We start from the raw sequence: 72,089 nt of genomic DNA, 5'->3' as shown, positions 1-72,089 counted from the left end.
TTTCCCCCTGTTATGTTGTGTCTGTTGTGTATGAACCAACATTCACTTCTTGATGGACACTGACTTTTCAGGAGAGAGAAGAACTCCATCAGTCAAGGTTTGAAATTGTTATTTTCCTCTTCACATTATGATTATGAAGAAGAAGTATTCAGTTCACTTCTGATGTTTCCCTTTTGTTTTCAGTACAAGTTCTGGAATTCAAAAAAGTTTCATAGCAGAAAAAAATTATGTATGGCATAATTTATCCATTTTGTTATGAAAATCTTACAGGAATTTGTATTTTCAGTTTGTATTGAGGAAACGCCTTAAAAATACTATTTAAAAGTGCTGTATAGTGTATGATCTGGTGTTGATAGTTAATTTAATGCATTGATCTCTCTCTCACTCTCTCTGTCTTTCTCTCTCTGTCTTTCTCTCTCTCTGTCTTTCTCTCTCTCTGTCTTTCTCTCTCTCTGTCTTTCTCTCTCTTTCTCTCTCTCTGTCTCTCTCTCTCTCTCTCTGTCTTTCTCTCTCTCTGTCTTTCTCTCTCTCTCTCTCTCTCTCTCTCTCTCTCTCTCATTCTCTCTTTCTTCCTTCCACAAGTGATCTTTGGGACATCAAAGCTGGTACTTCCAAACTGAGCTTAGTAAAAAATTAAAAGATGAACTCTTCCAACCATTCCTCTGTCCTCTCTGGCTGTGTGGAGTACGTTTCCTCTGTCAGCACTGCTATGCAGTCAACCTCATCATCAATCTTCCCACGTCCTGTGGCTGAAGCGAGTGGACGATGGCCTCAGAGATCTTCTCTCTCAACCTGGCTGTATCTGAGATCCTCTACTGCCAGTGTTCTGTCTTCTTCTTTGTGTACATACACCTCCCTATTCCCCCCTCCTAGTCTCTCCTCTGGTTGGACCCTGTTCCAGTGCTGTATATGTTTTGAACACTGCCTGGCGATGGTCTACCCTGTGGTCTTCCTGAAGTACACACTCCTCAGATGCTAGGTGGCGTGTTCTGGGTTAGACTGGTTGGTTCTGGGTTAGTCTGGTTGGTTGTAATCAGATTCTGTCAAAGAGCCTAAATGTTATATATTATGCGCCTGTGGGTGAAATTCTGGTCTTATTTTAATTTATGTTATTCTGCTGCCTCTGTTTTCAGGGCCGCCCCACGGCTCAACAAATCAGGTGAGAAGCACTTTTTTTTAGAACAGTTCAATGCACAACGAACCATTGGACACGGGGAGGAGAAGAGACAACAGAGAATAGTACAACACCAGACACAAACAACAAGTAAAATAGTCAGCCATTCCCAAAAACCACCTTGAAACATCAGAAGTCTCCCTCCTGAATCGTGGTCTGTCTTTTGTTCCTATTACTGACTTTCAGAAATGTTTCAGAAATATCAGATTACGGGAGTGATGGTTTGACTTCCCCTCCTGTAGGTTTAGTTTTGTTCATTTTTATTCACTTTTATTTAACCAGGGAAAACACATTGAGGCCGAGGTCTCATTTGCAAATGTGCCCTGGGAATAATACAGACATTTAAACACAAAACAAATATTACATAAACAATCAAATAAAACAAACATATGTATCAATATAAACATCCCTTGACTTCCTCCTAAACTGACCCAGAGACAACAACACATTGGAGATTATTCCACATGACAGGGGCCTGGTAGGAAAAGGCAGATTTACACAACTCTGTGGATACACGTGGAGTCTCCATCATTAACCAACCCTGTCATTGATGTAATCAGAGTTTCTATATTTCAAAAATTATGTTAAGTAAATTGGTAATTTATTGAGTAAGGCTTTATAAACAAAAACAGAATAATGAAGTGACCTACAGTTGAAGTCGGAAGTTTACATACACCTCAGCCAAATACATTTAAACTCAGTTTTTCACAATTCCTGACATTTAATCCTAGTAAAAATTCCCTGTCTTAGGTCCGTTAGTATCACCAATTTATTTTAAGAATGTGAAATGTCAGATTAATAGTAGAAAGAATGATTTATTTCAGTATTTATTTAATCACATTCCCAGTGGGTCAGAAGTTTACACAGTCAATTAGCATTTGGTAGCATTGCCTTTAAATTGTTCAACTTCGGTCAAACATTTCGGGTAGCCTACCACAAGCTTCCCACAATAAGTTGGGTGAATTTTGGCCCATTCCTCCTGACAGAGCTGGTGTAACTGTTGTCAGGATTGTAGGCCTCCTTGCTCGCAAACGCTTTTTCAGTTCTGCCCACAAATTTTCTATAGGATTGAGGTCAGGGCTTTGTGATGGCCACTCCAATACCTTGACTTTGTTGTCCTTAAGCCATTTTGCCACAACTTTGGAAGTATTCTTGGGGTCATTGTCCATTTGGAAGACCCATTTGCGACCTAGCTTTAACTTCCTGACTGATGTCTTGAGATGTTGCTTCAATATATCCACATAATTTTCCTCCGTCATGATGCCATCTATTTTGTGAAGTGCACCAGTCTCTCCTGCAGCAAAGCACCCCCACAACATGATGCTGCCACCCCTGTGCTTCACGGTTGGGATGGTGTTCTTTGGCTTGCAAGCCTCCCCCTTTTTCCTCCAAACAAAACGATGGTCATTATGGCCAGACAGTTCTATTTTTGTTTCATTAGACCAGAGGATATTTCTCCAAAAAGTACGATCTTTGTTCCCATGTTCATAGTCTGGCTTTTTTATGGCGGTTTTGGAGCAGTGGCTTCTTCCTTGCTGAGCGGCCTTTCAAGTTATGTCGATATAGGACTCGTTTTACTATGGATATAGATACTTTTGTACCTGCTTCCTCCAGCATCTTCACAAGGTCCTTTGCTGTTGTTCTGGGATTGATTTGTACTTTTCACACCAAAGTACGTTCATCTCTAGGAGACAGAAAGTGACTCCTTCCTGAGCGGTATGACGGCTGCGTGGTCCCATGGTGCTTATACTTGCGTACTATTGTTTGTACAGATGAACATGGTACCTTCAGGCATTTGTAAATTGCTCCTAAGGATGAATCAGACTTGTGGAGGTATACACATTTTTTTCTAAGGTCTTGGCTGATTTATTTTGATTTTCCCTTGATGTCAAGCAAAGAGGCACTGAGTTTGAAGGTAGGCCATGAAATACAGCCACAGGTACACCTCCAATTGACTAAAATGATGTCAATTAGCCTATCAGAATTTTCTAAAGCCATGACATAATTTTCTGGAATTTTCCAAGCTATTTAAAGGCACAGTCAACTTAGTGTATGTAAACGTCTGACCCACTGGAATTGTGACACAGTGAAGCATAAGTGAAATAATCTGTCTGTAAACAATTGTTGGAAAAATTACTTGTGTCATGCACAAAGTAAATGTCCTAACCGACTTGCCAAACTATAGTTTGTTGATAAGAAATTTGTGGAGTGGTTGAAAAATGAGTTTTAGTGACTCCAACCTAAGTGTATGTAAACTTCCGACTTCAACTGTACGTGTTTATAGCGAGGTCCAACCATCTTTATGATAAAGGATGCAGTGGAGAGTGTCTGTCAGATGTTATACCTTGAAGTGCACTATCATCAATTGTGTCCAAGGGCTTCATAACACTGTTAGCTGCATTCATGTTTATAATATCACCATCAGCTATAACAGGAATGAATGTAGACTGAATGATCTGTTCTCTACTATTTAATGAAAGGCAAGCCCTATTCCTACAGCAGAAGCCCAACTTAATTCTTCATTTCTTGACCAACATGCTTTATAAAAGATACCTTTCATCAATCCAGATGCCCAGGTATTTATATGCGGGGACACGATCAATAAGGACACCATCTGACGTACTTATGCACAAATCATCAGTTACATCATTACATGATTAGGAAAATAACATGTACTTGGATTTACCAGCGTTTAGTACCAACTAAGGCTTTCTGCAAGGTAGTAAAAACAGACTGAAGAGTCCGAGCCTGAGCTTCCGTAGGGTCAGTAGCATATTCAACAGTGTCAACAGTGTCATCTCCCGTCTGGATTACTGCAACTCGCTGTTGGCTGGGCTCCCTGCCTGTGCCATTAAACCCCTACAACTCATTCAGAACGCTGCAGCCCGTCTGGTGTTCAACTTTCCCAAGTTCTCTCACGTCACCCCGCTCCTCCGCTCTCTCCACTGGCTTCCAGTTGAAGCTCGCATCCGCTACAAGACCATGGTGCTTGCCTACGGAGCTGTGAGGGGAACGGCACCTCCGTACCTTCAGGCTCTGATCAGGCCCTACACCCAAACAAGGGCACTGCGCTCATCCACCTCTGGCCTGCTCGCCTCCCTACCTCTGAGGAAGTACAGTTCCCGCTCAGCCCAGTCAAAACTGTTCGCTGCTCTGGCACCCCAATGGTGGAACAAACTCCCTCACGACGCCAGGTCAGCGGAGTCAATCACCACCTTCCGGAGACACCTGAAACCCCACCTCTTCAAGGAATACCTAGGATAGGATAAAGTAATCCTTCTAACCCCCCCCCCCCCCTTAAAAGAGTTAGATGCACTATTGTAAAGTGGTTGTTCCACTGGATATCATAAGGTGAATGCACCAATTTGTAAGTCGCTCTGGATAAGAGCGTCTGCTAAATGACTTAAATGTAAATGTTAATATTGGGTCTGCAGTTTATGTACACACAGAGAGTGTAAACCAGCCAAATAGCTTCTCAAATTGTGCATATTTTGCAAGACGGTTGTGATATAGGCCGGGACTAAAACCAATCGCGCTTGAAGACAATGCAGCTTTTAAAGGTAATGGTACCGTGTTCGCGGAGATGGTATTCAAGGTAAATGCTGCACATATCGGCTCAATTGGAAATTACATTTAAATGTCAAGCGTGGTAAAACATTTCATGTATTGAATCCCGGCCATAATGTACTTGTTGTAAATAGACCTGGTGTCATTCTGTTTAAACTTTAGCGTGATATTTTATTGGCAGAGAGACAGACCATTCAGCTGGTTAATGTCGAAATAGACTGGCGCCAAACATTTGTGTTTCTCTTGAAATGATGAATGATTATTTTGGTTGAAAGTTACTATGAAGATTTTGTTGGGTTGATGAGATTAAATACATACTTAATAATGATCTTCCTGTCTCTCTGTCTTCTTTAAAGAGGATAATTAAAGGTTATGCCTGTATATTTGTAATAAATAATAACAATAATTATAACAAATACAATTACATATATATTATATTTCTCCATTAAATCAATGGTCAGTTCCAGCAATAATGGTGTCATGACATTTACATTGAATACTTTTCCACTGACCACCATGTTGTGTAACTAGGGCTTGGAGTTTATCCTGACTTTTTGACCTGATCTTGTTTGGACAAAGTCAGGGCCTATCCATCCATAACACATTCTACACAACACTGCATATTCTCTTCAACCATACTAACATCACTTAGTGTTGTCATAACCAGTTGAAAACATTTGCATGTCAGGTGTGGTCCATCAAGCCAGGTGATGGGAAGCATTAGGTGTCTTGGTGGGGGTGGCTGAGGGTTTGGTTGTAGGGGAGGGGGCATGCGTGCATATGGGATGGAGGGAGTCAGGGGAGAGCGAGGGAGGGTCGGAGGGCAGGAGGGAACAAAAGTTAGAGAGAGAGATGTGTCCTCTCTATTTGGAGGGAGGTTAAAAAGGTTAAGTTAAGGTTGAAGAACTCATTCTGAATGGTTAAGGTGAAAGTTAAAGCTTGAGATAGGGTTCAAATAAAAAAGTGTCCCCGACTGATCACGAGTCATGGGATTACGCTCATAACCCCCAACCAAAGCGCACTTGATGGTATTGCGCTCCATGTTGCCCCTAGTGGCCAGTTTAAAAGGCATTTCCCGACATCCTCAGGGCATGGATAGGCAAACAATCTCCCTGTGGACACTGGACTGTATCAGGTGTCTCTGGGGAGGAGGTGACTGGATTGTTCCAAGAATAGATTGCCTTTTGGGTAATGTAATTTTGTAAAAATGCATAATTTCTTTCACCTCATTAAAACATTTCAAAATATGGAAAACACATTTTTTTTTAATCTCCAGAGAAAATTACTTTTAACAGTGTCAATTAAAAGTAACAGTGTTGACCGTTGAAGGCAAGCTCAACAAAAATAATTGTACTTGTTATTTGCCTACAATCTGACACTCCCCTTCTCAGTACTCTGGTCGACTTCTAAAATGGATACCTATACCCTATATTTATTTATTTTATTTTAGTTCAACTTTATTTAACTAGGGCTCTAGTCAAAAGTAGTGCACTTCATAGGGAATAGGGTACCATTGTAGATACACTGTGGTCTACATCAGCAGGTTGAGATGACACGACAAGCAGGTGTGGCAGGGCAGGGCAGAGATTTGGATATTTAGTGTGAGGTCATCAGGTCCAGCACCTGTGACAGACACAACCCACCACACCTCAGAGGACAGAGACACTGAATCAATAGGCTACAGGTGAGTTAAATAGATTCATTTGGATTTTTAAATTATAATTTTTCATTTAGAATTTAATTTATCTCAACTGATATAGATTGATGTTTGTGCTTGTGAGCAAATATTTTGTAATATTAGCAATTTATACAAATATATCGACATATTTTGATATATCGTCATGTTTACAAAGTGATCATCTCTATTGATAATATGATCTACAAAGGATTGTAAGAGAGTATCTTTATTCATTTAGCTTCATTAGGTTTTTTGTGTGCTTCATTGTGATTTTGGCACAGCTGCACACCTAGTTGACGGTACTCATTGTTTTTTATACATTTTTCAACCAATGTAAAAATAATCTGTCATTACCAGAATAATACTGCATCATCACCCTATTGCCTTGAGTACAGAATGATTATATGTGCATATATAAGATGAGTAAAGACTGCAATTACAGAGAGATAAATAGTTTACATGATCCTGTTGCTTGTAAAAATGTCCTCTGTTTCTGTATCTCTCTCCCTTTCTCTCCCTCTCTTTCCCTCCTTACCCTCATCCTCTCTTTCTTTTGCTCTATTTTTTGGTGTGCTTTCTTATGGTTCTGACTAGGCTGCACACCTAGTTGACAGGATTCAGCGTTTCACATATGTTTTTCAAACAGGGTAAAAAAAGTGTCTTTACCAGAGTAATACCAAACACCCTATTAGACTGGTAACATAATGATTATATGTGCATATATAATATGAATAAAGACTGATATTATAGCGAGAGAAATACTTTGCATGAACCTGTTGTTTATATAACAATCCGCTCTCTCTATTTCCCTCTTTCTCTCTCTCTCTCTCCCTCTCCATCTCTCCCTCCCTCTCTCTTTCTTTCTTTCTTTCTTTCTTTCTATCTCTCGCTTTAGCTCTTCCCTTTACAGATCTCAAGAACTTTCAGTTACATACATCGTTAAGATGAACTTAACTAAAGTCAATGATACGTCCACATCTCCTCCTCTCGCCCTCATTGATCCTGGTGTAAAGCCTTTCCTTGCGGAATACTTATTCCCCTTTCTTACTGCTTCCTTTTCAATCAACATCGTCCTGGGTCTCCCCACCAATATCTACATTCTGTGGCTGATACTGACTGGAGCAGGAGGGACAATGGCCTCAGAGTTCTTCTCTCTCAACCTGACCGTGTCTGAGATCCTCTTCTGCCTCTTTAATGCCTTCAGCATGGCTGAACTCTACACCCAGTCTGATTTTATCGCAAAAGTTGCTATTTTTTCCTATGGGTTTGTTTTCACTGGCCGTCCCCTGTTCCTGTCCTGTATCTGTGTGGAGCGCTACCTGGCGGTGGTCCACCCTGTGGTCTTCCTGAAGTACAAACCCCTGAGATACAGGGTGGGGTGTTGTAGTGTTGTCTGGCTGATGGTTCTTGGGTTCTGCTGTTTATCTTTGTTTGCTAACTATTTACCAGTGTTCTTCTACTCTATATTTGCCCAATCACTGATCTATTTTTCTCTGATGTCATTCTGCTGCCTCTCAGTTCTCTGGGCTCTGAAACGTCCAGGGCCGGGGGATGGGGACAGGGAGGGGACAAACACCATTAAGATGAAGGCCTTTAAGATCATTTTGATTATCCTGGTGTATGCTGTGGTGTCTCAACTCCCACTGGCATTGATGGCACAGACTAAAAGTTACATTCCCTACATAGACTTTTTTACAGGCATGTCTATTTGTTTGTGCATTGTTATAATCTCTGGGTTTGTGCAGCCCCTCCTCTACCTCCACAGGGTTGGGAAGCTGCCCTGTATCAGAGGTCTCTAAGACATTATGTTAAATCTCTTCAACCATTAGTGCTTTAGAAAATGTACAATATGTCATTATATTTATGTCCTATGTTTTTTTTTATATTAATTTGTGATTGTTTTCCAATTCATGATGTTTGAATCTATTTCCAACGTAATCAGTAGACTAGAAAGTGATGGATTGATTCCCCGCCCTGTCGATTTTGTTTGGTAATATTGGGTCTGCAGTTTAAATCCCCACATAGTGTGTAAACCAGCCCAAGCACTTCTCAAATCAAGAAAATGTGGATATATAGGCCGGGATTCAATCCAATCGCACTTATAGACAATGCAGCTTTTAAAGTCAACGGTACTGCGTTCGCGGACATGAGATTGAAGGTAAATTCTGCACGTCGGCTCAATTTGAAATATACCTTTAAATATCAAGTGTGATATAGCGTGGTTTTGTTATGAATCCCGGACATAATGTTCTTGTTTGTAAATAGACCTGGTGTCATTCTGTTTCAACTTTAGTGTGATATTTTATTGGAAGAGAGACAGACCATTCAGCTGACTCAGGCAGAAACATGTACATGTTTTCATTTGAAATGGTAGATGATGATTGTGCTTGAAAGTTACAATGTAGATATTGTTGGGGATGATCTGATTCAATAAATACTTATTAAGGAGCTCCCTGTCTGTCTGTCTTCTTTAAAGATGATGCATAAAGGATATGTCTGTATATTTATATAAAAAATAACTAATTATAATATCAAACAAGGTAACAGTAAACATGTTGTCCCCCACGAATGATGCAGCGCCCCCAACTAGTGACAACAATTCAAGATCAAACGAGACAGGAGATATCCTTGTTAAAAATGTTTGATTTCAGTTGATTACTATATCGTCCCCCTTGGGCCTATCCGTTTAAGTAAATGATGGATCTCTATGGCAAGACTCATCTTTTAGCCAGTTTTCATAGAAATCGCGCCAGTGCTGACTGAGATATCGCGTGTGACTGACAGGCGGATGGAATGTGACCGATCCATAGTCCCCTCCCTGATTTAATTGTGGGGGACAATACAATAATCATATTTCAATATATTTATCCTTGAAATCAGTGGGCAGTTCCAGCTATAATGCACTAACCACCATATTGTGTAACTAGGTCCTGGAGATTTTCCAGGCCTTTTGACTTGACCTGGTCTGGAAAGGCTCTGGACCCTATTCATCCATAACACATTCTACACGGCACGGCATATTCTCTTCAACCATACTAAACATCACTTAGTGTTGTCATAACCAGTGGAAAACATTTGCATGTCAGGTGTGGTCCATTAAGTGAGGTGATGGGCGGCATCAGTTTACGGACAGGAGAAACACAGGTTACTTGGTGGGGGTGCATGAAAGTGTAGCTGTTGGGGAGGGAGAGAGGGAAGAGAAGAAAATTACCAAGAAAATTACCAAGAAAATTACATTATTGGATGCAGAAGTTTCACCTTTACCTCCATGTTTTTATCATGCCCAGAGTCAGTCATTCCAATCCAGTACTCATCATCATAGCAGCAAACTAGAACACAATAACTCTGCCAGGAACCAGCAGCTTCCATCACTCTGTTACACTCTTCAAAAGCCTCATAGGTGCAAAGAGAGTTTGCAGTGACACAGATGATGGCTTTAAGTTTGACTTGGTCCACTGGAAACCCATAGATCTGATTTTCATCTGATTTTCTATTGTTTAGTTTGCTGCTCTGATTATGAGTGCTGGATTGAAAATGCCGATGCTGTGGATGATAAAAACATGGACGTGAAGTTGAAATGAATCCGTCCAAGTTATCCAGCAAGATCCTATTCTTGGCCAAACAGAGAGGACACATGTTGTGTACCAAAATCAAGCATCATCTGCACCATCGAGGAACCAACCACTGCAACTGGTCACCAATATGATTTGGAGTGTAGCAACATCACCACAATAGAAGATGCAATGAAGAAAGAAAGTGAAAGAATGAAATGAAGAATGAGTTGCCCTCAAAGCAGTTTTTTGTTTTCTTTGGGCAAATACATTGTTCTAATTTTAACTATTCACTCTGCATTTATAAATGATTATCATTTGAAGGTTCAGCCTTGAATTAACATTGAGTTGGGGTTCTTCACACCTTTTTCAACTAATAGTAGGAACAGCACCAGAACATGGTAATATTATGTTGTATGATGGTACATAAACTTAGAAACTTCAATGACTGATTTCTCTGAACAGGTGGAAATAACCATCACCAAATTCACAGAGGATGCATAAAATAGTATAAAGACACAATACTACTAGCCACAGCTTTGTACTACTTGTCAGACGTAGAGAATTAATCAGGTATACTGGCCGTTGGGGTGGGCTTGGTGTGGGGTTTTGGGAGTTCCGTGGGTGGCTTTTTACCGTTAATTTGGATTCCTCACATTTTAATCATTGTTAAGAAGAAGTTTGGTCCAAATCTGATGTAGGGTACTATGTTTATTGAATATTACAGGAATCCTATAAATTGAAATGGCCAATTTGGGTGCAACAGGAATGCTTATCTTATCTGTTTATAACTACAGCAACTACAGTGCTGTGAAAAAGTATTTGCCACCTTCCTGATTTCTTATTTTTTTGCACATTTGTCATACTTACATATTTCAGATCATCAAGCAAATTTTTATATCACACAAAGATAACCCAAGTAAACACAAAATGCAGTTTTTAAGTAATAATTGTATTTATTAAGGGAAAAAAGCTATCCGAACCTTCATGGCCCTATTTGACAAAGTAATTGCCCCCCCCCCCCCTTGTTAAATCTGTGGTTAATCACATTTTTTGGAAAGCTGAGTTCAATTTCACTAGCCACACCCAGGCCTGATTACTGCCAGAGCTGTTGAATCAAGAAATCACTTAAATAGAACCTGTCTGACGAAGTGAAGTAGGCCAAAAGATCTCAAAAAGCAAGACATCATGCCGCGATCCAAAGAAATTCAGGAACAGATGAGAAACAAAGTAATTCACATCTATCAGTCTGGAAAGGGTTACAAAGCCATTTCTAAAGCTTTGGGACTCCAGCGAACCACGGTGAGAACCATTATCCCAAATGGAGAACATTTTGAACAGTGGTGAACCTTCCCAGGAGTGGCCGGCCTACCAAAATTACCCCAAGAGCGCAGCGACGACTCATCCAAGAGATCACAAAAGAACCCACAACAACATCTAAAGAACTGCAGGCCTCACTTGCCTCAGTTAAGGTCAGCGTTCATTACTCAACCATAAGAAAGAGACTGGGCAAAAATGCCATCCATGGCAGAGTTCCAAGGCGAAAACCACTGCTGACCAAAAATAACATAAAGGCTCGTCTCACTTTTGGCAAAAAACATCTTGATGATCCCCAAAACTTTTGGGAAAATATTCTGTGGACTGACGAAACAAAAGTTGAACTTTTTGGAAGGTGTGCGTCCTGTTACATCTGGCGTAAAAGTAACACAGAATTTCAGAAAAAGAACCTCATACCAACAGTCAAATATGGTGGTGGTAGTGTGATGTTCTGGGGCTGCTTTGCTGCTTTAGGACCTGGACGACTTGCTGTGATTGATGGAACCATGAATTCTGCTCTCTACCAAAAATCCTGAAGGAGAATGTCCGGCCATCAGCTCGTGACCTCAAGCTGAAGCGCACTTGGGTTCTGCAGCAGGACAATGATCCAAAACACACCAGCAAGTCCACCTCTGTCCGGTCTTGAATCCAATTTAGATGCTGTGACGTGACCTTAAAAAGGCGGTTCATGCTCGAAAACCCTCCAATGTGGCTGAATGAAAACAATTCTGCTTAGAGTGGGCCAAAATTCCTCCACAGCGATGTGAAAGACTCATTGCCAGTTATCGCAAATGTTTGATTGCAGTTGTTGATGTTGAGGGTGGCACAACCAGTTGTTAGGTTTAGGGGGAAATTACTTTGTCACATAGGGCCATGAAGGTTCGGATAGCTTTTTTTCTTTAATAAATAAAATCATCACTTAAAAACTGCATTTTGTGTTTACTTGGGTTATCTTTGTGTAATATTTACATTTGTTTGATGATCTGAAACATTTAAGTGTGACAAATGTGCAAAAAAATAAGTAATCAGGAAGAGGGCAAATACTTTTTCACAGCACTGTATTTCAGAACGACGAGAGCGTGGGTGTCGAAATCCTCTTCTTGTGCTTTTTGACGTGGAAAACCCTCAATAGGGCAGAAGGTAGCCCAGCGGTTAAGAGTGTTAGGCCAATAACTGAAAGGATGCTGGTTTGAATCCCCAAGCTGAATAAGTACAACATCTGTTGATGTGCCCTTGAGCAAGGCACTTACTTAACCCTAGTTGCTATGAGTGTCAACTAAAATGTTGTAATTGTTAAAGTATTGGGCTAGTCCAGATTAGTCTAATTACGCCGACAGACAGGCAGCACAGTTTGTAAATGGGAGATGACAAAGAAAACCTTTGCTGCCAACCAGTGCAATGAACCATTGGATGTTTGCGCTAACAGTACCTGTTTTTGCAGTGTCATGGCATTTCCATAGCCTTGTCAACAGACAGGGTGAGGTGACATTTGAAGAGCCAGGGACAGAGAGGGGAGGCAGTAGGCAAATGCAGGTAGTTGCAAATGCTCAGCGGCAGGTAGCCATCGGTTGGAAGACGGACAGCAACCAGAGAGTCATTGGTTCAAATCCCAATCTATTTCCTGCCGTTATGCCCGGGGAAAAAGGCAATTAATGCCTAAATTGCTTCAGTGTGGGTCACAGCCAGGTCTGTGTGTTTGTCAGGGGGCTGGGTTAAAAGCAAAATACATTCCTGTGACCTTAAAATCAAATACACATGATGTGAATCTTTGTCAACGTAACGTTTTCCTAGATTTCTGAAAATTATACATACGTGTATGAAGTAACCACATAATCTCCAACCTTTTTTAACCCGTCTCTCCTTTCTGGGGAGGGTCCCATTACTTGGAATGCAGCCACAGTTCGTCCATTATTTAAAGGGGGAGATCAAGCTGATCCTAACTGTTATAGGCCTATTTCTATTTTGCTCTATTTATCAAAAGTGTTGGAAAAACTTGTCAATAATCAACTGACTGGCTTCTTGATGTCTATAGTATTCTCTTGGGTATGCAATCTGGTTTCCGCTCAGGTTATGGATATGTCACTGCAACCATAAAGGTTCTCAATGATGTCACCGTTGCCCTTGATTCTAAGCAATATTGTGCTGCTATTTTTATTGACTTGGCCAAAGCTTTTGATATGGTAGACCATTCAATTCTTGTGGGCCAGCTAAGGAGTATTGGTGTCTCTGAGGGGTCTTTGGCCTGGTTTGCTAACTACCTCTCTCAAAGAGTGCAGTGTATAAAGACAGAAAGGCAGTGGCTGAGACAGCAGATTGTCACCAAGGGAGTACCCCAAGGCTCAATCCTAGTACCCCAAGGCTCAATCCACGCTCTTCTCAATTTACATCAACAACACAACACAGGCAGTAGGAAGCTCTCTCATCCATGTATATGCAGATGATACAGTCTTATACTCAGCTGGCCCCTCCCCGGATTTTGTGTTAATTGCTCTACAACACAGCTTTCTTAGTGTCCAACAAGCTTTCTCTACCCTTAACCTTGTTCTGAACACCTCCAAAACAAAGGTCATGTGGATTCGTAAACATTTATGAACATACAAGTATCTTATATCGGTTAAAAGCTTAAATTATTCTTAATCTAACTGCATTGTCCGATATACAATAGGCTTTACAGCGAAAGCATACCATGCGATTGTTTGAGGATGGCGCCCCACATGAACATATTTTTCAACCAGCACAGGCTTCATAAAATCCCAAATATCGATTAAATAATCAATTACTTTTTGAAAATCTTCCATTTTGTTAGTTAAAATCCTTCTTTATATTCAAAAAAGTCTGTTTAGTTGGCGTCATCGATTTGAGTAATCCACTCATTCAACATGCAGACAAAGGAATCCAAAAAGCTACCGCTAAACTTTGTTAAAACAAGTCAAACTACGTTTCTACTTAATCCTCAGGTACCCTAAAAGGTAATTAAATTATAATATTTAATACTGAAAGAAGTATGTTCAATAGAAAGTAAAATTAGCCATCCTCTTCGTCGTTGGAGATCTATAGGACACATCACTGCACTCTATACTCCTCCGTATACCCGTCACAAGACCCACTGGTTGATGCTTATCTATAAAACCCTCTTTTGCCTCACTCCTCTCTATCTGAGATAACTACTGTATCCCTCACCTTCCACATACAAGTTCTGCCAGTCACATTCTGTTAAAGGTCCCCAAAGCACACACATCCCTGGGTTGCTCCTCTTTTCAGTTCGCTGCAGCTAGCGACTGAAACGAGCTGCAACAAACACTCAAACTGGACAGTTTAATCTCAATATCTTCATTCAAAGACTCAATCATGGACACTCTTACTGACAGTTGTGGCTGCCTTGTGTGATGTATTGACCTTTGTGCTGTTGACTGTGCCCAATAATGTTTGTACCATGTGTTGTGCTACCATGTTGTGTTGCTACCATTTTGTTGTTATGTTGTGTTGCTACCATGTTGTGTGTCATGTGTTGCTGCCTTGCTATGTTGTCTTAGATCTCTCTTTGTGTAGTGTTGCGTTGTCTAATTGTGATGTGTGTTTTGACCTATATTAATATTTTATGTATTATTATTATTTAATCCCAGTCCACGCAGGGGCCTTTTGGTAGGCCGTCATTGTAAATAAAAATGTGTTCTTAACTGATTTGCCTAGTTAAGTAAATGTTAAAGGAAAAAGGGAAAATAAGAAAAATAATCGCATGCCCATGACATCAACCTCTCAATTGATGCGCTGAGGTAGGTATATGACGAGATATAGCCGGCTGGGGGAACTCAGCGACGAAACGGAAGTCCCCCGTGAGCGTCTTGATGGAATGTAGTGAGTTGGCTAGCTTGATAGCAAATTAGCTGTAAAGTCGACGAATTGCCCTGTCAAACATTGAAGATATATCGGGTGGTCTTTAAATATTTATCCAACGATGCCAGGTAGCTACGTTTTTGTTGCTCTACTGGCTGCTGTGCATTCCAGATACAATTTGACCTGAATCGTGTGTGCATGTCACGCAGTTAGCCTTCGAGCTAAATTTGGTTTAGCTTGTTTCTACCACTACCAGCTAACAGTTTTATAGCTAGCCATAAAGACAATCCAAGGTAGTAAGAATGCTTTGCGAGTTACAGATGACGTAACATTCACTCTGTACATCAAAAATAGCTTGCCAGCCAAGTTTGTCCATGTGTGATCCAATATGCGTGTTTTTATGTATTTCAAGTTAGTTAGCAAGCTCGCTAGCCAAGTAGCTTTCTTGCTCGCTAGTAGTATGCCAAAGCCTTTTTCGTAGGGTGATTGCACGATGTGTTAGTTATCTTTTGAATGCTAACTTAGATAACTCGTTTAATCAGTGAAATGATGGCTACAGTAAATTTAGTCGAAACCACAACCCTTTTTTATCACAAATTACTTTCAGGCTGCTTAAGTTGGCTATCTAGTTAGCTAGTCCGTGCTGGTTTTCTGAGTTCGCTAGCTATCACACTAGCTAACAGCTACGTAGTTAGCTAACGTTGTCTACCAACTAGCAAACTAACGTTGTTTACAAACTAGTAAGCTAGCTACTGTAACTAGCTCACTAGCAAACTGCCAATATTCAAAATAGGATTTGTGCTGCGATGAACGGTAATGTTAGCTGTAACTAACGTTACTCCAGTTAGCTAATTGTCTGGCTGGCTTGTTGCAGCTGTGACACGCAGGTAGGCCTCGCTCCATGTGGGGTTTGTCATCACTTTTTTTCTTGTGACATGTGCACCCTTCAATGCTGACGATACAGGTAACGCGTTAGCTAGGTATTGTTGAGTTCTGCCGTTATAACGGTTGGAACTGGCTAGTTAGTAATTGTACCCACGTCAGCTGTAAGCGCAGCCACTGACTCGCTACTCTTGGTCTACTTTAACTAGTATGACACTAGCAAATATTATGATAACTAGCCTAACACTTTCATCTGTGATACTACTTGCTAAGTAGTAAGTAAAATAATGAAGTATGCACTTTGTTATTTGCGTTTTGACAATATACTTTTTCATGTGTGGGTAGATAACGGTTTAACTTTCTACTCTTATGTTATAGGTACGTTTAGACCTTCATGTTTATTAAACACGTCATTTATTCAGTTTACCCAAACTGAGCTTTACTGTCAATTTGAAAGCCATTTGCCTCATTTTAAAGTGGGTTGCCATTTATGCATGTGTGAAACCCGTTAACCCTACAGAGCCTGCAGAGATGAACAGTCCTGAGATGGCGAAAACACCAGGCGGCAGCAGTGCCCCCGGGAAAGAGAACGTGGCCAACGGGTACAAGGAGGGAGAGGTGGGCAACAACAACAACAACCCCTTCGCTGACTACATGTGGATGGAGAACGAGGAGGATTACAACAGACAGGTCAGTGATTTAGGACCACTCTTTATGTACATACACATGTACGTATGCACACAGGTGCACACACAGACATACAGACACGGTGATAGACAGAGGGACACCCACACAGATGTACAGACCACACACACACACTAAAAGGTGAGGAATGTTGCCCTGGATAGATATTGCCTGGCATTGTACACAGATCTAGTATCAGGTTACTCTACTCTCAGGATCAAGGGGCATGTTCATGCTTCCTTGCAGGTTTTCTCAAGCTCTGTTAAGTTAGATGGGGAGCGGCAGCCAAAGAGTTACATTTTTCCCATCAGACCACAGAATCGTTTGCGCAAACTCCAGCCATGCTGTCATGTGCCACCCTCCCTTAAAGCCCAAATTGGTGAAGTGCTGTGGAGACTGTTGTCCTTCTGGCAGGTTCTCCCTTCTTGCCCGGTTGCTCAGTTTGGTCGGACGGCCAGCTCTAGGCAGAGTCTGGGTCGTTCCATATTCCCTTCCCCAGATATATGCCTCATCACAATTCTATCTCGGAGATCTACGGACAGTTCCTTGGACTTCATGCTATAGTTTCTACTCTGACATGCACTGTCATGACATAGACTGACCAGGTGAAAGCTATGATCCCTTATTGATTTAACTTGTTAATTCCACTTCAATAAAGTGTAGATGAAGGGGAGGAAACAGCTTAAGGGGTTTTGAAGTTTGAGACTATTGAGACATGGATTGTGTATGTGTGCCGTTGTGTTATATACCAGAACCACGGTACCAAAACGTCATGATACTTATGACACCAACATTTTTAGAATACCGTATTACTGTTTCATATGATAATACCACATTTTTCTGCCCGACCAATCTATAGAACCAACTGGCTGGCGCCTGTCAGTTTTCTTAATAAATTCAGTAAAAAAAAAAAGTATATATATCACACATCAGAAAGAAAAAAACTATGTCTTTCAAAGATAATTTGTAAAAATCCAAATAACTTCACAGATCTTCATTGTAAAGGGTTTAAACAGTTTCCCATGCATGTTCAATGAACCATAAACAATTAATGAACATGCACCTGTGGAATGGTCGTTAAGACACTAACAGCTTACAGATGGTAGGCAATTAAGGTCACAGTTATGAAAACTTAGGACACGAGGCCTTTCTACTGACTCTGAAAAACACCCAAAAGAAAGATGCCCAGGGTCCCTGCTCATCTGCGTGAACGTGCCTTAGGCATGCTGCAAGGAGGCATGAGGACTGCAGATGTGGCCAGGGCAATAAATTGCAATGTCCGTACTGACGCCAAAGACGGCGTTACAGGGAGACAGGACGGACAGCTGATTGTCCTCGCAGTGGCAGACCCCGTGTAACAACACCTGCACAGGATTGGTACATCCGAACGTCACACCTGCGGGACAGGTACAGGATAGCAACAACTGCCCTAGTTACACCAGGCATCATTGGAGTGAGCTTGTTGTCATTGCAGGCAATCTCAATGCTGTGCGTTACAGGGAAGACATCCTCCTCCCTCATGTGGTACCCTTCCTGCATGCTCATTCTGACATGACCCTCCAGCATGACAATGCCATACTGTTTTTTCTGTTTATGATTTCCTGCACGACTGGAATGTCAGTGTTCTGCCTTGGCCAGCGAAGAGCCCGGATCTCAGTCCCATTGAGGACCTGTTGGATCGGAGGGTGAGGGCTAGGGCCATTCTCCCCAGAAATGTCCAGGAACTTGCAGGTGCCTTGGTGGAAGAGTGGGGTAACATCTCACAGCAAGAACTGGCAAATCTGGTGCAGTCCATGAGGAGGAGATGCACTGCAGTACCTAATGCAGCTGGTGGCCACACCAGATAGTGACTTTTGATTTTGACCCCCCTTTGTTCAGAGACACATTATTTCATTTCTGTTAGTCACATGTCTATGGAACTTGTTCTGTTTTTGTCTGTTGAATCTTATGTTCATACAAATATTTACACATGTTAAGTTTGCTGAAAATAAACGCAGTTGACAGTGAGAGGACGTTTTTCTTTTTGCTGAATTTTTATATGTATCTCAAATAGTTTCTTGTATTCGCCGGTCCTTATATGCGACGTGTCCAATAATGTTCAAATCACTTGTCAGCTCTGATCAGCCAGCCGCATGTTCCACATCCACTTCCAGCCGTCACTCACCTGCTTCTCTTCGTCCGCTCTTCCTGCACATCTATTTTTTCCCATCCATTTTTTAAATATTATTTAGCAGGCGATCAGGGATGCAGACCCTTCAGTGTTCTGTTACATTTGATACATTGGAGCAGCCCGCAGTGAGCAAAGTTGATACATTGTGTCTTTTCATCCCTGGTATAACCAACAGCATAGGCCAATCTGCGTAGGCTTTGCAAGTTGTCACTCAGCAGTGCCAGAGAGGGAAAATGGATTTGTGACAGTCATGCTTTAAAGCAAAGAAAACAGCTGGTCTCTTGCTCAAATGGTAAACAATTAAATAGAACCCATATAACGTTGGAGTGTTGTGGTCCACATGGGCCTGCGTCCCTATGGAACGCTTTGGACACCTTGTAGAATCCCTGCCCTGACAAATTAATGCTGTTCTGAGGGAAAAAGGGGGGGACACCTCGATATTAGAAAGGTGTTCTTAATGTTTTGTCCACTCACCTCGAACCTGGGCTGCCCCCCAGTGCTCTTTGAGAAGAAGGCAAGGATAGAGGACATGAGGAAAGACATATTAAGAAATAATCATCTACTGCTGATTGTAATCCAGCCCTATTCTTCCCCTATTGTGTGGTCATTCCAGGTGGAGGAGGAGCTTCTGGAACAGGAGTTCTTAGAACGCTGTTTCCAGGAAATGCTGGAAGAGGAGGATCAGGATTGGTTCATCCCCGCCAGAGACCTCGCCCCGGGGGTGGGGCAGATTCAGCAACAGCTCAACGGGCTATCTGTCTCCAACGGCAACGCAGATGAACTCGCAGTAAGTCCTGTCAGAATGTTTGTCCATCAGTGTGTCACAATCTGTTTACTCTCTACACGAGCAGCATGTCTGAGCGTCGTCGACCAAAACGTCACTATATTTATAGGGCCAGTTTCCCAGACAAAGTTGAATCCTGGACTAAAAAGCATGTTCACCGGAGATTCTTTATTCAGTCCAGGACAAGGATTCATATTTTGTTCCTTAGAGTTCACCTGAGAGTTAAAAGCCTGAAGTATTTGCTGTGGAGTGTTATCCACGTTCAGTACCTAGATACCTTAGGTAGCCCATCTTCTCCAGTTGTTTGATCAGACACCATACCTCTTCTACTCTTAGGGACAGTCTCTCTTCTCCAGTTGTTTGAGCACAGACACGATACCGCTCCTACTCTTGGGCCCGGTTTCCCAGAAAAAGATTAAGCCTAGTTCTAGACTAAAGACCATGTAGAAAGGAAATTCTCCATTAAAATGGGTTTTTAGTCTAGGACTAGGCTTAATCTGGCAGGGAACCGGCCATCAGCTGGAGAATATCCTGTGGTGTGTGTTACAATCCGAACAGTCTCATCTTTACTTGTCCCTTTTTATTGTTGAGGCCCTGTTATTTTGACCTATTTAGTATAGTATGCTCCTATACTAAATCTCTCCTCTCTTTTTGCAGCGCAAGAGCAGCTTGAACCCAGAGGCGAAGGAGTTTGTTCCGGGAATGAAATACTAGGGTCCTCCCGCCAGTAGGGGGAACCCTCATAAAGACTCTTTGTGACTGCTGGCTTCCCAGCAGACACCCTTGCACTCGCCTGCTTTTGGGCTGTGTGGGGTACATGGGGTGGGGTTGGAGGGTGGGCTGGGGTATACTCTTCAATAAGCTTTTGGTCGCATTCCCCTGCTCAGACGTTGCATACATCAACCTATGGTTACGTGCCAAGTCATCTACTGTGCCGTCGGGCACCAGATTGCTATGACATGTGGTTAGCTGATAAGTAAAATACCTATCCAGGAGTTGTAAGATCTGAAATGTGTCAGCACTGTCTGAGTAGGGGAACGCAGCCTTTTATTTCCGTTTTGTTCCTATGTGGTTGACTAGGCATGGGGCAGTGATGAGAGAAGGGTGGGCAGGGGCCATATCAGTATAAAATAATCCTATTGGACAGAATGGGAGGGGCCATCAGTATAAGATGTTCTTATTGGACAGACGGCAGAACTGGAGGTCAGATCTGCATAGAAAGTTTGGTGTTTATTTTTGTTCCTTCTCCTCGATCTCAAGTGCAGCCGTGTGAGTCTGTCGTCGTGGTGATCGTGGCTGGAGATTTGTCTCTCCCCTGATCATTGTTGCGGTTTCTTTTTTTCTTTTTTTTTCTCTCTTCTGGATGTTTTTCTTTTCCTCGGAGGCTGGTGTTAGGGTAGGTAGTGTGTAGGGGCGAAGTAGGCTTGGCGAAAGATGGACAGACTGCAGTGTACAGAAGGACTGGATGGAATCTGGTTGCAGTGGCAGAGCTGACTGCAGGCAACTTGAAACCTGCGAGGGATTTCCGTGGCAACAATTTCATTTTTCCGTTTGGTTGATATGTAAAAACTTGAGTTGAAATCCTGTCACAGTGTGCGACTTGCATTACACAAATGAGGACAAAGTATGATGGAATAAAGATCAGGTGCCCTCTGGGACTTTGGTGTCTTGTTCATTGTTTTATATACAGGTTTGATTCTGTTATTACATGTCCAGTAACCTGTCATTACCTTAGCTAAAAGTCCACTCAAAAGACCATGCTGTGGGTTTTGATAAACATGCTGTGGGTTTTGATAAAAATGCCAACACAAAAACGTACCTCTGAATTGTCAAAATCCACATTTTTTTCTGTATTAACCTTTGTCAGGTTGAACATGGAATAGAGACCCTGCAGGTCTAATCCTGAAGATGGTTCAGGTCAGTCGTCTCGGTTCTGTCTGTACGCAGGGCTGGTCTTGGGTCTGGACAGGCCAGGGTGGTTCTGCAGCAAAACCACAGGAACAACATAATGAATTGTATTGTCTTTTGCTCAACTCTAAATTATTGAAGTTATCAGTTAATTGTTGGGCTGGGTTTATACTGCAAGTGTAACCTGATCCCAGATCTGTTTGTCCTCTTGTCAACACCATTGCTGTCATTGTGAAGCCAAACATGGTATGACAGTGAGGTTGCATGATGGTACAAAAAGATTGGCACTCGCACTACACCAAACCCCTATTCACATCGATGGGAACGTAGTGGAGAAGCTGAAAAGCTTGAATTTCACCGAACATCTGAAATGGTCCAACCACACAGTGGTGAAGGCGCAACAGTGCCTCTTCAAACTCAGGAGGCTGAAGAAATTCGGCTTGGCCCCTAAGACCATCACAAACTTTTGCAGATGTACAGTTGAGAGCATCCTGTCGGGCTGTATCACCGTCTGGTATGGCAACTGCATCGCCCAAAACCGCAGGGCTCTCCAGAGGGGGGGTGGTCTGCCCAATGCATCACCGGGGGCACACTGCCTGCCCTCCAGGACACCTACAGCACCCAATGTCACAGGAAGGCCATCAACCACCTGAGCCACAGCCTGTTCACCCCGCTAAGGCGAGGTCAGTACATGTGCATCAAAGCTGGGACCGAGAGACTGAAAAACAACTTCTATCTCAAGGCCATCAGACTGTTAAATAGCCATCACTAGCCGGCTACACCCCGGTTACTCAACCCTGCACCTTAGAGGCTGCTGCTCTATATACATAGATATGGAATCGCTGGTCACTTTAATAATGTTTACATACTGTTTTATTCATTTCATATGCATATAATGTATTTTAGTCAATGCCACTCCAACATTGCTCACCCTAGTATTTCTTAATTCCATTATTTTACTATAGATTTGTGTGTATTGTTGTGAATTGCTAGATACTACTGTGCTGTTGGAGCTAGGAACGCAAGCATTTTGCTACACCCGCGATAACATCTGCTAAATATGTGTATGTGACCAATCCGATTTGAAATGGAAACGTTAATGGGGTAGGGACGTCCCTTGGATTCCGGATAGCAAGGGCCTATGTAAATGTACAACCTATGGCATGTAAATCTCAATCTCTGTGCAGAGCCCTCTGTGCACCACGAGGTGAATGTCACACCCTCTATAGAGTGTGTTGTGGTGTGTAAATGCAGCCTTATGTTTACTCTAATAGGGAGCCTTGAAACTGGGTCTTTGTCCCAAAATTATTTTCAAAGTACACCATAAGGCCCTGGTCAAAAGTAGTGCACTACGAAGAGAATATGGTTCAGTTTGGGATATAACCTTGGTGAAGTGCCTCTGATACTCTGAGCGGATGTGTCCTCGTGTCTGGTCTGCGGTGTGGGCACCAGGCTGGTACTCGGCGGTGCAGGGCTCCTTCAGGCCGCTAGGGGGCTTCCTCTGCCCAGGGACGTAGCGATCAGGGCCCTGGTACCGGTCCTGGTACTCTGACACCCAGGGCCTCCTGGGTGGATGGAGAGGATAGGATGGTGAAGCATATTAAAGTCTGTCATAATTCGGTCCTTCCCCTTTTTTAGAGGGTAAATAACCTAGCTATGTTTGCAGATCTGAAGGTCTGGAGGACAGGTATAAGCAGTAGTGGTGGAGCTGCTAAAATTCACAATACACCCAACTGGACTTATTGTGACATCACTTTTACCTCTGGCTATTACAGACGCCAGACTATATGATGGACATAACCTCTGCAGCACCACTTGACTGTTAATGGGTTGCTGGGTGAAGGGGATTGCTATGATTCACTGTATGTGTGAATCACTATGTAATCTGCAGTTATTATCTATCGCAGTGAACAGATTGCAGGAGCTTGAGACAGATGCAAAGAAAACTGGCATGGGGTGGAACGAGCTGGAGGAGACCGTCCAGAACAGAGTGCGAAGGAGAGGAGTCGTCCATGGCCTGTGCACCATGGCCTTAGGTAAGTAAGTATGAACAGATCCCTCCTTTCAATCCGTGTCGGTATGTGGATGTGATCTACTGTACCAGTTGAGTGTGGCTTCAGGCAGGATGCACTGCGGGCCTTTCAGTGTGGAGGGGTTGTCCCAGTGTGTGTAACTCTGGCTGTAGGTGGTCACACCGTCGAATGGCAGCCCTACACACACACACGTGGAAGAGAGTTATCATGAATAATCCCATACACAGCTTCATACTGCACCTACGTCACAAGTTTAACATGTTATTGCCAATGAGGTTTGGCCAGCAGGCTCTCAACAAAGTAGGTGGCTCGGCCCGTATTAAAGCTTCTCAGAGTAGGGAGTGCTGATCTAGGATCAGGGTGGATGGTGTTGAGTACTATGTTTCCAAAACATCAGCCAGGAAGCATAGGAACTGAGAAGTGGTCTGTGGTCACCACCTGCAGAATCACCCACTCCTTTATTGGGGGTGTCTTGCTATTTGCCTATAATTTCCACCTTTTGTCTATTCCATTTGCACAACAGCATGTGAAATTTATTGTCAATCAGTGTTGCTTCCTAAGTGGACAGTTTGATTTCACAGAAGTGTGATTGACTTGGAGTTACATTGTGTTGTTTAAGTGTTCCCTTTATTTTTTTGAGCAGTGTATATATATACACACATTAGTGTTCTATTTGGGACATAAGGCTGGTGGTAGAAAGCCTACCAAGGTGCATGAGGTTAGAATTGGTGGCTATGGGTATAGAACAGTGTTTAATATATTGTTATGTCTCTATAGGACCTACCTAGGTGCACGAGGTTAGACTTGGTGGCTATGGGTATAGAACAGTGTTTATTATATTGTTATGTCTCTACAGGACCTACCTAGGTGCATGAGGTTAGACTGGGTGGCTATGGGTATAGAACAGTGTTTATTATATTGTTATGTCTCTATAGGACCTACCTAGGTGCACGAGGTTAGACTTGGTGGCTATGGGTATAGAACAGTGTTTATTATATTGTTATGTCTCTACAGGACCTACCTAGGTGCATGAGGTTAGACTGGGTGGCTATGGGTATAGAACAGTGTTTATTATATTGTTATGTCTCTACAGGACCTACCTAGGTGCATGAGGTTAGACTGGGTGGCTATGGGTATAGAACAGTGTTTAATATATTGTTATGTCTCTACAGGACCTACCTAGGTGCATGAGGTTAGACTTGGTGGCTATGGGTATAGAACAGTGTTTAATATATTGTTATGTCTCTACAGGTCCTACCTAGGTGCATGAGGTTAGACTTGGTGGCTATGGGTATAGAACAGTGTTTATTATATTGTTATGTCTCTACAGGACCTACCTAGGTGCATGAGGTTAGACTGGGTGGCTATGGGTATAGAACAGTGTTTAATATATTGTTATGTCTCTACAGGACCTACCTAGGTGCATGAGGTTAGACTGGGTGGCTATGGGTATAGAACAGTGTTTATTATATTGTTATGTCTCTATAGGACCTACCTAGGTGCATGAGGTTAGACTTGGTGGCTATGGGTATAGAACAGTGTTTAATATATTGTTATGTCTCTACAGGTCCTACCTAGGTGCATGAGGTTAGACTTGGTGGCTATGCGCTGGTTGATCTGGCCTTCCAGCCTAGATGAGTGGGTCGTGACCCGACGGAACTGCTCCGCCCTTAACCGCTCCACCTGCAGCGGGAGCTCCCCCTCACTTCCTGTGAAAACAGGAACAGGTAGTACACACACATATGTTATTGGTGCTGGTCTATCATCTTGCACTAAAGGAAACAAAAGCGGATAAAATGTGGAGTTATAAGGCCATTCAAAGCCTCAAATTAAAACATTTTGTCAATACAAAATGAACAGGGTATTCCCTCTCTCACCTTCTCCACTGCCGATGTGAGGCAGCTCCACCATGTCCTTGGGTGTCGTTGTGACCCCCAGTGCCGGGTCCCCTGTTGCATGCGTCCATGTCTCTTTCCTGGCAGGGCGGGACGGGACGGAGTTATGGACTGAGGTTGAGGAGAGAGAGGGAGAGACCGACCTTCGTTCCCCAGAGTCGGAGCTCGAACGCTGTGGTGGTATCTGGCTCTGCCCCTTCTCTGGAGGAGCTGTCCTTTCCACTTGGATCTTACTGAAATTCTCACTCTCCAACGTAGCTGCCCTCACTGTTCTCCCCTTCTTTAGAGAGACACAGAGAGAGAGAGATGATAGATGGACAGAGACAGAGAGGGAGGGAAGAGAGACAGAGAGAGGGTGAGAGGAGGGGAGAGAGAGAGGTTTGAGACTGACTAAGATAAGATAATATCAATGCATCTACCATGAAATGCCCCTAAGGTATGCCAGTCAAGGGACAGGTAAGACAAGTAAGTTAGTTCTTGTGGCTGAGGGACTCACCTGAGTGAAGGCAAAGGCGGGGCTCTGTGGGCCGTTGGTAAAGGTCTGGAAACGCTGTCTGTAGTACTGAGCCCACATATCCGCCAACTGACAAACAGACAGGCAGGCAGAAAGACAGACAGACACACAGATAGGAAGACAGACAGACAGGCAGGCCAAATCTGGGCAGTGTGAATGTGTACAGTGTGTACACTCTAAAAATTAAGAGTTCAACAAAGGTTCTTCTATGATCCTCAAAGTTCTTTGAAGAACCGTAGGGTTCTTGGCACTGAAAATTGCCCCCAAAAGGTTCTTAAAAGAACCCCATAGCAGGTGGGGTTCATTGAGGAACCACCTTAGTTATTTGATTTTTTTGCAGGAACCTAATTGCCCAAATGAAAAATGTGGATTTGAATTTGAAAGGACAGCAGGTGCAGGCACTTAACTGAAAAATGTAAAGATCTCCTCAATTTAAGTAAGGTTTGTCCCTTGTATCATCTAAATGTATATTGTTTTATGATGATACCATCTATCTTTTCATATTTGTGCAAATCTTTCTAAAACAGAAAATGGACAATTGAATGGATATAAAACCAACAAAGAGGTATGAATATGTTGAAGGATAGCTGTATTGGGTGCAGATGACTCAACTGCTCACTTTTGTTTCTGTGACTGCCGGTATACAGAGGAAGAGGCATAAAAAGGGATGTCAATTGGTATTGGTATGTTATGCAGGTCACATTTACCATCCTCTTCCCTTACCTCTTCAATGAATATCCCAGAGGCCTCTACATTATGGACAAGGTGTGTGTATGAAAACCATTATCAAAACTGTTGTTTTCATTCACATTCACCACAGAAACCAAGGTATGATTACTGTTGTGTGCATGTTTTGTTAATCATCTGTATAATTACTATTTGTTGGATTCACAGACTTCACCTTTCCTACACCTCTGATGAATATAACAGGAAACCGGTTCGATCACCACGCACTGCAGAATATTTCTGGCTGTGGATACGGAGAACCTTAACACAGTAATTTAACATCAACAGGCCAGAGGATATACCCATGTGACTTGGAGCTCTGCTGGGAGTTTACCTCATACTGAGATGAGTGAATTCTGCTTTGCCACTAAAATCATAATAAACACTGACAATTAAAATATTGTGTTATTGTTATGCTGATTATTAATAATACATTTAAAAAATAGTGGGGTGGTGGTAGTTCAAAAATGTACACCAAAAGGTTCTTTGAGGATACTTTAAAAGGAGTTATTTGAAGAACCCTTTTAAAGGGATCTTCAAAGAACTTGGGTTCCCCCACAGATTAAATTTAAAGAATCCCTAAAGGATACTCCAGGAACCTTTTCCTTTTAGAGTGTATGGCATTAGTATACAAGTGGGAAAGTGTTGGTGTGTGTGTGAGAGGGAGGGAGAGACAGAGCGAGTTAGTTGTACCTTCTGGTGTGTGGTGCAAGATGGCTCTGCATGGAGCCTGAACAGCCTGAGGTGCCGATCACTGGGGGGCTTGTAGTCAGCCCCATAGGTGCTTTGCTGCCCCACTCTGGCCTGAGGGCCCCGAGACTGGAGGAGAGAAGAGTGGAGAGAGATGGATGAACCCTCACCTTTAACTAACCAAGAGCATCATTGAAAAGTATTCATTCTAGTAAGCATTATGAGACAATCTCATTGATGACCTATTCTTACTAGTTGAATAGCCTAGTGTTTATGTTATGAAAATGATCAAATATGGCAATGATTAACCCGTACTAGACATACCTGAATTTGCCTTAAAGAGTGCATTAAATTGCTCTTGTTCCCTGATATTTAAGATGGTCATTCGTCAAGTATAAATCGGGGTCAACGCTAGCGAAACTAAAACAGGCTACATGAGACAGTGGTTAAATGTGTGTTGGAAAACCCATAATAGTCTATGTTCCATAGAACGTTGGAACGTTTGAGTCAACATAATATACTTTTATCGATTCCTTAGTTACGCAGCGACATCATAATTAGGGCGATGTCAGAGCATTCCAAAATAATCTGAGTCTTCGTAGCCATTCTAAAAACAATGGTCATAAATGAAAGAACAATGAACAATACAAAATATCGTAATAAAATCAACCATGAATGGGCATTTTCACTTCCTTCATTCTTCACAATACATGTCTTATTCACTGTGTGGTTCTCTGTGTAGGCAATTGTTCATTGTATGACATCACAAGGGTTGGTCTTTGTAGATTCTGGTAGTTAGAGGAACGTGCATTAACGCCCTGGACCAGACGTAGTAGCCTGGGGCCGTGAGAAAGGTGTGGACGCAGTCATAATTTCACCGTAGGTTTAGCCGCTGACGTAACGAAAGAAAAGCACACCTACATTTGTCAGAGGGAGAGTTTGACCGTACTGAAATCACAAGTGTAGGATTAGGATACCGTAAACTAACATATATCACAATCAAATCCAAGTTATTGGTTAAAGTTCAGTTGAATGCCGAGAGACTCTTTGAACATAATGGACACTCATGTGAAAGCAGGACAAGTTTACCTTCAACACCGAAATGTAGAAAAGGTAAGCACGTAACTTTATTTAACTCACTTAATTGTACACATCCTGGTACCTTATCTATCTTGTTTTTGTGGAATGACAATAAAAGTCAATAGGAACATATTGTATTTATTTCGATTTTGAATGCAGCTTTATAACAGTCTTGTGATGTAAGTTTTTATTTTGTTTATTTCGAGTGTTTTGATATGAACTATTGCTGTTATCATATAAACTGCCATCCCCTTGTTTACTCTATGTACTGTGTATGGCAGCAATCTAATCCCTATACCATTCCACTTTACATTTGAATGTATATGATTGCAGTATACGAGGACATTTACTGTAGCCTACACGTTGAAGTCTTTTTGGCAGAGACAGGCTTAGTTGGTAATGGTGCGTGTGTAAAGGTATGAGGGGAGAACGGATCCTCACGTGCGTGCCCAGACACAGGACTGCTCCCAGTTTGCTCATGGCACATTCCATGAAAATATGTCCCAAATGGCACCCTATTCCCTTTTCAGTGCACTACTTATGACCAGGACTCACAGGATCTCTGGACAAAACTAGTGCACTATGTAGGGGATAGGGTGCCATTTGGGATGTGAACTGAAACACTGCTAGGCACACGTAAAACAGAGGGAGGGGTCAAGGCACTTACTGTACCTGAGCACACATACCTCATCTACCACTGCACCTTTATTTAAAAATAGGCAGCTGTGCTGGAGAAGGTGGGGGGGGGGGGGGGGGGGGGGGTGATATTCTGAGTCTGTCATTTGACTAATGTGTTGTGGGCGAAATGGGAAAACTAGATACTCACTTTTTTTAAATTCTCTTTCTCAACCACACATTTTTCTCCCCTTCTCTTGGCCTTTCTCTTTTTCTCCCCATTATTTCTGTCTTCCCTCACTTCCCTCTCTGCCATCAACCCCTCTCTTCCCTCCCTCCGCCCTCCCTCCAGAAGTGGAAGCAGCATTGGCTGGCTCTCTACCCCTCCAGCCGCTGCGGTGTAGCCAGGCTAGAGCGCCAGGAGGTGGGGGGAGGAGAGCGGGCCGGTCCCTCTGGGGTCTGGAAGCACCAGGACAAAGTTAAGGAGAAGAGGGTGATCCGCCTGTCAGAGGTAAACCTTACTGCTGTACTTGTCTTCCTTACTAGCACTGACTTTGATTATAGCTGCATTATTGAGGATTTGTTTTTTACTGGCACTGACTGTAAGACAGTATGTGGTTGTCTTACCTAACTTAGTTGAATGCACTATAATTGGCTCTGGGTATGGATAAGCATAAGGCCCTGCGAGAGACTAGCATCCTGTCTAGAGGGCGTACTTGTACATCAAACTGGCTCATGCTACAGAAACAGGAGATAGGCCCCTGCTCCTATGAGCTGTTAGAGCTTGCACAAGCCTTAGCCCCAATCTATCTCTTTAATGCTGAGTGCCAAGCAGAGACGCACCAAGTCACATTTGTTACAGTCTCTGGATAAGAGTGTCTGCTAATGGAGTATAATGTAAATGTAGGTGATCAGGGTCCTGAGGCTACCCCCACACGCTGAGGCCTGCCCCAAAGACAACATGGCCTTCTGTGTGGAGACAGACGGCAGGAGGTACATCTTCGCAGCGGATAAGGACAACTGCGTGGAGTGGGTGGAGAGGATGTGTGACCTCGCCTTCCAGGTGAGAATAGCAGCTTCTGTTGTTGTCTTGTGACTTAGGGATCAGTCTCAATTCAACAGTTTGACAGTTACAGATAGAAGTAGAATCATACTTTATTAGCATTCAACAACGCTGATAGGAATTTGTTTCGGAATTGGTACAAGGCTAACAGCAAACGCCATTATTCACTGGTCTCTCTATCATTAAACTCTTTTCATCACCAAACAGTTATTATATGGAGGATGTGTACACTCTTGGAAAATAGGTTGTAAAAGGGTTCTTCTGCTGACCCCATAGGAGAACCCTTTTTTGTTCCCTGTATAAATCTCTGTAGAAAGGGTTCTACATGGAAGCCAAAAGGGGTAGATAGCACCTTTTTTTTTCTAAGAGTGTAGGTATCTGTGAGGACAGTTCTCACTGTCTAATCTAAATACATGTCTTCTCTCCCAGGGAGGCTCCACTGGTCAGCAGCCTCAGATTCAGATGGAGGACAACCAGATCTACGTCTCCAGGGAGGAAGGTGAGAAGCACATCAGATATCCTAGTGGCCATTACAAACTATAACGAACAACCATTCTTCTGTCTGTTTATGTCTAATGGGCATATGATTACTGCTGTCTTGGAACAGGTTCTTCTTTTCAAAGATATTACTACGAATAAAGGATAGATAAACACAAAATAGAAAGCAAGAAATAGAAATGAACACCCTCCATAGTGCTTCGGTCATGACCGTCACTCTCCCTCCTCTCTCCCCTCAGTTAGTGAGTTCAGGGTGGGTGTGAAGCAGACGGATGTAGCGATGCGCTGCGGCCTCCAGGGGGAGTACTATTGGCTGCAAGTGGCCCAGGAGGGGCTGGTCCTTAAGGAGGCGGAGACCAGGAAGAGTTTGCAGGACTGGCCCTATCGGCTGATACGACGCTATGGCAGAGACAAGGTCAGTAGAACCATGGAATTTAGAATCTCATTGAGCCATAGAATTAGATTCCTAATCTGTTATTAGTTTTAATCTAATGCTACTCTCTAGTGTCTAATTTCAAGGCCATCACAGTACGGTACTATGCTGCGCTACAAAGGCAAAACAGTAGTAGCTACATATTTTTTTGGACTGCGAATTCTGACTTCAAAGTATTTTTCTCTCTAAACAGACAGCAATTTCTGGTACTTAATGATATGTTTTGATCAACTGGCTTGTTCTTGTGTCAGGAAACAAAATACCACACTAATCAGATCATTTACCTGGCCATTACAACAGATCAAAGTTACTGTGTTTAGCTTTTTAGGGCAGTGTGGGTCCAAAAAAGGATGTGTCTAAGGATCAATTTAGGGTCATCAATGTCCATTTAAGAAGGTTGCAGGTTATAATACGTATGGTGCCCACATTAAATTATGCAATTTTCCAGTGAACACCTGTGGGAATTTTCTCAAATCATTGTGTCCTCTTGGTTCTCCCACAGTTGACATTCTCCATCGAGGCGGGCCGGCGTTGTGACTCTGGACCCGGAGCCTTCACCTTTGACACATGCCAAGCTGACGACATCTTCAGCCTCATCGAGAACGCCATACGGGAACAGAAGGCCGTCGCCGGGGACGAATGTGAGGGCCACACTGTGGCTGCTAACCGTAGCCCTAACATGCCTCGTGCTCGTTCACCACTGCCCAAACTACCAGATAGCGCAGCCATTTTAGAGGGCAGCTACAGCTTTAAGCCAGTATTTTCAAACGCTATTGGCGCAGAGCAGTGTGTGTACTCACAGCCGCCTAATTTGATTGGCTCTGAGGAGTGTCCGTACTCTGAGCCAGCAGACAGTATTAAACCCAAAGCCCCAGGCCTCAACTCCTATCTGACGCCCCCAACGGCCTCCACCCTCACCCCCTCTATCCCTCTATACCCCCACAATCACCATGGCAACCGAACGGAACCAGTGTACGCCGACCCAGCAGACATCCTCTCACTCACACCCCCGAGATCTACACCACCACCACCACCGCCCACTTCCTCTTCCTGCTCTTGTCACCACGGCGACAAGCCAGAGCCGGTCTACTCCGAGGTGTATGACCGGGGACAGGAACCTGGCAAAGAGCAACCCATCTATAGTGAGCCTTGTGTGGGGACCCCAGCCAAGGGCCCCAACACTGACCCGTTCGCCCACCTTTACAGCCAGGTCTGCAAGCCAGGCTCTTCATCCTCATCTTCATCATCCCCCTCTTCCTCCTCATCATCATCGTTGACCATTACCAGGACCTTGGCCACCAGGAGGCCCACTGCTGGACGCCAGTCACCAGAGGTCATCTATGAAAACATGGGGTTCATTTAGGATACTCTGCTGCGTCTGAAATGGCACCCTATTGCCCTTTAAGGTGCACTACTTCTGATCAGTGCCCATAAGGATATATTGAGACCAATCCACACATTCACTCATTTCACAATGTTATTGTAAACTTACTTTATTTATTGAACTTGTTTTCACATACAGAATCATTGTTTTTTCTTATGATGTAATAACTTTTGTATAACCTGATATGAATATCAATTTTGCACACCAGTGTAATGAACATGGGAGAGGGAGAAAAGAGTGACAGCGATCTTCCAGAAGTCTGCCAGTGGTCGATGTAAATATTACAAACAGTGTTAGCCTCCTCCTCCCCAACAGAAACCAATGACTTCCGCTCAGTCTCACATCCTTTTCCTAATTGACTTTGTTTTACTGATGTGATTCAATAAACCAATCATGGGTGTGTATCCAGTAACTCTCCCTCCACTATTTGTTTTGTGCATTGATTGTTTATTTTTTTGAAATTGTATTGTGCCCCTCAATAAATGAGACTACTGTTCAGTTCAACGCTGTTTACATGGGAATATGTGAACGTTAACAGGCCGACTACTGTATATTTCAGGCTCCTCTGTGGTTGTCGGCGTGTATTCATGTTTGGTTTAGTGAGATTTGAAGCTTCCTCGTTTAACACATTGTAATAGTTATATTACATACTGTACTGTACCTGACCTGTAGGCTAAGTAGCCGATTATACCGTGTTAGAAATAGCACCAAATCGGACACCGAATAGGTAGGTGAGAATAACAAATACGCCGTATTTTGATACATTTGAACCGTACTTTTTTGTTTTTCTTGGTTTCTGTAAGCGTTTCGTTCCCCCCTGTCCATCCTGTATTGACAGAACGCCCCGAGCGCACTTTTAATGACGCCTAACTGACACGCGCCAAAGAGTACCTGTGTCATCAACGGACATTCTTCCTGATGTCACTTCTCAACATGCGGACCACCTGTTTTATGGCCGTGATCTTGTATCTCACAACTGGTGCATCTCGTTGTCAAACACCAATTCCCAATGTTCACGGAGGTGAGTACAGTACAGTTGGACAAACGGTCTCTCTCTCTACATACAAAATGTATTGCAATTTTAAAATGTATCGCAATTCCTAATGGGTACGGTAACTTTAGGTAGGCTACAATCTAATTAGTCATAGCAATGCAAATGATGTTGCCTAGCAAACAAGTACATTTGTAAGAAGTCTATTATCAGCACCCAGTGTGGTTTTGGCAGGCTAATTTATTCATCTGGGAATGGAGATGGTTAATGACTTAATCCGACATTTAACCAGATGGGAAGGATGGAGGCATGGTGGAGAAACGCCCATTAAACAACACTTTTAAAATGACTGAAGACACGTGTGTCATTTCACTGCTGTTTTCACTAAGTACCCGGAATATAGCAGAGTGAGTATAGACTGGGGTTACAGTGTTATCCTAATTTTGCCTGCTTTCATGGATAGATAGGCCTAGGCTATAGGTCTTAGATTGTAGTACGGAGAATGTGGAAGTTTGAGATGCCCCACTCGTAGTGGTCTGTGTGTGTGTGTGTGTGTTAACACCCAATTGCAACAAGGAGCAGTTTACCGGACACATATTAAGCCTATGTCACGGACTAAATAGCAAACACAAAGGAGAGTTTAGCCCCAAAAGTGTCTACCTAAATCAGCATTGAGTGACTGGTGAGTAGGGGTTTATTTATTACGCTGATTCTGTTGCAAAACATTTCTTAAACGGAATGAAATGGGGAGGGACCTAACTGAATTTGTCCAATAGAAACCATTTTTTGTTGTTTGGACTAATTATTGCACCCCAGCTGTGGGTAGCGGCCGACCGACTACAATAATATTTCTCAGTAGAGGAAGTGACACAATTACTGGTGCTTAGAAATGGTTCCGTAAAAGTCCCTGTAAGTCAGTCTCATCCTTCACACATTCACTCAAAGATCTAGAGCAAATAAATGGGGTGGAGGAGGGGAGTATATTTTACGGAGCCCTGGTCCAAAGTAGTGCACTGTAGGAAATTGTCACGCCCTGACCTTAGAGAGCCTTTTTATGTCTCTATTTGGTTTGGTCAGGGTGTGATTTGGGGTGGGCATTCTATTTTTGTTTTCTATGATTTTGTATTTCTATGTTTTGGCCGTGTAGGGTTCTCAATCAGGGACAGCTGTCTATTGTTGTCTCTGATTGGGAACCATACTTAGGTAGCCCTTTTCCCTCCTTTAAGGGTGGGAAGTTGTCTTTGTTTGTGGCACTATAGCCTTAAGCTTCACGGTCGTTTTTGTATTGTTTATTGTTTTTGTCGGCGTCATCCTAATAAAAAGGAATATGTACGCTCACAACGCTGTGCTTTGGTCCACTTCTTTTGACGGCCGTGACAGAAATATTTGGGGCACATCCCTAATGTTATGTCCGGTTCTCCTCAGGGGTAGGTGCAGTTCTGGGGGTGTCCAACACCAGCGTCCTCCTGCAAGACCCCATCTCTGAGACACTCTACCTGGGAGCCAGAGGCTCCATCCTGGCCCTGCACACCTCCAACCTCACCTGGAAACACCCATCAGTGAGAGCGAAAGGGAGGGAGAGACAGAGATAGTGGGGAGAGAGGGAGGGACAGGGACATAAGAGGGCGGAGGGAGAGACAGGGAGATAGGAGGGAGGGACAGGGAGATAAGAGGGGAGATGGGAGGGAGGAGGGAGGGGCAGGGAGATGAGGGAGGGAGGGAGGGACAGGGAGATGGGAAGGAGGGACGGACAGAGATAGTGGGGAGAGAGGGAGGGACAGGGACATAAGAGGACGGAGGGAGGGACAGGGACTTAAGAGGACGGAGGGAGGGACAGGGAGAGAAGAGGGCGGAGGGAGGGACAGGGAGATAAGAGGGGAGAGACAGGGAGATGGGAGGGAGGGACAGGGAGATAAGAGAGTGGAGGGAGGGAGGGACAGGGAGATAAGCGGGTGAGGGACAGGGAGATAAGAGGGAGGGAGGGAGAGACAGGGAGATAAGCGGGTGAGGGACAGGGAGATAAGAGGGAGGGATGGAGGGACAGAGAGATAGGAGTGAGGGACAGGGAGATAATAGGGAGGGAGGGAGGGACAGGGAGATGAGGGAGGGACAGGGAGATAAGAGGGGGAGGGACAGGGAGATGGGACAGAGGGAAGGTGGGACAGGGAGATAAGAGGGGGGAGGGAGGGACAGGGAGATGGGAGGGAGGGACAGAGAGATTGGAGGCAGGGAAGGAGGGACAGGGAGATAAGAGGGGGAGGGACAGGGAGATGGGAAGGAGGGACAGGGAGATAAGAGGGGGAGGGAGGGAGATGGGAGGGGGGAGACATCTTCACTTGACTGTCTGTGTGTGCACGCTTATCTGTGCATATTTCCACTCTTGATCTTAGCCAACTGGCAGTGAAACGAGTGTATATTTGTTTGTGTTTTCATGATGGGAGTATTCATGAACACAAAACCATAGAAAAACCTACGTCTTACCTGGGACAAACACACTATGCCAGACATAGATTAAACCTAGTCCTGGACCACTTTCCCAATAGAGATTCTCCACTGACACTGCTTTTTAGTCCAGTACTGGGCTTAACCTGATGTTGAACTGTGTGATGTAACTGAATGTGTTTGTGTGTTCTCTCTCTTCCGTCTCCGTCTCTGCAGATTAAGTGGGAGGCAACAGAAGAGGAGAGGAAGTCCTGTATGGGTAAAGGCAAGAGAGAGGTGAGCAACGTGGGGTGCTCTTGATCTGTGTTTGAAGTGGCAAGAAAAGTGTGTGTGTGTGGTAAGAGGTGTCTCTGTGGCAGTGGAGGCTGGTGGGAGAAGCTATAGGAGGACAGGCTCATTGTAATGGCTGGAATGGAATTAATAGAATGGAGTCAAAAATGTGGTTTCCATATGTTTGATTTGTTTGATACCGTTCCATTATTTCCATTCCAGCCATTACAATGCGCCTGTCCTCCTATAGCTCCTCCCACCAGCCTCCATTGCTCTGTAGTGTATGTATGTGGTTAAAGGTGTTGGTGAGATGCTATGCTTCACACACAAAATGTAACACCATCACCTTTGCCTTTAGTCATACTCATCTATGTCATGATGTATGATACCGTTACCATAACGACTACTTTACTGACTCTTCAGCTTCCTGTCAACAACACATCACATCCTGTATGTCTGGCTTTCAGATGACTTTTCACTTTGTATCTGGTCATCTTCAAAGACTGATAAACAGAACTAGAGGTCGAACGATTATGATTTGTCAACGCCGATACCGATTATTGGAGTACCAAAAAAAGCCGATACCGATTAATCGGCCAATTTTATTTATTTATTTGTAATAATGACAATTACAACAATACTGAATGAACACTTATTTTAACTTAATATAATACATCAATAAAATCAATTTAGCCTCAAATAAATAATGAAACATGTTCAATTTGTTTTAAATAATGCATAAACAAAGTGTTGGAGAAGAAAGTAAAAGTGCAATTTGTGCCATGTAAGAAAGCTAACGTTTAAGTTCCTTGCTCAGAACATGAGAACATATGAAAGCTGGTGGTTCTTTTTAACATGAGTCTTCAATATTCCCAGGTAAGAAGTTTTAGGTTGTAGTTATTATAGGAATTATAGAACTATTTCTCTCTATACGATTTGTATTTCATATACCTTTGACATTGGATGTTCTTATAGGCACTTTAGTATTGCCAGTGTAACAGTATAGCTTCCGTCCCTCTCCTCGCTCCTACCTGGGCTCGAACCAGGAACACATCGACAACAGCCACCCTCGAAGCAGCGTTACCCATGCAGAGCAAGGGGAACAACTACTCCAAGTCTCAGAGCGAGTGACGTTTGAAACGCTATTAGCGCGCCCCCCGCTAACTAGCTAGCCATTTCACATCGGTTACACCAGCCTAATCTCGGGAGTTGACAGGCTTGAATTCATAAACAGCAGAGCTGCTGGCAAAACGCACAAAAGTGCTGTTTGATTGAATGCTTACGAGCCTGCTGGTGCCCACCATCGCTCAGTCAGACTGCTCTATCAAATCAGAGACTTAATTATAACATAATAACACACAGAAATACGAGCCTTAGGTCATTAATATGGTCGAATCCGGAAACTATCATCTCAAACAAAACATTTATTATTTCAGTGAAATACGGAACCGTTCCGTATTTTATCTAACGGGTGGCATCCATCAGTCTAAATATTCCTGTTACATTGCACAATCTTCAATGTTATGTCATAATTACCTAAAATTCTGGCAAATTAGTTCGCAATGAGCCAGGCGGCCCAAACTGTTGCATATACCCTGACTCTGCGTGCAATGAACGCAAGAGAAGTGAAACAATTTCACCTGGTTAATATTGCCTGCTAACCTGGATTTCTTTTAGCTAAAATTTCAGGTTTAAAATATATACTTCTGTGTATTGATTTTAAGAAAGGCATTGATGTTTATGGTTAGGTACACGTTGGAGCAACGACAGTCCTTTTTTGCGAATGCGCACTGCATCGATTATATGCAACGCAGGACACGCTAGATAAACTAGTAATATCATCAACCATGTGTAGTTATAACTAGTGATTATGATTGATTGATTGATTGATTGTTTTTTATAAGTTAAGTTTAATGCTAGCTAGCAACTTACCTTGGCTTCTTACTGCATTCACGTAAGAGGCGGTAGGTGGTTGGTGAGGCAGGTGGTTAGAGCGTTGGACTAGTTAACCGTAAGGTTGCATGATAGAATCCCTGAGCTGACAAGGTAAAAATCTGTCGTTCTGCCACTGAACAAGGCAGTTAACCCACCGTTCCTAGGCCGTCATTGAAAATAAGAATGTGTTCTTAACTGACTTGCCTAGTTAAATAAATAAAGGTGTACATTTTTTTTGAATAATATATCAGCAAAATCGGCGTCCAAAATTACCAATTTACGATTGTTATGAAAACTATTAATCGGTCAACCTCTAAACAGAACCATGACTCACGTTAAATAGTCAGGGAGTTAGAGTTCTTGTTATCGCTACCGTTTTTTTCAATGGGAGTAATATGAAAACCAACCTTGGCCTGTATACATTGGGTTCCTTGCACCTGAGTTGAGCAACCATGCATTATACTACTGATTATAACCATATTTTATTGATCTGTTTAGAGCTAGGTTCTCCTGATCTAGGATCATGCTATCTACCCCAAATCCTAACCTTAGCCATTATGGTGAGGAATGTAAACTGACCTGAGATCTGTGTCTAGAGGCAACTTTATCCTGCTCTGTTATGGCCCTATGCTAGGAAGGAGTTGCCAAACGTGCTTCAGCCTAGCTTAAACTAAAAGGCAATCAGGGACTTGAAAAGGCCCCAAATATTCCTTATCCCAGGGCACTTGAACTGTTTCCTCATAGATCGTAGAGATCTATTTACTAGATACAAACAGGCTTACGTTTTCCCCCTCATCTCAAATGGCACCCTAGTCCCTATTCAGTGCACCACTTTTGACCAGGGCCTATAGGGGAGAATAGGACGCTGTTTGAGACATGTCTCTTTGTCTCCCTCCACAGGATGACTGTTATAACTACATCTGTCTGCTGGAGGTTCTGAAGGATGGAAGGATCTACGTCTGTGGCTCCTACGCCTACGATCCCCAGTGTGCTTTCATAGTCAGTCACGTTCTCTCTCCTCTGTCTCTTCTCATACTCTATACCTTTATCATTTAGTATTATTATTATAGTCTACACCTAAAATATTATTATTATAGTCTACACCTATATTATTATTATACTCTACACCTAAAATATTATTATTATTATACTCTACACTTACAATATTATTATTATACTCTACACCTACATTATTAATATTATACTCTACACCTATATTATTATTATTATACTCTACACCTATATTATTATTATTATTAATATTGTTATTATTATACTCTACTCCTATATTATTATTATTATTATACTCTACTCCTATATTATTATTATACTCTACTCCTATATTATTATTATTATTATACTCTACTCCTATATTATTATTATTATTATTATACTCTACTCCTATATTATTATTATTATTATACTCTACTCCTATATTATTATTATTATTATTATACTCCTATATTATTATTATTATTATACTCCTATATTATTATTATTATTATTATACTCCTATATTATTATTATTATTATTATACTCCTATATTATTATTATTATTATTATACTCCTATATTATTATTATTATTATTATACTCCTATATTATTATTATTATACTCCTATATTATTATTATACTCTACTCCTATATTATTATTATTATACTCTACTCCTATATTATTATACTCTACTCCTATATTATTATTATTATTATACTCTAGTCCTATATTATTATTATACTCTACTCCTATATTATTATTATTATACTCTACTCCTATATTATTATTATTATTATACTCTAATCCTATATTATTATTATTATACTCTACTCCTATATTATTATTATTATTATACTCTAGTCCTATATTATTATTATTATTATACTCTAGTCCTATATTATTATTATTATACTCTACTCCTATATTATTATTATTATACTCTACACCTATATTATTATTATACTCTACTCCTATATTGTTTTTATACTCTACTCCTATATTATTATTATTATTATTATACTCTACTCCTATATTATTATTATTATACTCTAATCCTATATTATTATTATTATTATACTCTAATCCTATATTATTATTATTATTATACTCTACTCCTCTATTATTATTATACTCTACTCCTATATTGTTTTTATACTCTACTCCTATATTATTATTATTATACTCTACTCCTATATTATTATTATTATACTCTAATCCTATATTATTATTATTATACTCTACTCCTATATTATTATTATTATACTCTACTCCTATATTATTATTATACTCTACACCTATATTATTATTATTATTATTATACTCTAATCCTATATTATTATTATTATTATACTCTACTCCTATATTATTATTATACTCTACTCCTATATTATTATTATTATTTTGATACACCTGCTAGATGCTCTTTAACTGTTGTGGTCAAATGCATGTTATTCATTCAATTCATGTATTTAGTTGATAGGCTTACACACGTGATGGTCACGTCACAGGAGGTGTGACCTTAATTGGGGAGACCAGGCTCGTGGTAATGGCTGGAGCGGATTCATTGGAACCATATCAAATACATCAAACATATAGGTTTTGGTTTCCATGTTCCATTTGCGCCGTTCCAGCCATTATTATGAGCCATCCTACTGGGGCGGCAGGTAGCCTAGTGGTTAGAACGTTGGGCCAGTAGCCGAAATCCCAGAGCTGACAAGGTAAAAAATCTGTTGTTCTGCCCATGAACAAGGCACCCACTGTTCTCCGGGAGGCCGTCATTGTAAATAAGAATTTGTTCTTAACTGACTTGCCTGGTTAAATAAATAAAAATATATATTACATTTAAAATACCCTCAGCAGTCTCCACTGGTTCACATACTAAATATAGACTGTGTGTGTGTTCAGGACCCAGTGACATTTGCACTAGTAAAGGAAGAAGGTGACAAAGTGAAGATGGAGAATGGGAAGGGGAAATGTCCTTATGATCCCAGACAACCTCACACTGCTGTTACTGCAGGTTAGACACACACACACACACACACATGCTCTCACTCACTCACACACACACACACATGCTCTCACTCACTCACACACACACACACACACACACACACACACACACACACACACACACACACACACACACACACACACACACACACACACACACACACACACACACACACACACACACACACACTCTATCACATCCTCTCTATGTGTGTACTGTAGATGGAGTGCTGTACACCGCCTCCCCTTCTAACTTCCGGGGCACAGAGTTTGACATCACCAGGGCAACAGGTCAACAGGTGCGCGTGCCTCCGTCCATCAACTGGCTCAGTGGTGAGACCCATCTGTCAATCACATACACTCCCAATGCATGATGGGAAATCTTTTTGTGGCGGTAGAATGAATTATGTGAGAAGTGGCGATGGAAACGTCTTTATGTGCTAGTATTGATGTAACAACCATCATATGGAAGTAAACTTGGAGTCATGCAATGGCATGTTGTGTGGTCCTCCCACTATGCCTCGGGAAATCATGCAGTTTATTAGGCTACAGATGAAATAACTGAAAGTGCAAAGTGATTTTGACGCTCTTTTTCCAATGAATATCGAGGGTCTTATTCTGGTGACATGATGACTGCAGTTTGACAAATAAAAATATTCTTGCTCTTATCCATAGTAATCTCATCATGTAGACTAGCCTTCCCACAATGTATCTGTGAGCTGTTGGCTGGAGCGCTCATGCCAAGACCAGAATATCTACATTTGCTATTTAACCTAACAGTTTTTGGGATTTAACTATCGGTACAGTTGAAAATGGAAACATTTAACTTTACATTTTTATTCGGTACATGAAAACTTAAGCAAAAAAATTATGTATTGTGTGTCTAAGTCATCACACATAGATTTTTATCCGCAAAAAGACAGTTTGGTGGAAACACCACTGATGAGAAAATGGGCAAGTTTGTCTGGGGCTACAAGGAAAATGTGAACCGTCGGGGGTGTTGAGGACTGGAGTTGGGAAGCACTACATATAATATGTCATTAATATGTCATTCTCTGACGAGTCCAGATCCAGAGTTTGTGAGTTCGGCCCTGGTCAGGGAGAGTCCTGGAGACGATGATAAAATCTACTTCTTCTTCACGGAGAACGCCAGAGAGTACGACCTTTATACCAAGGTCAGGGTCACACGGGTGGCCAGAGTCTGCAAGGTGAGATACATCTCTCTCTCTCTCTGTCTGTCTTTCCTCTCTTTCTCTCTCTCTCCCTCTATTTTGCTCGTGTGCTTTTTCTCGTGCTCTCTCTCCATCCTTCTCATCCCCCTCTCCCCCCATCCCTTTCCCTGTCTGCCAGGGAGACATGGGGGGCTCTAAGACCCTGCAGAAGCACTGGACCAGTTTCCTGAAGGCTCAGCTGGTGTGTCAGGACCGGGACAGTGGCCAGCGCTACACCGTCCTGACCCACACCTACCCCCTGGAACACCGCCTGGGAGACCCCAGCAGCACACACTTCTACACCCTCTTCACCTCCCAGGGGTAAGGGGGTGGAGGGGTGGAGAGGGGAAGAGAGAGGGGGGGATAGAGATGGGGAGAGAGGGAGGTAGAGGAGGAGTAGAGATGGGGAGAGAGGGAGGTAGAGGAGGAGTAGAGATGGGGAGAGGGAGGTAGAGGAGGAGTAGAGATGGGGAGAGAGGGAGGTAGAGGAGGAGTAGAGATGGGGAGAGAGGGAGGTAGAGGAGGAGTAGAGATGGGGAGAGAGGGAGGTAGAGGAAGAGTAGAGATGGGGAGAGAGGGATGTAGAGGAGGAGTAGAGATGGGGAGAGGGACGTAGAGGAGGAGTAGAGACGGGGAGAGAGGGAGGTAGAGGAGGAGTAGAGATGGGGAGAGAGAGAGGGAGGTAGAGGAGGAGTAGAGATGGGGAGAGAGGGATGTAGAGGAGGAGTAGAGATGGGAGAGAGGGAGGTAGAGGAGGAGTAGAGATGGAGAGAAAGGGAGGTAGAGGAGGAGTAGAGATGGGGAGAGAGGGAGGTAGAGGAGGAGTAGAGATGGGGAGAGAGGGATGTAGAGGAGGAGTAGAGATGGGAGAGAGGGAGGTAGAGGAGGAGTAGAGATGGAGAGAGAGGGAGGTAGAGGAGGAGTAGAGATGGAGAGAGAGGGAGGTAGAGGAGGAGTAGAGATGGGGAATGGGGTGGAGAGAGAATGAGAGAGAGGACAGATTGCGAGGGGAAGAGAGAGGAGAATCACTAAATATGAATATTATGTTACAATGACTCATACAGACGGCATTACTGTAATGAACATGGTAATGTGTGTGTGTTTAGGAAAGGAGAGCGCGTGTCAGCAGTGTGTGTGTACAGCCTGGCTGACATCACCAAGGTGTTTGCAACGGGAGGCTTCAGCGATATGAAGAGGAACTGTGTGAACAGTGGGAGCTCTGAGTCTGTACCCGACCCCCGACCTGGACAGGTATTCACCAGACTCACATGGGTTGTATTTATTAGGGCATGCAATGGAAAACATTTTAAAAACGTTTTGCAACGGATAGCGAAAGTTAGTGCTTCTTTTGAAAATGAGTGTTTCTTTGTTATTGTACAAATCCACGTAGTCATTTTCCATTTAAGGGTTATTATCATATAGTGTCCTAGTATGTCCATCATCGTCATAACATGCTGAATTGTTCTCTGTTACCCCTCAGTGTATCAACGATGTCCTGAGAGCCCAGGGTTATAACTCCTCCTTCGACATGCCCGACCGCGTGCTGCAGTTTGTCAAGGAACACCCTCTGTTGACAGACACTGTGGACGTAGCGCCCCTTCTGGTGAGGAGGGGAACCATATACACCAGGATCACAGCCACCAACATCTCCAACAGTGATGCTGCCCTACTACATCTGGGAACAGGTGAGAGAGAGAAACGTGAAGTAATCAATAGACAAGGCAGTTAATTGACTATGCTGAACATTTCAGAAAATATTCTCATTTTGTGGTTGATTATGTTCTGTGGTGTGAATCGATGTGTGTTTTCACACAGATCAGGGAGAGTTACACAGTGTGTCTATTGTTGGTCGTACTGCTACTCTGCTGCAGGAGATCCCTCTGACAACCTCAGTAGAGCCCGTCAACAACATCCTCATACACCAGGTATCAGACACACACGCACGCGCGCACACACACACACACTCACTAGCACATGCACACACACACACACACACACACACACACACACACACACACACACACACACACACACACACACACACACACATACAGACACACTCAGACAGACACACAGACATCTTTAACCCTTTGCCTCCTCCCAGGGCCATGTGGTGGTAGGCTCACCCTCCTCTCTATCCCGTGTGCCAGTAGAGGGGTGCAGGGTGTACTCCAGCTGTCAGGTGTGTGCCCGGGCAGCAGGACTGGGTTGTGTGTGGGACGTCAACAAGAGAGCCTGTGTTGCGGAGTGAGTCTACATAGCATTCTCTTTGTGGGGGTTTGAGTCTCTCTCTTTCTCTCTCTCTCTCTGAATTCAATTCAAGGGCTTTATTGGCATGGGAAACATATGTTAAGGCCCTCCTTGGTAGGCCTATCTCTCTGTCTCTATTTCTGTCTCTGTCTCCCACTCTCTGTCTCTGTCAATTCAATTTCAATTTAAGGGGCTTTATTGGCATGGGAAACATATGTTTACATTGCCAAAGGAAGTCAAATAGATAATAAACAAAAGTGAAATAAACAATAAAAAGTTTACATTTAACAGTACACTCCAAAAGAATAAAGACATTTTATGTGTCATATTATGTCTAAATATACAGTGTTGTAATGATGTGCAAAAAGGAAAATAAATCAACATTAATATAGGTTGTATCTCTCTCTCTGTCTCTCTCTCTCTCTCTCTCTCTCTTTCTCTCTCTCTCTCTCTCTCTCTCTCTCTCTCTCTCTCTCTCTCTCTCTCTCTCTCTCTCTCTCTCTCTCTCTCTCTCTCTCTCTCTCTCTCTCTCTCTCTCTCTCTCTCTCTCCTCTCCTCTCTCTCTCTCTCTCTCTCTCTCTCTCTCTCTCTCTCTCTCTCTCTCTCTCTCTCCTCTCTCTCTCTCTCTCTCCTCTCTCTCTCTCTCTCTCTCTCTCTCTCTCTCTCTCTCTTTCTCTCTGTCTCTCTGTCTCTCTGTCTCTCTGTCTCTCTGTCTCTCTGTCTCTCTGTCTCTCTGTCTCTCTGTCTCTCTGTCTCTCTGTCTCTCTGTCTCTCTGTCTCTTTCTCTCTTTCTCTCTCTCTCTCTGTCTCCTGCTGTCCAAAACATTGCGTTGTCTTCCTTCCTTTCAAACTAGTTGTTTCACGGTCACCATCACATCTCACCATCTCTCTTTCTTCTTTCTCTGTCCTCAGCTCTCCAGTGCAGAGGAAGTCAGAGGACCCTTTGAATGTGTGTGGCACTGGAGAGGGTGAGTATGAACACTATTCCACTATTAAACAGGTGGATTTTAATTGTAGTGCTAGAGGCGTCCTGCAGACCCTTGTTTGATTCCAGGCTGTATCACAACCGCCCGTGATTGAGAGTCACATAGGGCGACGCACATTTGGCCCAGCATCGTCTGGTGTAGGGTTTGGCCGGGGTAGGCCGTTACTGCCAATAACAATTTGTTCTTAAACTGACTTGTCTAGTTAAATAAAGGTTTTTAAAAATATATATAATAATTATATTATATCATTATATCAATTATATTCCACTATTACCCATGCATAAGGTTCTTATATCACATCTAGTCCACTATTAAACATGTTTTAGGCCCTTATATAACATCTATTCCACTATTAAACATGCATAAGGTTCTTATATCACATCTAGTCCACTATTAAACATGTTTTAGGCCCTTATATAACATCTATTCCACTATTACCCATGCATAAGGTTCTTATATAACATCTATTCCACTATTAAACATGCATAAGGTTATTATATCACATCTAGTCCACTATTAAACATGTTTTAGGCCCTTATATAACATCTATTCCACTATTACCCATGCATAAGGTTCTTATATCACATCTAGTCCACTATTAAACATGTTTTAGGCCCTTATATAACATCTATTCCACTATTAAACATGCATAAGGTTATTATATCACATCTAGTCCACTATTAACCATGTTTTAGGCCCTTATATAACATCTATTCCACTATTAAACATGTTCTAGGCCCTTATATAACATCTATTCCACTATTACCCATGCATAAGGTTCTTATATCACATCTAGTCCACTATTAAACATGTTTTATGCCCTTATATAACATCTGTTACACTATTAAACATATATAAGGTTATTATATCACATCTATTCCACTCTTAAAAACGTATAAAGCCCTTATCACATGTTCCACTATTAAACATGCATACAGCCCTCATACCACATCTATTCCACTATTAAACGCATCCACCAAATCTACTACATTTCCAAACAGAATTAGGACGATCTCTGGCTCTCGCTCTTCCTCTCATCTTTTAACTCCCTCCTCTTGCCCATCTCCCATACTTCCTATCTCTCCCTTTCTCTCTTTTACTCTCCATCCTTCCTTCTCACTCCTCCTCTCCCTCCAACTCCTCTTTCTATCTCTGCTTCTGCCTCTCTCTGTCCTCCCTCCCACCCCCTTCCCATCTCAGGTCATTGTTCCCCTGTGGTGAAAGAGCTGCGTGTGAAGAAGGGCCTGGTGGTCCTCCTCCCCTGTGACCACCCCCATCTCTCCCCTCTCCCCTGCGTCTGGGAGCACCCCCAGGGCCGCCACACCCAGCAGCACCACTCCCACCTGGAAGTCACCGTCTCTGGATCCAGCCTGGGCCTCTACTCCTGCCGCTGCTCAGCCCAGGGTGATTATTCCTGGCGTAGCGAACCCTGCCTCACAGCCTCCTACCAGCTCACCATGGAGGACCTCAGTGTCGAAGGCAGGGTGGACCCGGGGCTGTGGAGATCACCGGTATGGGTGTGCATCTCCTGTGTCCTGCTGGGGGTGCTGGTTGGAGCTTTAGGAGCCACTGTGTTCCTGAAGAGGCTGTGCTGGAGAGCAGCCCAGCACACCCCATTAGAGGACAGAAATGGGAGAGGAGTCAATCATAGACAGCAGGGGCAGGGTCCCACCTGCTATGAGAATAAGCTGGTGATGAGTGACACGCCGGTCGGCCAATCGGGAGAGTGCGTTTTGTGAAGCGATGTCCAGAATTGACTTAATTGAAGGAAGTGGTTTGCCAGGTACCGCTTACAGACTGCTCTCTCTGACACTTTCTTTCTTTCTGTGTCTCTGTCTCTCTCTCTGTGTCTCTTCCCGTGTCTCTCTCTCTCTGTGTTTCTCTCTGACTCTCTCTCTCTCTGTATCTCTATGTGTCTCTGTGTTGCTCTCTACGTGTCTCTCTGTCTCTCTCTGTGTCTCTCTCTCTCTGTGTCTCTCTCTCTCTGTCTCTATCTCTCTGCTTCTCTGTAACCAGGTTTCCATCCAACCTTTTTACGCGAGTAAAACATGTCACGACAGGCCTGATGGAAACAGCACATTTTTGGGTCAACTTTCCAAATGTCGACAAAACAAAATACAAGGTGGGATGGTTTTGTGTTGGTAAAATGAATTATGTGAGAAATGGCGGTGGAAACACCGCCTTTATAGACAAATATTGATATAATAACCATCATATCGATGCGATGACATGTTGTGTGGTCCTCCCACTCCAACTGGGGAAAGCATGCAGTTTATTAGGCTACAGATGAAATGGAGCCATTCCCACAATGCACTGTAAATTAGTAACATGCTGTTGAGTTGTTATACATTTTCTGAAGTCTGGACATGTCTACTGTCCTTCTTACTGAACATCCCCCTCCTCCCAAGTCAATACCACCCTCATCCACCCTGTCTTCTTAAATGCCAAATACAATACGTCATATTGAGACAGTGGCTTCAACATATGTAAAAATACTTAATGAATGTCCCTAATGTGGGTTTGAGTGAGGTGTCTCCTCTCTCACTACTAGCTATTATATCATTCAGTGTTGTTTTAAATGTCAGAGCCTTGTCTGCTACACGTTCCTGCACCATTACAAGGTTTTCTGTCTGCTTGGTCTTTATAACAATCGATCTGACAATAGCTACAGCTAACCACTCAGTTGCTGAATATCCCATAACACGTAAATATACCTGGCTCTGTCCATACTGGTCTTTTTTCTGTCCCTTTGAATAAACCTCAACCACAACATTTGTCACGACTTCGACCGAGGCAGGCTCTCTTTCCCGTTCGGGTGGCGTTCGGCGGTCGTCGTCACCGGCCTATTAGCTGCCACTGATCCTTTTCTCCCCCTCCCTATGTGTTTATTGGGTGCACCTGTTTTGTATGAGGGGTAATTAATTGGGCTTATTTAATCAGCCGGCATTCACGTTTCTTTGTGCGGGATTGTTTGTATGTAAGTTGGTGTCGGTTTTGTGCTTCATGCTTCTGGACATTATTCATCCCCCACGTGTCTGGGGTAGTTTATTAGTGTACACCCAGTGTGTTAGTAGGGTGGCCTAGTTTTGTCCGTGTTCTATTAAAGAGCATTTGTTTTGCAATTGCTGCTCCTGCGCTTTTTTCTTCACACTCCGACACCCAGGCCTTACAACATTACATAATACTGTCATGTGTTCAATAGTATCTCTAACAATTTCTGTCTTGAGATCATGTAAATTCTGCCATGAGATAATGTAAATTATACCATGAGATCATTTGAATTATACCTTGAGGTTTTAGGCTATTGTTCCAGCCCAGCACTAAAATACATCATACAACTAGTTAAAGCCACTGTCTGCAAGGTGTTTAGTAATTTCACATACTGAAATATACCCCTTAATTGTGAATAACATGACTCGTTTTGAATACCTTTATGTAATTGTCTTACTTTATTATAGCCCCCATAAATGTAGTACATTTTTCTACAATTGTGCTTGTTGTTATGTAATCTGAGACTTATTTAGAGCCTCATATCAATGTCATGGGATGTCATTCCTTTACCACCACAGGTATAGCATAGAAATCAAGTGGTCGTTCTGATATTTCACCATTTCTTTATTTTTCCTTTGGATGATGTGCATATTGTTTTCTAGGTATTATTACTGCACGTTTGGAGCTAGAAACACAAGCATTTCACCGCACCTGCGATAACATATGGAAATCTGTGTACACGACCAATACATTTTGATTTGATGTGCTAGTTTTATGTGAAAATCTCGTAGCATGCATTTGTTTCATTGTTTGCATTGTTATTGGTGGCCCATTCAATCATAGATGGTATACAACATAGTTACAGTAAATATTGTTACTGTAAATACTACAGTAAATATAGTTACTGTAAATGCTACAGTATATATTGTTACAGTAAATGCTAGTGTAAATATAGTAACAGTAAATATAGTTACAGGTAATGCTATAGTAAATATAGTTACAGTAAATGCTACAGTACATATAGTTACAGTAAATGCTACAGTACATATAGTTACAGTAAATGCCACAGTACATATAGTTACAGTAAATGCTACAGTACATATAGTTACAGTAAATGCTACAGTACATATAGTTACAGTAAAAGCTACAGTACATATAGTTACAGTAAATGCTATATTTGACCAGGCTTGGGTTCAAATACTATTTGAAATATTTCAAATACTTTGAGTGTTTTCTTTAATCTGCCCGGTGTGCCAGGTGTGCAGGATTTGCACTTTTGGGACTTTCCTTTTGATTCCATTGCAGCAAGCATGCTCAATCAAGCACAGCTAAGGTACTTGAACCCAGGTCTGTATGCAACCTATGGTGAAGTTGTTGGTACTGTAGCAGTTGTTTCGCATTAGGCTTCTCCCAGTGTGGGCATTACATTATGGAGCCTCGTACATATTTGTAGAAACAAAAGAAAGAAAGGTGGGGAACTTCCAGTGATGTGTTCCTATGGGAACACTGGAAAAGAAATTGGAACATGAATTGCATCATTCAAGTCATGAGAGTATCCCAAAGTTGGGTTTATTGTTCCCCTCGCCATTCTCTAGAAGTCACCCTCTGAGTTTCGTCAGCAACACGTGACAACAGAGGGCTCACCGAGCGAGTTGGTAGGGGCAAGGGGGTGATTTGGGATTCACCATCGCTCTCTGTCTGCCTGTCTGTCTCTCTGTCTGTCTGTCTCTCTGTCGGTCTCCCTGATTCTCTCTGTCTGTCAATCTCTCTCTCGGTCAATAACTCTAGCCAGTGTTCCAGACATCTGATTTGAGCGGTTAATCTGATTTAAGATGTAACGTAGCCTGCGCACTGTGGAGCAAGACAGTCCTTATTTGGCCGAAGGTGAAAGGTCATGTGACAGCTGAAAGTATTTCTAGGACATTATTATTATATGCCATGTTGCCTTATGTTGCATTTTGACATATTTGTTTACGAAATTCTGAAAGTTTTTACATTATTTTGAATGTTTGAGAAAAATAAGACTAGTACGTACTCCACAAACTCTTGTGCCTGTCTGCCATTGGCTGATTTGACCAGTTATTTTTGAATATACGTTGGACTCATTCCTCTGTCATTTTCTGGAAATCAGAGGCTGACATCCTTTTGCATGGATATCTGTCTCTCTCTCTCGTTCATATTCAAATGCACTCAAAATAGTGTTGTATCTTACCATCTTGGAGTCCACCCAGAGTCCAAGCATAGAAACAACTTCAGGCTTATTCACTATTTAAATCCTAAAATCTCATAGGATGCATTTGCTCTACGGTTTACATTGCTGTTGGTGGCCCATTCAATCTTAGCTGAAAAAAATATATTTTGTATTTCCATTTCTACACAATGCAGTAAAAACAGTAAACGTTCCTTCAATACCAACTGGTAGTTTCCAGTATCTCTTTACTGAACAAGTAATTAATTGACTCATTCATTAGTTAATCGTGTGTCATGGCCTAAGTCTCTCAAAAGTGGAGAAGGCTTCAGTGGAAGTTTAACAAAGACATGTGAATGTAATAATGCAGAATGTTTTTCTTTATTAATGTTGGCAGTAGCTGCAAGCATCCCCTATGGAGTCCGTTACACAGGGAAGTACAAGTCTATTGACTTACATCTTAACATCTGTGTCCTGATGTCAGAATGTAACAATAACAGTGAACACCTAACTGATTAAAATATAACTAACAGACATTAAAAATATATTTGTTAAAAAAAAGTTTAAGAAAGCAGAAGTCGACTTGTTTGATTAAAACATCTTGACGGAAAATGAACCAAGATGAATGTATCTCTCAAAAAGATATGGACCACGCACATGACTCAATAGATTGCTGTATTCACACAATATAAGTTTACCCTGGATGTACAATTTAGAGTTGAATGAACTTGTATACTAATATGAGGTTATGTTAACTAAATTTCTCGTATTGACATAATTTACAATTTTAAGGCAGTGGGTTATAACATTTTACAGTGTTGGTATTGATAGAAGCTGTAGACAGAGGAACCATCTAGATGACAGATTTCAGTAAATGTAAGATGTCATATTAAGAACTTAAATCTCAATGCAAATAGGTACGGATATTGCTCATATGTTTCTCCACATACGGCAAAGTAGTAGAATCATTATCTGATTCCTAACGGGCTTGATCTGTATTTACACTAAAGCACAGTTCAGATCACTTAAATATGTTGCACTTTTCAGTTTGAAAACAACTTTGCACCATAGGTCTTTGACTGTGTTTCTATTTTTCACTTCCTCAATTTTAAATTTCTCATAAGGGGGAATCAAAACCTCTGCCTCAAGTGACCCCGCGATCGTATATTTTTCCACAGAGGCACCATAGCATGTTTCAATTTCAAAACAATTTTCAGTTCCAAATTCTGCAGCAAGAGGCTGAGAAGTAGAGGTTGAGAGGAATTTGCCAAATCTAATTTCTTGATTTAATTGACCCTTGTAAACACGTTTGGTTCCACGGTATACGGTTTTCAAACATTCATTGGGATTATTTTTTTTTTTCAGAATACGTATGGCATCAGACAGCAGAAAATGCCATGCATAGAACTCAAATGTTTTTGCTTTGTATTTATCTTTTCCCACACGAACTGCATCATTGAATGTTTTGTAAAAAATACCTGAGTACAACTTGATTGCAACAATATGTTCAACTGTAAGTTCCCCATCAGCTTTTTTGTTGTCAAGAGCATCATAATGGTCCGTCCAACGAGTCCCGAAGTCGTCCGTATTGGCTGTAATCTCGTCTTTCAGGTACACTTTCACCTTAGTCAACATAGCTGGAACACAGCCCTTGTATGCATCATCGACAGATGAAAGTGCCATGTCCAGAACGGTGTCAGGCCTCACCTTGGAGAAGAGAAAAAGGATTTAGCTATTTCACCTTTTTAGGATTTAAAATGTTTAACATTCAGTTAGGGTATGTGACACGTGCACACACACACACATACCATTCCATCGACCATACGGAAGGTCAATGAGAAAACAGCCCACACTACAAACGTCACCATCTTCACTACAATCTAGAGTATACGCAAAGATGATCCTAGTTATCATCAGGTTACAGCTCTCTGGTGCTTGTGGCTGTGATGTTACCAAGTTGCCTTCAGTTTGGTGCACCTCCCTCCCTCCGGACAGTCATTTATCCTGTATCTGCTATTTGCATAGATAAAATGCCACTTCAGTACAGGTCTCACTCATACAATACAAACTCTCGTGCCGGTCTCCCATTGGCTGTTTTTAATAGTTCGTTTTGAATCTGTTGGTCTTATTCCTCTGCCCTTTTGTGGAAATTGAGCGTTGCCAAAGGAAGATGGAAGACTGACATTTACATGCCACTTGACATCATGTTTACTCCATAACTCTACACCGAGTAGGACTAGTTTTATACTGTATTGTAGCTGAGCTTCTACTGTTGTCAGTACTCAATGTTTGTTTTAGCTCGTTGCCTCTAAATGAATAAAACAGCATGAAATAACTTTGAAATCTAGTTTTTGAGTGCTGACACAAATTAATCTTATGTTTTAACTTACATTGCTTCGAGACACTCAACTATGACCAATTACAAAAAGTCATGTTTAACTGGGGTATCTTCTCTCTAACTCATTGATATGAGACCATGATCCCCTTCACACTACTTGAACAATTTCAGGCTTATTCACTATTTAAATCCTAAAATCTCATAGGATGCATTTGCTCTACGGTTTACATTCCTGTTGGTGGCCCATTCAATCTTAGCTGGTATATACTTTTAAAGAAGACTGTGGCATTAAGACCTTTGATGATAAGTTGATGATACACTGAATGTAGTGTTTTTATTGCTGGGCTGGAACAATAGCCTTCATCTGTAGCTCTCCAGGACCAGGTTAGGTGACCACTGAGAGAGGTAGCTAAAAAATACTGTAGTTGGTCTGTTTTTTGCATGAAATGCTTCCCCCTTCTGGTTGTTCTGGAGAATGCACAATGTAATCATTTGTCGACGGTGGTCTTTGAATCCCATTGAACTGCTTTAATCATGTTCAGTGATGCTTTATTGATGCTACAGTGCAAGTGCTGAAAAAGTATGATAAAAACATAATTAACTCTAAATTACACCACATTAGATAATACATTTTTCCATGTAGGCACAGTTACAGTAAATGCTACAGTAAATATAGTTACAGTAAATATAGTTACAGTAAATACAGTTACAGTAAATGCTACAGTAAATATAGTTACAGTAAATACAGTTACAGTAAATGCTACAGTAAATATAGTTACAGTAAATATAGTTACAGTAAATGCTACAGTAAATATAGTTACAGTAAATATAGTTACAGTAAATGCTACAGTAAATATAGTTACAGTAAATATAGTTACAGTTAATGCTACAGTAAATATAGTTAATGTAAATATAGTTACAGTAAATATAGTTACAGTAAATATAGTTACAGTAAATATAGTTAATGTAAATATAGTTACAGTAAATGCTACAGTAAATATAGTTAATGTAAATATAGTTACAGTAAATGCTACAGTAAATATAGTTAATCTAAATATAGTTACAGTAAATGCTACAGTAAATATAGTTAATGTAAATATAGTTACAGTAAATGCTACAGTAAATATAGTTACAGTTAATGCTACAGTAAATATAGTTACAGTAAATGCTACAGTAAATATAGTTACAGTTAATGCTATATATGACCAGACCTGGGTTCAAATACTATTTGAAATCTTTCAAATACTTTGAGCATTTTATTTAACCTGCCTGGAGTGCCAGATGGACAGAGTTTGCACTTTGGGGACTGTTCTATTGGTTCCATTGCAACAGGCAAGCTAAATTAAACTCAGCTAAAGTATTTGAAAATGTTTCAAATAGTATTTGAACCCATAAACTGTGATGAAATTGTTGGTAGCAGGATTTCTATATTAGATTTCTCCCTGTGTCTCCCTGTCTTACATTATGGAGCAAAGGACCTGGCAGAAGAAGAACAATGTGAACATACAGTATATAACACAGGTCAACAGTGATGGGGGAATCCACATGGAACAACCAAGCACAAGCAACCCAGCATGTTTCGTTTCACTCTCTGAATGAGAGAGATATTCATTGACTAACATACAGTTCGACTGCTGTATTTTCCTATACAGCTTTACAATTCAGATTGCTCTGGAACCCTACACTCTCCAGTTTGAAGAGAGATTTACAGTTAAGAACATTCTGGCCTTTTTCCTTTTTGGTAATTTTGAACATCTCAAAAGGTGGAATCAACACCTCCTTCTCCTTTTCTCCCAACACTGGGTAGGACTTGAGATAAGCTCCTGCACAGGTCTTTATCTCAAAGCAGGACTTCTCTCCAAATGATTGACTAATTCTCTTGTCAAGAGAGCTCGAGGCAAAGAAGCCGAATCTTATTAGTTGGTTAACTTTACCGCCAAACTCCATGTTGGTTCTCCGGTATGTGGTGTGGCAGCCCTGTTGGTTTTCTTTCAGGAGGCGAATGGCGTCAGTCAGCAGGAAATGCAGGGAGTGGAACTGGAAGGAGGTTGTGTACACTGTTCTATTGGTCCGGACTGCTTGGTTGAACACTGGGTATATTTGAGTTTGACCTCCTGAGTAAGCACAGATAGCCTTGATATGATTATGTGTAAGTCTGTCTTTAGAATTGGACTTGGACTTGTCCTTTTTGAATCGTTTCATCAGAGTTTTTGCACATCCTTCTGCCTTCATCCAGGCTTCTTTGAAGATCCCTACATTGCTGTTTTCATGTTCCAGATATTCCTTCTGCACCTTGTTGTACATTTGTTCAGTGCAGCCGTTGTACATGTCGTCAACAGACTCAGGGACCATGTCTAAGGGTATGGGGGAATTGAGACCAGGCTGACGGAGATGAACCTTCAGAGAATACGGAGGGGAAAAACTGCCCAAAAACAAGAGGAATGGTTTATGAAAACGTTTAACTGCGGCGATCTTGTTCACAGATGAACTATAGCACGACCATATGCTGGTAATACCCTTTCATAACAAGGTTCTCATCTCAAAATCCTATAGTTCTATAGAACAAACAGAAGTTGATGCTGGATTGTGAGCAATGCTGAAAAAGCCTATGTGCTAAAACACTTCCAGAAGTAATCTTCTAGTTCTATGTTACAGATTGAGAGATCCTCTTACCATCTTGGAGTCCACACCCAGAGTCCAGGCATGGAATACACAGCACAGCAAAGGTTAGGATGTTTTCTCTCCTCATGACTTCAACAGGTCCTGTAGTAAAACAATGTGTAGAGGAGACCATACCAATCAGCATAACAATACCCAACATGATACAACATAGCTTTAATATTATTCACTTTTAACAAATAACAAAATGGGACTAATTGCAATAGCACCATATAGGAGCTGATAGTAAATGCAAACATACTGGCAATCATTATATTCATTATAAAAATAGCTTATAACGATCTGATGGTTGGACTTACCAGACTGGAGCACGACAGAGGTTGTTTTGTATTGTTCAGCTTCAGGACTTGTGTTTTGCTGACTGTCTGATAGCATCTACTTATACCAGGTTAGAGAAATGACTTCACAAGCAGACATAACCACAAACCATATTCCCACACTGAAGCACCAAGTTGATACGTGAACAAAGTCATGCAGACCTTGTGCGGTAAGTCAGTTGTCATGGTTGTCATGGACAACTGACTGACCACATGGTGCAGGGGTTGACTAGCTGTTTCCCTCTAACAGGTATCTTTTTCTGATATTTTTAGACAGTAGATGTTATGACAGTTAACCTGTGGGTAGACAGTAGATGTTATGACAGTTAACCTGTGGATAGACAGTAGATGATATGACAGTTAACCTGTGGGTAGACAGTAGATGTTATGACAGTTAACCTGTGGATAGACAGTAGATGTAATGACAGTTAACCTGTGGATAGACAGTAGATGTTATGACAGTTAACCTGTGGACAGACAGTAGATGTAATGACAGTTAACCTGTGGATAGACAGTAGATGATATGACAGTTAACCTGTGGATAGACAGTAGATGTTATGACAGTTAACCTGTGGACAGACAGTAGATGTAATGACAGTTAACCTGTGGACAGACAGTAGATGTTATGACAGTTAACCTGTGGATGGACAGTAGATGTTATGACAGTTAACCTGTGGATAGACAGTAGATGTTATGACAGTTAACCTGTGGACAGACAGTAGATGTTATGACAGTTAACCTGTGGATAGACAGTAGATGTTATGACAGTTAACCTGTGGATAGACAGTAGATGTTATGACAGTTAACCTGTTGATAGACAGTAGATGTTATGACAGTTAACCTGTGGATAGACAGTAGATGTTATGACAGTTAACCTGTTGATAGACAGTAGATGTTATGACAGTTAACCTGTGGATAGACAGTAGATGTTATGACAGTTAACCTGTGGACAGACAGTAGATGTTATGACAGTTAACCTGTGGACAGACAGTAGATGTTATGACAGTTAACCTGTGGATAGACAGTAGATGTTATGACAGTTAACCTGTGGACAGACAGTAGATGTTATGACAGTTAACCTGTGGACAGACAGCAGATGTTATGACAGTTAACCTGTGGATAGACAGTAGATGTTATGACAGTTAACCTGTGGATAGACAGTGGATGTTATGACAGTTCAATGCCACCCTATGATCTCTGTTGTAAGGTGACCAGATTTCTGAAATTAAACCGGGGACATTTCCAGTTTGGCGGTCAATATATCATTAAAATATACAATGTTATTATCTATTTTATAAAAAAAGGTGACAATTCCGGTTTTATGTATTTATTCTAACAGGCACACTGAGAGAAGCCAACTATATTACAGAAACACTACAGACAAGACAGAACTGTCCGATCTGAACAGCCATTCAGTGGTCCTGGTAGAATAAGAGCATAAGAGAACATGAGCAAAATTGAAAAAACAGGAGATAGTATATGTGAAATACTTACTTAACAACATAATAAAGAAATAAGACGATGATGTAAATGGTAACTACATAGTATACTCATACCAACCTAATCTGCATATTTCTCAGAAGAATGTATCTTCTTCAGGATTGCTCTGTCTTTGGCCAGCTTCTCCATGAACTCCTGGCAGGGGAGGTTGAAGTTTGTCTTCACAATAAGCATAGGAACAGTGAACCCATTTCTTGCTGCTGTCCATATATCATTCATTCCGTTTCTTGGAAAGAGCCATTGCACCTCCTCTGTCTGCTCTTCTTACTCTCTTAACTTTCTCCTCCTCTTTTCTTCACTCGTCTTCCTTCCTTTCCTTCTCTTTATCTTTCCACCTCACTCTTCTACACTCTCCTCGCTTGACTCTTTTTACTCCCTTTACTCCCTTTTGTATTTTATCTCAAAAACATTGTTTGGAATAATAAATTGTCAGGCTCTGTAACCATATCTTTACATTTCCTCTCTCTCTTTCACTCTTCTTCCTATCCAGTCTTCCTCTCCACTCTCTAACAGAAAACATTATGCTAATGTTATAAATGATAATTTCAAAATATATTTTCACACTACTTATAATGCCAAACCATTAAAATTGTAATCTACAAATAAATATGCTCATAATTAATTGTGCATTCATTTGATATAATTATATTTTCAAAATAGCCTGTAAACAGCATGTTTACATGTGAACGTTTTCTAAGGCCTAGCTACCACGACAGTAGCTAACGTAAACTCACGTAAACTCGTACATCGCCTTGGTCCGTACAATTGCCCTTATTTTAGCGCCCCAAAAACGTAATACTTCCAGATCAACTGTAATGTCAATACCATTGTAAAGCACAATTTCTCCCCTTTCCAACATTATCAATTACATGACCTAAACGCTGCCCGTTTCTGCATAATTCAAGCAGGCAATGAGCCCCGTCGGGTCTTTTTAAAAATGGCGGGTGGGGAAGCGAAACTAATGCGTGATTTTGAGAAGCAGAGATGTTGTGTGGGAAAAGTGCTTTTTTTCACTCGATCTGTCCAACTTATCACCTTATCGCCTCTAAAATGTAAATAAAACACTATAAAGATTTTATATCATGTGTCATTACATACCTATTTGAAGGTTTGTGTCGAATTTGAATCAGGTTTTTAGGGCGGTGCTAAAGTGATCTTAGAAGTAAACAGCGGCTTTGAGAATGATGATCGCATGCAATGAGGACGCAAAAAAAGACTAGGTATCCCCCCCTTACCCCCGCCACTGTCCATTTCTTGTTTCTAAACGATGAGAGAAGTGCTACACCTGGTGGAGAGAGATTGTAAGACAGAAATAGTTGCTTTATGCGTGCTGTACATTACGACATGACACGTCACGATGTAACTGAGGGTCCGTTTTTTCAACTTTTCTCCAATATTATAGAGCCATTACCATGTCGATCAACGCTTGAATAGAAACCTAGTTCACACCCCCGATTTTGAAGTCAACACAGTCGCTACCGTCCCAATAGTTTTCTTTGTAGCCTCGTTTGAATGTTGTGCTTCCGTACATTTGTACGGAATGGGGTGAGTATACGTTAGCTGTCCTAGCTAGATACCTTAGTCGACATAGCTAATGTTAGCTAGTAAACCTATTTAAAACCTTTCTAGAGCACATCATCTATCTATATAATAAATTGTGACATTATAACATCACTAGCTAGTATCTCAAACGATTGTAACTTACCTGGCTTGAAAATACGTGTGTGGTGATGTTGTGGATTCACTTGACACTTGCTAGCTTCTGTCCGAGTTCTCCATAACAGTTTTCTTCTCTAAAACTAGCGCGAGCAAGTAGTTAGTAGAAGAAGAAGAGTGAATGAAGCTGCTATAGCAAGCAGCCCCCTCTGCTGGAGGAAACAAGCACAACGCAATTGAGACGTCAACCGGTAGGCTCTGCTGCCCGGTCTTTCTTGCCACGTAAAATATTATTTCACTTTGCAGATAGTTTTTAATACACTGTTAAAAACGGGGACTGTCCCCGGAAAACGTGGACGTCTGGTCACCCTACTCTGTTGTCTCTGCTTGTCAACAAGATGGCTGCTGAAAGCTTCCTTCATTTTACCAAGTCTCTCCTCCAACACCACTCATTTTGTTGGCCACGTTCCAGGCTGACTACATTGAAGTCTCCTGCCAGATTTCACAACTCCTGGATTGGTGTTTAACATATCCGTTTACCACATCATATGATATACCAATCTGATGCCCATTTGTTGCTGCGTTCAACTTAAATGCAATCTAGTCGGCCTTGAACGAGACAGCGCTCTCCTCATTGTGGTTGATAGATTGAGCGGTGCTGAGTTGTGACCTCACACACCCAGGAAACAAATAGCCCTGCTACTGCTCTCCCTCCCTCCCATCTCACTCTGACAGCCACAGTTTCCTCTTCTCTCTCTGGTTGGACAGCATACGTGTTACTCTTTGGTCTCAAGTATATTTCAAAGCCATGTCTTAGTGTTACTTCTCTGTAAAACTATGTCTAATGATTCATTTGAAAGTCAACAATAGGTTTTTCTATATGTTCTCCCTGCATGTAAGTGGATTATTTGTGTAAAAATTTGGTAAAATTTCAAAAAAACAGTTTTTGCTTTGTTAATATGTGGTATTGTGTGTAGATTGATGACGGAAAAAATGTTTTAATCAGTTTTAGAATAAGGCTGTAACGCAACAAAATGTGGAAAAAGTGAAGGGGTCTGAAAGTGTTCGTAATGCATTGTATATGGTCGTTGGTGGCCAGTCAAACTCTGGGGGTAAGTTTCCCCTAGGTATAGATCTATGATCAACAATCCCTCCCCTGATCCTAACCTGAACCATTTGTGGTGGAAATGCAAAACTGACCCAAGATCAGCGTCTAGGGACAACTTCCCCCTACACCACCAGTCACAGAGTGAGATCCATAATGTGTTCTCCATTTGAAGGCTGGGGGTGATGTAAACTCAGTCAGGATATATGTAGTGTATCTGTCAATTAACAGGATCCCAATTCACTTTAGCAGATCCAAAATTGGGACCCTGTGAATTCACAAATGCTTTATATAGCATGATATAAAGTCATATCATGTATTATATTATCAAACTAAGACTGGTGGAGTCATATCATGTATTATATTATCACACTAAGACTGGTTGGAGTTATATCATCTATTATATTATCACACTAAGACTGGTGGAGTCATATCTATCATGTATTATATTATCAAACTAAGGCTGGTGGGAGTCACGTGGTGGCCAGGGTTGTGCTAATTTCACTGTTTCCCCTTCACTGTTGTTTACTGATAGAGTTTCACTACCTAAAGTCACACAGACACAGCACTTTGCAGGGAGAAGACACAGCTATAGATGTACTTTAGATTTGAGGTTAGAAGTAGAAGTTACTGTATTTGAGCACAAGTGTGTTAAGATGTCAGAGGGAGTTTATGAAATCTCAGATGGATTTGAAGACGATGAGCCTGATGCAATGAAGAACACAGACATTGATGGCCAAATATATGGCAACGTAAGAGCCTTCAAGCCCAGTCCAAGAGATGGAGTTGTTGCTTCAGGTAAGATTACACACACGCACACGCACACACACATTAAACAGGTGAGATTACCATGTAGTAATATAGCTTTGTAGCATTATAGCTTTGTTACGGAGGACTGTGTGATCACGCTCTCTGTAGCCGATATGAGTAAGACCTTTAAACAGGTCAACATTCACAAGGACGTAGGGCCAGACGGATTACCAGGACGTGTACTCTGAGCATGTGCTGACCAACTGGCAAGTGTCTTCACTGACATTTTCAACCTCTTCCTGTCCGAGTCTGTAATACCAACATGTTTTAAGCAGACCACCATAGTCCCTGTGCCCAAGAACACTAAGGTAACCTGCCTAAATGACTACCGACCCGTAGCAACAGTTAGTGAAAGGCTGGTCATGGCTCACATCAACAGAATTATCCCAGAAACCCTAGACCCACTCCAATTTGCATACTGAAAAAAAAAGATCCAGATGATTCTATTGCACTCCACACTGCCCTTTCACATCTGGACAAAAGGAACACCTATGTGAGAGTGCTATTCATTGACTAAAGATCAGCGTTCAACACCATAGTACCCTCAAAGCTCATCTCTAAGCTAAGGACCCTGGGACAAAACACCTCCATCTGCAACTGGATCCTGGACTTCCTAACGGGGCCCCCAAGTGGTGAGGGTAGATAACGACACATCCGCCACCCTGATCCTCAACACGGGGGCCTCTCAGGGGTGCGTGCTAAGTCCCCCTGTACTCCCTGTTCACTCATGACTGTATGGCCAGGCACGACTCCAACACCATCATTAAGTTTGCCGATGACACAACAGTGGTAGGCCTGATCACCGACAACGACGAGACAGCCTATAAGGAGGATGTCAGAGACCTGGGCGTGTGGTGCAAGGACAACAACCTATCCCTCAACGTGATCAAGACAAAGGAGAAGATCGTGGACTACAGGAAAAGGAGGACCGAGCATGCCCCCATTCTCATCGACAGGGCTGTAGTGGAGCATGTTGAGAGTTTCACGTTCTTTGGTGCCCACATCACCAACAAACTGACATGGTCCAAGCACATCAAGATGGTCGTGAAGAGGGCACAACAAAACCTGAAAAGACGCCACAACAGACTGAAAAGATTTGGCATGGGTCCTCAGATCCTCAAAAGGTTCTATAGCTACACCATCGAGAGCAGCCTGACTGGCTGCATCACTGCCTAGTATGGCAACTGCTCGGCCTCCGACCGCAAGGCACTACAAAGTGTAGTGCGTACATTCCAGTACATCACTGGGCCAAACTTCCTGCCATCCAGGACCTCTATACCAGGCGGTGTCAGAGGAAGGCCCTAAACATTGTCAAACACTCCAGCCACTCTAATCATAGACTGTTCTCTCTGCTACCGCATGGCAAGCAGAAGCAGAGCTCCTAAGTCTAGGTCCAAGAGGCTTATAAACAGTTTCTACCCCCAAGCCATAAGACTCCTGAACGTCTAATCAAATGGCTACCGAAACAATTGGCATTGCCACCAGTGCTCCCGCACACTGACTCTGTACCGGTAACCTCTGTTTTTAGCCTCGCTATTGTTATTTTACTGCTGCTCTTTAATTATTTCTTACTTTTATTTCTATTTTTTGTTTTTCATAAAACACCTGTTGGATACGGCGCATGTGACAAGTACTATTTTATTTTATTTATTTGTCCCAATCGTGGATGATAAAACAGTAAAACACATTACCAAATATCATACTTTAATAATGTGTGATTCAGTACATTTTCAGTGGTGGAAGAGACCCTCTGGAATTGCTGCAGTGTGTCTGGGGCTGCTGTGTGTTCTCTTATTGGCTGGGATCATAGGCCTGTCTGTCTACTGTAAGTTTAGTATGTTGCCACTGAGACTTAAGTAGCCTACTTAATCATACTTAATGATCAATAGTGTGGAAGTTACATGTTTGATTAACTTTTCCCTTTTACAGATGGAGTCATTGGTCATCACGCCTCAACAGAGAGAGACCAGCTACAGACCAGATATAACAACCTGACTAAAGCGAGAGACCAGCTACAGACCAGTTACAACACCCTGACTGAAGAAAGAGACCAGCTACAGACCAGTTACAACCAGTTGACTAAAGAGAGAGACCAGCTACAGACCAGTAGTAACACCCTGACTAAAGAGAGAGACCAGCTACAGACCAGTAGTAACACCCTGACTAAAGAGAGAGACCAGCTACAGACCAGTAGTAACACCCTGACTAAAGAGAGAGACCAGCAACAGAAAGAGAAAGATGATGTCATGTCAAAGTTCTCTAATCTGAGTGAGTTCACCTAATAAATAATCATAACATCACATATCTAATATGCAGTCAACTTGTGTTTGTATTCTACAATAATATGTGCAGAATAATAAGATGAGAATTCATGTGTTTATCTTGTAGAACAAACCTGTCCTGAAGGCTGGCATAAGTTTAACTCCAGTTGGTACTTCCTGTTAACTAAGGCTAAAACCTGGGAGGAGAGCAGAAAGGACTGTCTGGAGAGAGGAGCAGACCTGGTGATCATAAACAGTGATATGGAACAGGTGAGATAGAGATATATGGCAGGGGGTGGGGTTTATGATCAAACATGCCTTGGTCAGTAATGTATCTTCCAGTATTTAACATGTGTAGTCTATTGTAGTTGACAATATCAGTATCTTTCTCTCCAACAGGAGTTTCTCTTTGGCCTTACTAAGAAGGCCTGGATTGGTCTGACTGACTCTGTTACTGAGGGGACCTGGAAATGGGTGGACGGCACCCCACTGACCACCCCGAGGTAAGAGACTACTGCTCTATAATAACACTGACCAACCCAAGGTAAGACACTACTGTTCTAATAACACTGACCACCCCAAGGTAAGAGACTACTGCTCTATAATAACACTGACCACCCCAAGGTAAGAGACTACTGTTCTATAATAACAATGACCACATCTCTCTAAGTTCTGAGAGAGAGGTCAGTCTAACTCTGTGTTGTTCATACTCTAGGGTCTGAGAGAGTGGTCAGTCTAATTCTGTGTTGTTCATACTCTAGGGTCTGAGAGAGTGGTCAGTCTAATTCTGTGTTGTTCATACTCTAGGTTTTGAGAGAGTGGTCAGTCTAACTCTGTGTTGTTCGTACTCTAGGTTCTGGGAGAGTGGTCAGTCTAACTCTGTGTTGTTCATACTCTAGGTTCTGAGAGAGTGGTCAGTCTAACTCTGTGTTGTTCATACTCTAGGTTCTGAGAGAGAGGTCAGTCTAACTCTGTGTTGTTCATACTCTAGGTTCTGAGAGAGAGGTCAGTCTAACTGTGTTGTTCATACTCTATGGTCTGAGAGAGAGGTCAGTCTAACTCTGTGTTGTTCATACTCTAGGTTCTGAGAGAGTGGTCAGTCTAACTCTGTGTTGTTCATACTCTAGGTTATGAGATCGTGGTCAGTCTAACTCTGTGTTGTTCATACTCTAGGTTCTGAGAGAGTGATCAGTCTAACTCTGTGTTGTTCATACTCTAGGTTCTGAGAGAGTGGTCAGTCTAACTCTGTGTTGTTCATACTCTAGGTTCTGAGAGAGAGGTCAGTCTAACTCTGTGTTGTTCATACTCTAGGTTCTGAGAGAGAGGCCAGTCTAACTCTGTGTTGTTCATACTCTAGGGTCTGAGAGAGAGGTCAGTCTAACTCTGTGTTGTTCATACTCTAGGTTCTGAGAGAGTGGTCAGTCTAACTCTGTGTTGTTCATACTCTAGGTTCTGAGAGAGAGGTCAGTCTAACTCTGTGTTGTTCATACTCTAGGTTCTGAGAGAGTGGTCAGTCTAACTCTGTGTTGTTCATACTCTAGGTTCTGAGAGAGTGGTCAGTCTAACTCTGTGTTGTTCATACTCTAGGTTCTGAGAGAGTGGTCAGTCTAACTCTGTGTTGTCATTCTCTAGGTTCAGAGAGAGTGGTCAGTCTAACTCTGTGTTGTCATTCTCTAGGTTCAGAGAGAGAGGTCAGTCTAACTCTGTGTTGTTCATACTCTAGGTTCTGAGAGAGTTGTCAGTCTAACTTTGTGTTGTTCATACTCTAGGTTCTGAGAGAGGTCAGTCTAACTCTGTGTTGTTCATACTCTAGGTTCTGAGAGAGTGGTCAGTCTAACTCTGTGTTGTCATTCTCTAGGTTCAGAGAGAGAGGTCAGTCTAACTCTGTGTTGTTCATACTCTAGGTTCTGAGAGAGTGGTCAGTCTAACTCTGTGTTGTTCATACTCTAGGTTCTGAGAGAGAGGTCAGTCTAACTCTGTGTTGTTCATACTCTAGGTTCTGAGAGAGAGGTCAGTCTAACTCTGTGTTGTTCATACTCTAGGTTCTGAGAGAGAGGTCAGTCTAACTCTGTGTTGGTCATACTCTAGGTTCTGAGAGAGAGGTCAGTCTAACTGTGTTGTTCATACTCTATGGTCTGAGAGAAAGGTCAGTCTAACTCTGTGTTGTTCATACTCTAGGTTCTGAGAGAGTGGTCAGTCTAACTCTGTGTTGTTCATACTCTAGGTTCTGAGAGAGAGGTCAGTCTAACTCTGTGTTGTTCATACTCTAGGTTCTGAGAGAGAGGTCAGTCTAACTCTGTGTTGTTCATACTCTAGGTTCTGAGAGAGAGGTCAGTCTAACTCTGTGTTGTTCATACTCTAGGTTCTGAGAGAGAGGTCAGTCTAACTCTGTGTTGGTCATACTCTAGGTTCTGAGAGAGAGGTCAGTCTAACTCTGTGTTGTTCATACTTTAGGTTCTGAGAGAGAGGTCAGTCTAACTGTGTTGTTCATACTCTAGGTTCTGAGAGAGTGGTCAGTCTAACTCTGTGTTGTTCATACTCTAGGTTCTGAGAGAGAGGTCAGTCTAACTCTGTGTTGTTCATACTCTAGGTTCTGAGAGAGAGGTCAGTCTAACGCTGTTGTTTCTACTGCAGGTATTGGGAGAGTGGACAGCCTAATGGTGGTGTAGGGGAGAACTGTGCGTTGTTCTCTCACAGTTCATCAGACCAAGGAAAATGGCATGACTATCCGTGTTCAACTAACCATTACTGGATGTGTGAGAAATAGTTCTCTCTCACTCTTAGTTATGATGTTGATTGTCATGTTGAAAGTCATGATACCAGCTACAGGACTTCAGAAACTATTCACAGCCTAGACATTTTCCACATTTTGTTGTTTAAACGCTGAATTTTTAAATGGATTAAATTGAGGTTTCATTGTCACTGTCCTACAAACAATAACTCATAGTGTCAAAGTGGAAATATGTTTTTCAATTATTTTACAAATTAATAAAAGATTTAAAGCTGAAATGTCTTGAGTCAGAACGTATTCAACCCTTTTGTTACGGTAAGCCTAAATACATTCAGGAGTAAAAATGTGCTCAACCTTGACACATAATAAGTTGCTTAGACTCACTCTGTGTGAAATACAGAGTACAGTATGTTTACATACTCTCCTCTAAATCTAAACACAACAATTATTTGTCTTATTTTTTCTCTCTTCCTCATTCTCTTAATTTTCTTCTTCCTACTCTGTCTCTGACACTAAGGCTACTTTCTCCCATCTCCTCTACTCCCAACTCCTCTCCTCCTGTTTCCTGTCTCCTCTCCTCCTGTTTCCTGTCTCCTCTCCTCCTGTTTCCTGTCTCCTCTCCTCCTGTTTCCTGTCTCCTCTCCTCCTTTTTCCTGTCTCCTCTCCTCCCTTTTCCTGTCTCCTCTCCTCCCGTTTCCTGTCTCCTCTCCTCCCGTTTCCTGTCTCCTCTCCTCCCGTTTCCTGTCTCCTCTCCTCCCGTTTCCTATCTCTTCTTCTCCCGTTTCCTGTCTCCTCTCCTCCCGTTTCCTGTCTCCTCTCCTCCCGTTTCCTGTCTCCTCTCCTCCCGTTTCCTGTCTCCTCTCCTCCCGTTTCCTGTCTCCTCTCCTCCCGTTTCCTGTCTCCTCTCCTCCTGTTTCCTGTCTCCTCTCCTCCCGTTTCCTGTCTCCTCTCCTCCCGTTTCCTGTCTCCTCTCCTCCCGTTTCCTGTCTCCTCTCCTCCCGTTTCCTGTCTCCTCTCCTCCCGTTTCCTGTCTCCTCTCCTCCTGTTTCCTGTCTCCTCTCCTTCTGTTTCCTGTCTCCTCTTATCTCCTCACCTCTCCTCCTGTCTCCTTTCCTCCTGTCTCCTCTTGTCTCTTCTAATCCCATCTCCTCCCTACTAGAGGAAAACGTCCACGGTCCTTCTGTAACGGTAGTCCTCCTCCTCTTCATCCGAAGAGGAGGAGCATGGATTGAACCAAGGCGCAGCGTTGTGAAATGACATGATTTATTTAAGACACGACAAAACAACGAAGACAGAAAACGAACTATACTTGAATTAACTAACAAAATAACAAAACGAATGTAGACAGACCTCGACGACGAACTTACATGAAACACGAAGAACGCAATAACAGGAAAACTGACTACACAAAAACCAAACGAACAAACATACCGAGAACAGTCCCGTGTGGGGTAACATACTGACACAGGAGACAACCACCCACAACAAACAGTGTGAAAACACCTACCTTAATATGACTCTCAATCAGAGGAAATGAAAAACACCTGCCTCTAATTGAGAGCCATATTAGGTACCCATTAACCAACATAGAAACAGAAAACATAGACTGCCCACCCAAACTCACGTCCTGACCAACTAACACATACAAAAACTAACAGAAAACAGGTCAGGAACGTGACACCTTCCCATTGGACAATATTATCCAATGCGTTTTGAGAAAGAAGCGAAGAGAGCGAGAGGATACAAGGAGGAATCAAGGAATGGAGAATTGAGAAAAGCCCATGGGCGTGTCTGCAATACCACTACTCTGTAAAATGCTTCTTCGTTACTTTTATTAGCAACATTGCCATAGGCTTATGCTTAGTTTAAAAAGAAAATGGTTTCATAAAACCGTGTGACCTGCAGTTGGACACACACAAAGAATGCGGAACATTACTGAGAGCATACAAACACACATCCCTTTTAAAATTCTGAGAAAGATAACGACACTTCTGAATAACTCCTTACACTGATGTTAAACACTTCTGAATAACAACTAGATGTTAATCCATACCATAGTGATTCATTAACAACTAGATGTTACTCCATACCATAGTGATTCATTAACAACTAGATGTTACTCCATACCATAGTGATTCATTAACAACTAGATGTTACTCCATACCATAGTGATTCATTAGTCCTTTATCAACTAGATGTTACTCCATACCATAGTGATTCATTAACAACTAGATGTTACTCCATACCATAGTGATTCATTAACAACTAGATGTTACTCCATACCATAGTGATTCATTAACAACTAGATGTTACTCCATACCATAGTGATTCATTAACAACTAGATGTTACTCCATACCATAGTGATTCATTAGTCCTTTAACAACTAGATGTTACTCCATACCATAGTGATTCATTAACAACTAGATGTTACTCCATACCATAGTGATTCATTAGTCCTTTAACAACTAGATGTTACTCCATACCATAGTGATTCATTAGTCATTTAACAACTAGATGTTACTCCATACCATAGTGATTCATTAGTCCTTTATCAACTAGATGTTACTCCATACCATAGTGATTCATTAACAACTAGATGTTACTCCATACCATAGTGATTCATTAACAACTAGATGTTACTCCATACCATAGTGATTCATTAACAACTAGATGTTACTCCATACCATAGTGATTCATTAACAACTAGATGTTACTCCATACCATAGTGATTCATTAACAACTAGATGTTACTCCATACCATAGTGATTCATTAACAACTAGATGTTACTCCATACCATAGTGATTCATTAGTCCTTTAACAACTAGATGTTACTCCATACCATAGTGATTCATTAACAACTAGATGTTACTCCATACCATAGTGATTCATTAACAACTAGATGTTACTCCATACCATAGTGATTCATTAACAACTAGATGTTACTCCATACCATAGTGATTCATTAACAACTAGATGTTACTCCATACCATAGTGATTCATTAGTCCTTTAACAACTAGATGTTACTCCATACCATAGTGGTTCATTAGTCCTTTAACATCTAGATGTTACTCCATACCATAGTGATTCATTAACAACTAGATGTTACTCCATACCATAGTGATTCATTAGTCCTTTAACAACTAGATGTCACTCCATACCATAGTGATTCATTAGTCCTTTAACAACTAGATGTCACTCCATACCATAGTGATTCATTAGTCCTTTAACAACTAGATGTTACTCCATACCATAGTGATTCATTAGTCCTTTAACAACTAGATGTCACTCCATACCATAGTGATTAATTAGTCCTTTAACAACTAGATGTTACTCCATACCATAGTGATTCATTAACAACTAGATGTTGCTCCATACCATAGTGATTCATTAGTCCTTTAACAACTAGATGTTACTCCATAACATAGTGATTCATTAGTCCTTTAACAACTAGATGTTACTCCATACCATAGTGATTCATTAACAACTAGATGTTACTACATACCATAGTGATTCATTAGTCCTTTAACAACTAGATGTTACTCCATACCATAGTGATTCTTTAACATCTAGATGTTACTCCATACCATAGTGATTCATTAGTCCCTTAACATCTAGATGTTACTCCATACCATAGTGATTCATTAGTCCCTTAACATCTAGATGTTACTCCATACCATAGTGATTCATTAGTCCTTTAACAACTAGATGTCACTCCATACCATAGTGATTCATTAGTCCTTTAACAACTAGATGTTACTCCATACCATAGTGATTCATTAGTCCCTTAACATCTAGATGTTACTCCATACCATAGTGATTCATTAACAACTAGATGTTACTCCATACCATAGTGATTCATTAGTCCTTTAACAACTAGATGCTGCTCCATACCATAGTGATTCATTAACAACTAGATGTTACTCCATACCATAGTGATTCATTAGTCCCTTAACATCTAGATGTTATTCCATACCATAGTGATTCATTAGTCCTTTAACAACTAGATGTTACTCCATACCATAGTGATTCATTAGTCCTTTAACAACTAGATGTTACTCCATACCATAGTGAATCATTAACAACGAGGTGTTACTCCATACCATAGTGATTCATTAGTCATTTAACAACTAGATGTTACTCCATACCATAGTGATTCATTAGTCCTTTAACAACTAGATGTCACGCCATACCATAGTGATTCATTAGTCCTTTAACATCTAGATGTTACTCCATACCATAGTGATTCATTAGTCCTTTAACAACTAGATGTCACGCCATACCATAGTGATTCATTAGTCCTTTAACAACTAGATGTTACTACATACCATAGTGATTCATTAGTCCTTTAACAACTAGATGTTACTCCATACCATAGTAATTCATTAGTTCTTTAACATCTAGATGTTACTCCATACCATAGTGATTCATTAACAACTAGATGTTACTCCATACCATAGTGATTCATTAGTCCCTTAACATCTAGATGTTACTACATACCATAGTGATTCATTAGTCCTTTAACAACTAGATGTCACGCCATACCATAGTGATTCATTAGTCCTTTAACAACTAGATGTTACTACATACCATAGGGATTCATTAGTCCTTTAACAACTAGATGTTACTCCATACCATAGTGATTCATTAACAACTAGATGTTACTCCATACCATAGTGATTCATTAGTCCTTTAACAACTAGATGTTACTCCATACCATAGTGATTCATTAACAACTAGATGTTACTCCATACCATAGTGATTCATTAGTCCTTTAACAACTAGATGTTACTCCATACCATAGTGATTCATTAGTCCTTTAACAACTAGATATCACTCCATACCATAGTGATTCATTAGTCCTTTAACATCTAGATGTTACTCCATACCATAGTGATTCATTAACAACGAGGTGTTACTACATACCATAGTGATTCATTAGTCCTTTAACAACTAGATGTTACTCCATACCATAGTGGTTCATTAGTCCTTTAACAACTAGATGCTGCTCCATACCGTAGTGATTCATTAGTCCTTTAACAACTAGATGCTGCTCCACACCATAGTGATTCATTAGTCCTTTTACATCTAGATGTTACTCCATACCATAGTGATTCATTAACAACTAGATGTTACTCCATACCATAGTGATTCATTAGTCCTTTAACAACTAGATGTTACTCCATACCATAGTGATTCATTAGTCCTTTAACAACTAGATGTTACTCCATACCATAGTGATTCATTAGTCCTTTAACAACTAGATGTTACTCCATACCATAGTGATTCATTAGTCCTTTAACAACTAGATGTTACTCCATACCATAGTGATTCATTAACAGCTAGATGTTACTCCATACCATAGTGATTCATTAGTCCTTTAACATCTAGATGTTACTCCATACCATAGTGATTCATTAGTCCTTTAGCAACTAGATGTTACTCTATACCATAGTGATTCATTAGTCCTTTAACAACTAGATGTTACTCCATACCATAGTGATTCATTAACTCCTTACACTGATGTCACACACTTCTGAAAAACTCCTGACACTGATGTCACACACTTCTGAAAAACTCCTGACACTGATGTCACACACTTCTGAATAACTCTTCACACTGATGTCACACACTTCTGAATAACTCTTCACAATGATGTCACACACAGACAGTATAGAAAGACAAAAGGCCCCTATATGTCACCAGGTCATTGGTGATGTATGTGATGAAATAGGTGGCTGGCCACAGAGTACAAGCCATAACGTGACCTCAGTTTGAAGGTTGGGGTGTCAAAGCCTCAGTAATGCTATATGATCTATATGTGAATCTAGATCACGCCCTGACCTTATTATTTTCTATGGTTGGTTAGGTCAGGGTGTGACTCGGGTGGGAAAGTCTATGTTTTCTATTTCTTTGTTTTTGGCCGTGTGTGTTTCCCAATCA

General features: G+C 41.7%; 5 protein-coding genes across 5 annotated transcripts; 4 read left to right on the top strand and 1 right to left on the bottom strand.

The window, feature by feature from the left end:
- The first annotated feature begins 15,069 nt into the window (after positions 1-15,069).
- On the top strand, positions 15,070-21,299 carry paip2b (poly(A) binding protein interacting protein 2B). Its single transcript, XM_055909051.1, has 4 exons — positions 15,070-15,249; positions 16,524-16,693; positions 19,471-19,644; positions 20,299-21,299. Exons 1-4 carry the CDS (start codon positions 15,243-15,245, stop codon positions 20,353-20,355), a joined length of 408 nt encoding a protein of 135 aa, XP_055765026.1. The 5' UTR covers positions 15,070-15,242; the 3' UTR covers positions 20,356-21,299.
- Positions 21,300-25,153: 3,854 nt separating this feature from the next.
- Positions 25,154-32,984, top strand: dok1a (docking protein 1a). Its single transcript, XM_055909049.1, has 6 exons — positions 25,154-28,520; positions 29,455-29,613; positions 30,010-30,165; positions 30,595-30,664; positions 30,903-31,078; positions 31,599-32,984. The coding sequence occupies exons 1-6, from the start codon at positions 28,440-28,442 to the stop codon at positions 32,457-32,459; spliced, it is 1,503 nt and encodes a 500-aa protein (XP_055765024.1). The 5' UTR covers positions 25,154-28,439; the 3' UTR covers positions 32,460-32,984.
- Positions 32,985-33,398: 414 nt separating this feature from the next.
- Positions 33,399-49,590, top strand: LOC129840974 (semaphorin-4F-like). The gene is made up of 14 exons (XM_055909048.1): positions 33,399-33,501; positions 34,897-35,030; positions 36,130-36,189; positions 39,019-39,117; positions 41,019-41,130; positions 41,346-41,456; positions 42,192-42,331; positions 42,474-42,655; positions 43,441-43,585; positions 43,815-44,019; positions 44,150-44,259; positions 44,439-44,581; positions 45,497-45,552; positions 46,771-49,590. The coding sequence occupies exons 1-14, from the start codon at positions 33,399-33,401 to the stop codon at positions 47,307-47,309; spliced, it is 2,139 nt and encodes a 712-aa protein (XP_055765023.1). The 3' UTR covers positions 47,310-49,590.
- Positions 49,591-54,185: 4,595 nt separating this feature from the next.
- On the bottom strand, positions 54,186-55,836 carry LOC129841354 (erythroblast NAD(P)(+)--arginine ADP-ribosyltransferase-like). Its single transcript, XM_055909594.1, is given in 3 exon segments — positions 54,186-55,484; positions 55,761-55,800; positions 55,802-55,836. Coding segments are annotated over 3 exon segments (828 nt in total). The 3' UTR covers positions 54,186-54,731.
- Positions 55,837-60,840: 5,004 nt separating this feature from the next.
- LOC129841311 (C-type lectin domain family 4 member M-like) lies at positions 60,841-66,369 on the top strand. The gene is made up of 6 exons (XM_055909521.1): positions 60,841-61,142; positions 62,878-62,979; positions 63,084-63,422; positions 63,543-63,685; positions 63,815-63,918; positions 66,050-66,369. Exons 1-6 carry the CDS (start codon positions 61,001-61,003, stop codon positions 66,180-66,182), a joined length of 963 nt encoding a protein of 320 aa, XP_055765496.1. The 5' UTR covers positions 60,841-61,000; the 3' UTR covers positions 66,183-66,369.
- The last annotated feature ends 5,720 nt before the right edge of the window (positions 66,370-72,089 follow it).

This window comes from Salvelinus fontinalis, chromosome 42 (genome assembly GCF_029448725.1).
Source record: "Salvelinus fontinalis isolate EN_2023a chromosome 42, ASM2944872v1, whole genome shotgun sequence".
In the NCBI taxonomy this organism is placed as follows: Eukaryota; Metazoa; Chordata; class Actinopteri; order Salmoniformes; family Salmonidae; genus Salvelinus; species Salvelinus fontinalis.
The sequence above is the reverse complement of the archived record's forward strand: the minus strand, read 5'-3'. Positions and strand labels throughout refer to the sequence as shown.

Bases quoted from the DNA above. Each gene is read 5' to 3' on its own strand.
- LOC129840974 (XM_055909048.1), top strand. From the start codon at position 33,399: ATGTCACTTCTCAACATGCGGACCACCTGTTTTATGGCCGTGATCTTG. The intron at 33,502-34,896 runs GTGAGTACAGTA...GGTTCTCCTCAG, and splicing joins AATTCCCAATGTTCACGGAG to GGGTAGGTGCAGTTCTGGGG. The intron at 44,260-44,438 runs GTATCAGACACA...GCCTCCTCCCAG, and splicing joins ACAACATCCTCATACACCAG to GGCCATGTGGTGGTAGGCTC.
- dok1a (XM_055909049.1), top strand. From the start codon at position 28,440: ATGCCGAGAGACTCTTTGAACATAATGGACACTCATGTGAAAGCAGGA. The intron at 29,614-30,009 runs GTAAACCTTACT...ATGTAAATGTAG, and splicing joins GGGTGATCCGCCTGTCAGAG to GTGATCAGGGTCCTGAGGCT. The intron at 31,079-31,598 runs GTCAGTAGAACC...GTTCTCCCACAG, and splicing joins GACGCTATGGCAGAGACAAG to TTGACATTCTCCATCGAGGC.
- LOC129841311 (XM_055909521.1), top strand. From the start codon at position 61,001: ATGTCAGAGGGAGTTTATGAAATCTCAGATGGATTTGAAGACGATGAG. The intron at 61,143-62,877 runs GTAAGATTACAC...TGTGTGATTCAG, and splicing joins AGATGGAGTTGTTGCTTCAG to TACATTTTCAGTGGTGGAAG. The intron at 63,919-66,049 runs GTAAGAGACTAC...TTTCTACTGCAG, and splicing joins ACCCCACTGACCACCCCGAG to GTATTGGGAGAGTGGACAGC.
- paip2b (XM_055909051.1), top strand. The intron at 16,694-19,470 runs GTCAGTGATTTA...TGGTCATTCCAG, and splicing joins AGGAGGATTACAACAGACAG to GTGGAGGAGGAGCTTCTGGA. The intron at 19,645-20,298 runs GTAAGTCCTGTC...CTCTTTTTGCAG, and splicing joins GCAACGCAGATGAACTCGCA to CGCAAGAGCAGCTTGAACCC.